We start from the raw sequence: 72,089 nt of genomic DNA, 5'->3' as shown, positions 1-72,089 counted from the left end.
TCTTGTGTTCTCTATGTTCTGTGATATTCTTCTATAAATAAAGCGAATTACAAAAAAAAAAAAATACCTAAATAGCACTGTACATGATCGGTTAACCGCCTGCCGACCGTATACTATACATATACGGTGGCAAGGCAGCTCTCCTGCACAGGATCACATACCTAGTACATGATCCACGCACTGGGGTAGGGAGCACCCCCGCCACCCCGGCTTTGCTGGAATTGGCTGCAGCACAAACCAATAATCGGGTTCTGCTCGCTGATTGGCCGCCGGCACCTGACCATTGGCTCCGGACGTTACCGAAGTGAGCCCTGTGTAGTTAAATAAACACAGGGCTCTCTTCTGTAACACACCGTAACACATGTTGGGCACACATTTAACCCCTTGATCGCCCTAGATGTTAACCCCTTCTCTGCAAGTGTCATTAGTACAGTGACAGTGCCTATTTTTAGCACTGATCACTGTATTGGTGTCACTGGATCCCAAAAAGTGTCAGGTGTCCGATTTGTCTGCCGCAATATCGCAGTCCCGCTATAAGTTGCTGATCGCTGCCATTACTAGTAAAAAAAAAAAAAATTAAAAAATATAAATATATCCCATAGTTTTTGGACACTATAACTTTTGCGCAAACCAATCAATATACACTTTTTTGAGATTTGTTTTTACCGAAAAATATGTAGCAGAATGCATTTTGGCCTAAATTAATGAAGAAAATAGATTTTTAACATTTTTTTTATTGGATATGTTTTATAGCAGAAAGTAAAAAATATATATATATATTTTTTTAAATTGTCAGTCTTTTTTTGTTTATAGCGCAAAAAATAAAAACCACAGAGGTGATCAAATAACACCAAAAGAAAGCTCTATTTGTGGCAAAAATAGGGCACAGTGTCACACATCCATGCAACTGTCAGTTAAAGTAACGCAGTGCCGTATCGCAAAAAATGGCCTGGTCACGAAAGGGGTAAAACCTTCCGGAGGTCAAGTGGATGGATAATGAGAAAACAGGCCCATAATCAAAAACTTTTAATATATGACTCTTTATTCACTCACAACAGTAACATTTTATTCATGTTGATGCACATTTACTGTTATGCTCCACCTAATTGTTTTATAAAAACTTTCATATCATTTGATATATCTGTACTACTAAGACATATTTGTACTAAGTAGTTCAAAGACCGTACTTAAACACCTTCACATACTGGAAGTCGCTACTTTTTTACTTTTCCAGAAAACAAGCAGTGGAAAATGGAAGAAAATTTGTTCTTTCCAAATAAAAATGTCTTCATGGAAAAAAAAAAAAAAAAAAGGTAGTACATGTCCCAGCACACAATGCTCCATGGGAAGCCAGGCTCCTTCCTACAGTATCAGTAGCTTCAATATTAATATTCGGGAGCCTGGATAACAAACGTTATTAAGCGGAGTTCCGGCCTATTTTGCAACTTTAGTGATTCCTGGAGTGCTCGCTATGCTGATCAACAATTGGGCATTTTCAATTTTTTTTGGGGGGTCCCTTACCTTATTTTCATGGCATTTTTGATTGTTCTTCCTCCTTCTCCCCCCTCTGTGGCCACGGCCACCGACATCACTTCCGCCTTTGCATTGCATCCTGGGAGCTTTTTGTCATCACTCCCAGGAGGCTGGAATCAGGAAGAACTCCCAGAACACTCCCTGGAATCAGGAAGAAGGACCCAGCAGATTACACTGCGGCTTCAGATGCCCACATCCAAGATGGCCGCGCTCAGACAGCATTTTTAAAAGTAAGATTTTGACTAAAATCCAATACTGTACACCTTGTAAGTATGAGAATAGCGGTTCTGTAAAGGGCGATGGATTAGTATTATAGGGGTATTTTTAGTTAAAAAAGGTATTTGAGGCCGGAACTCCGCTTTAATTTGGTAGTCTACATCCGGAGATATGTAGATAAAATTTATTGTCGCTTGCTGTTATATTGTCTATACAGGCGGTCCCCGAGTTGCAAACATTCGACTTACATATGATTCATACGGAGGGAGACAACAGGATGAAATCTCCCCTAGGAAAGGAAATTCACTCCTGAAAGAGTCATCTTGGGAAAAAGATGTCTCCACTGAAGCTTTGCCACCAATCCTTGTTTCCACGAGAACTCAAAATTTTCAAAATCCAATTGTCACAGGGACAGAAAGTGGGATGAAAGCCACTCCATCAACACCATGCTTACAGGTGGAGCAACATATATCATATATAGGTATGTTTTTCACTTGTTGAAGTGAAGCCCCGTACACACGTACCGATCGTCGTCATACAAACGTTCGTCTTTTCTCCCCGGGATGTCGATGTCTGTTGAAAAGTGCAAAGACAGCACAAGAATGTTGTCCGCCGACTTCAGCTGACTGCAGAAGTGATGTCATGTAATGGTTAACTTTCCCTGTGTTTTTTCTTTTCTGAGCATGCCCAGTCTTGCAAATCTGCGGTCTGTCGGCAGAATTCTGTACTGACTGGCGAACAATCGTCCGTTCTGGTGTCGGCATACAAAAATTTTCATGTTTGCAAGAAAGACTCTTGTCCGCAGAATGTGCGCAGACAGCTGTCGGAGGCACCATACTAACAAGCGTACAATCGGCAGATCTTTCGTCCGCCGACGTTTGTATGACGACGATCGGTACGTGTGTACGGGGCTTGATATAACAAAAAAGCTTACAGTGGTATATTTAACACACCAAGGCTGAATTCACACCTAAGTGGCGCGTTTTTTGAAAGTTTTTTTGGGCATTTTTAGCTGTTTTTGTACAGCATTTTGGAGCTTTGGTGTTTTTTATTATTAGCCAATAGAGAAAAATTTGTTTCATCATTTTGTTGCTATGTTTTTTAGCTTTTCATCCACTTTTATTTATTATTATTTATTCATTTTTTTTTTTGTTAGAGGTTAAAGGTTATGGTTAGGGGTTAATTTATTTATTTTATTTCTTATTTATTTACTTATTATTTATTTATTTCTTTAGGCTAGGATTGGGGGTTAGGATTAGGGGTTAATATTAGGGTTAGCAGTTAGGGGTTGGGTTTGGGTTATTTTATTTTTTTTTATTATTATTATTATTATTATTATATAGTATTTATATAGCGCCGACAGTTTACGCAGCGCTTTACAACTTGAGGGTAGAAATACAATACACTTTAATACAGTAGGAATCAGAGGACCCTGTTCGTTAGAGCTTACAATCTAAGAGATATATTCATGATGTTTATTATGTATTTTATTTTTTAATTAACCATTATTTATTTTTATTTAATTTTTGCATTTGAGCAGAAAAACAATCGGGAAACGCGTGACAAAACGTGCTAAAAACTCAACATTGCACGAATCTAGCGTTTCCATGGAACAAAAAAAAACACACCAATCTGCCCAATTCAAGCTACAAAAAAGCTCCAGAACTTTTTTTTTGCTTCATGCGTTTGGCTTCAGATGACTTGTAGTGGAGATATGAACCAACTCCATAAAAAATAATAGATTTTTTTTTCTCCTCCGGCGTTTCCGAGGTTCGAGCTTCAAGCTACAAAACGCTGAGGTGTGAAAGGGACCCAATAAAAGACATTTTTTGTACGGGTTTACATATCTTTTAAGACAAGCGATGCAATAATGCTTAAAAAAAGGACATTGCTAAAAATTCATCGCTCTAATAGCAGCTGTGCTGTCGGCCTGTCACAGAATGGCGCCGTTATGTAAGTAGAGTTGTTGTGTAAGCGACGTGGCAGGGGTCTCAGGTCGCAGAGTCAAATCTGTCCCTGCAGGATGAAGTCCCCTTTAACCTTTTCTGTTCAGAAGAGATTCATGCAGAGAGATGGAGAGCGGTGTAGCGGAAGTTTATTATTGCGGAGAGGAGGATTCCCCCACTGCGCTCTGTTCTGACTGCTGAACCTTCCTCCAAACACACTTTTTTTCACAGCTATAAAACATGAATTCCTAGATAGACACATGAGAGTAGTGGTGGAATAACTATACTTTGAACCCGAGCAGTTTCATTCACAGCGCCCCCACCAGTTTTCCAACTTGCCGACCGCCCTATAGCAGGGGGGGGCGTCCCCTCCCGCTCCTTGTAATGACAGCCGATCGGCTTCTCGTCGGCTATGGACGCCGGTACCGGGGTGATGCCTCTAGCTGCAGACATCACTCCGGTACAGCACTTTCCCGAAATATCGGCAATATCGGCCACCTTGGGGAAAGTGCATATCGGCCCTCGGTATATCGACCTTGCCGATAATCGGTCGATCCCTAGTACATAGGCGTGCGCACAGGGTGTGCCTGGGCACACCCTAATGACCCTGTGTGACGCAGTTTCCCCCTGTTTAAACCCCTGATATTTCAGCAAAGCCCGCCATACGGGGCTCCTAAAAAAAAATGTGTAAAAAAAAAATAACACTGCAAAGCAGGAACATGGATCAATGCCTTCCCTTGGTAAAAGCACCTCCCCCCCCCCCACAGTACACAAACACTGGCTAGGAACACATTGAACCCTTTAGCGTTTAACATTTGATCACCCCTGATGTTAACTCCTTCCCAGCCCGTGTTATTAGTACAGTGACAGTGCATATTTTTTTTAGCACTGATCACTGTAGTAATGTCACTGGTCCCCAGAAAGTGTCAGTTAAGCCTCGTACACACGTCCCGAATGTCGGCCAAACGATCGGCCGTCTTTTGTCCGGTGCTGTCCTTTCGGCTGAAAACTGCAAAAGACTGCACATGAATTTTGTCGGCCAACAACAGCCGACTGCAGAAGTGATGTCATGTGATGGTTAACTTTCCGGAGTGTTTTTTCTTTTCTGAGCATGCCCAGTCTTGCTAATCGGCTGTTTGTCGGCCGAATTCTGTACTGACTGGCGAACAATCGGCCGTTCTGGTGTTGGCCAACAAAAATTTTAATGCCTGCACAACAGATTCTGTTCAGCCGAAAAGTCGCTGTCGGTTGTCAGAAGCATCATACTAACAAGTCGACAATCGGCTGATCGTTCGGCGGCCGAATATTTACGGCCGACAATCGCTACGTGTGTACGGGGCTTTAGTATTCAAATTGTCCGCCGTAAAACTGCAGACACGCTATAAGTCACCGATCGCCGCCATTACTAGTAAAAAATAAATAAAAATATCCCATAATTTGTAGATGCTATAATACGATATTTTTTACCAAAAATAGGTAATAGAATACATATTGGCCTAAATTGATGAAGAAATTAGATTTTTTTTTTTTATTCAATTTTTTTGTTGGATGTTTTATAGCAGAAAGTAAAATATATATATATATATATATATATATATATATATATATATATATATATTTTTTAAATTGTCGCCCCTTTTTTTGTTTATAGCGCAAAAAATAAAAAAATGCAAAGGTGATCGTTAGTGTTACAAGGTCTCAGGTGTGAATGGGGAGCAGGTGTGTTAAATTCCGTGGTATCGCTCTCACTCTCTCCTACTGAAGCAAAGCAGATGCCCTTCAGAGACTGGGCCGCAAGGCAGTATTCCAACATGATAATGACCCCAAACACTCCTCCAAGACGACCACTGCTTTGCTAAAGAAGCTGAGGGTAAAGGTGATGGACTGGCCAAGCATGTCTCCAGACCTAAACCCTATTGAGCATCTGTGGGTAATCCTCAAATGGAAGGTGGAGGAGCGCAAGGTCTCTAACATCCAACAGCTCTGTGATGTCATCATGGAGGAGTGGAAGAGGACTCCAGTGGCAACCTGTGAAGCTGTACACAAATAGAAATAGGCAACCGCACTCCAGCTTGAAGGTATGAAATGATAAAATCCGTTTATTAAAGATCCAAATAATCCAAACAATCCATGGTGACTAAATTTAGAGACAGGGGACAAACACAGTTGAAGCGTTTCACGAAATTACTTTTGCTTAATCATAACCATGTGAATACATGAGAAGACGCTGACTAAATAGTAAAATACAATCCAAGGACCAATCTCCCTTAATTAGCTACAAGGTTGTTAGCCATAATTGCTAATTGCCAACAGGAGAGGAACACGGCAGACTTCCATGAATGAAAAAAGAAAAAATAACCCACATAGACAAAAGTGACAAAAAAAGGGAAGAAAAGACAAAGAAAGAAAAGAGAAATCACCCTATAGTGATGAAAAAGTGAAAGAAAAAGGGGAATATGAAAAAATAGAGTAGAAACAGATAATAAAGACATGTAAAATAAAACCAAATTTGTATAAATGAGATAAAGAAAGGTATAGAACAAAATAGAAAAAGCCGATGAAAAAACAAAACAAGATACAGAAAAAGATGTGTAGTCGGATGAAAAATAAGATGTGGATTGTCGGGACAGACATATCCATCCTAAACCTGTGAAGCTCTGGTGAACTCCATGCCCAAGAGGGTTAAGGCAGTGCTGGAAAATAATGGTGGCCACACAAAATATTGACACTTTGGGCCCAATTTGGACATTTTCACTTAGGGATGTACTTACGTTTGTTGCCAGCGGTTTAGACATTAAAAGCTGTGTGTTGAGTTATTTTGAGGGGACAGTAAATTTACACTGTTATACAAGCTGTACACTCACTACTTTACATTGTAGCAAAGTGTCATTTCTTCAGTGTTGTCACATGAATAGATATAATAAAATATTTACAAAAATATGAGGGGTGTACTCACTTTAGTGAAATACTGTACGTGTTAGCAAGTTGAAACGTGTGTGTTAAATTGCAAAATTATACCGAACTGGTCCCTGAGGGAGGCCCTTAGAAGTCAATGGCAGCGCAAGATGCATTTTGATGCATTGGCAGCTAGCCTTGGTAAATGGTTAGATAGAGTGTGGAAGAGTTGAACCCCTGTGTATTGTTCCCTGCAGGGAAAATCCATGGACTTTAGTCACCCTGGTGACCATTGTTACTGGGATAGAAGGTGATGGGAAATCCCAAATTTGAAGCGGTCGCTGAAACAGGTGAGAGGGAATCTGTGAATGCAGACATCTGTTTCAGTAACCAGGGCTGAGCCAAGACATAGGCAGAAGAGGAAACCACTTTAGTCCACTACTTAGGTCCTAGTCAGTAGTAGGGATAAGCTTGGGTTTGCTCTGAACCCAGAAGGAAGCTGTAACTGCTGGGTCAACCAACGTCAGGTGGAGTACCCCTGTCCTGCAGCTGCACATACACAAAGCGGCTGGGATGCTCAAGACAGCATTGACCTAATATGACCATTGTGGATGGATGTGCATTCAAAATATACATGGATGTGGGTGCTGTTGCCATGCCAGACAGAGCTGTGCTGTGTGGCAGAGCTGTGTAAATCTCAGGACTGGATGAAGTGCAATACAAACCCTTTTTTTAGGCAAAACAGCTCCCTTATTTAATTATTTAGCTGTCTACCAGAAGTTCATCTCTAATTATTAACCACTTCCATACAGGGCAGTTACACCCCCTTCCTGCCCAGACCAATTTTCAGCTTTCAGCGCTCTCATGATAATTACTCAGTCATGCAACGCTGTACCCAATCAAATTTTTTTTCACACGAATAGAGGTTTCTTTTGGTAGTATTTAATCACCACTGGGGTTTTTATTTTTTGCGATATAGAGAAAAGAGAGATTTTTTGTCTATAATTGGCCACACACATTGTCCAGTTTCCTCCATCCCTAAATTACTGTATGAACAAAGATAAAAACAAGAGTGTGGGACTTTAAGTGAGGAGACTGGACATAAGAGTTTATTGATAAATAGCTGAACACATATCAATAATGATAACATGAATATATACAGAGATAATGTATACAATGTTTTGCGATATAAGTGAAAAAAAAGAGCAAAAATTTTGAAAAAAAAAAGAAACATTTTGTTTTAATTTTTATTATAAAATTTTGCAAATAAGTAATTTTTTTTTCATAAATTTGGGCCAAAACGTATACTTCTTGGTAAAAATAACCCAAATTAGTGGTTATTATTTAGTCTGTGTGAAACTTATAGAGTCTACAAGCTATGGTGCCAATCATTTAAAATTGATCACACCTGATGTACCGACGGCCTATCTAATTTCTCGAGGCCCTGAAATGTCAGGACAGTACAAATACCCCCCCCCCCCCAAATGACCCCTATTTGTAAAGTAGACATTTCAGGGTATTTAGTAAGAGGCATGGTGAGTTTTTTGAAGTTGTAACTTTTTCCCACAATTCATAGAAAAATGAAGACATTTTATTTCTCACACACAGTATATGCATACTTGCAATTACACCCCAAAATACATTCTGCTACTCCTCCTGAGTATGCCAATACCACATGTGTGAGACTTTTACACAGCCTTGCCACATACGTGCAAGGAGCACCGTCAGGTGTTCTAGGAGCATAAATTACACATATAATTTCATTACAACCTCTCTGATCACGATGGGGGAATTATATTTTTGAACAAGAGCATTGGTACAGCCAACGCATTTAAGGGAAATTGACCACCCTTCCTCAGGGCTTTAATACAAATTTGTAAATACAATTAGAAGAGATGCATACCAAATATCTTAATTGAGGATGGGATAGTGGAATATCTGAGGGTTGGTACAAAGTGACTTCAGTGAGGGCAGCTAACTGGGTATCCAATTGGATGTAAAAGCCCTGAGGAAGGGGGAAATTTATTGCCCATTTGCCAAGTCCCCCTTTCCATCATGGTTGTCACATACCTGTATGAAGAACTGGAGATGATGAGGGTGGTCTTATGCACAATTTAAGTCCGAGCACCCCTGAAATTTCAGACAGGGGTTGTTACAGCAATGGTGGGGTCTCGAATTTGGGAGCGCTGGTGTCAGGTAGGCAGAAGCATAGCGATGAGGGCACCCCAACTTTACCCAGACCAGTAGACAGCAGAGCCAGGTCAAAAGCCAAGCCACAGAAAGGTAGGAAGACACCAAATCAGGAGCAGGTTCAATGTCAGAAATGAGCAAAGGTTAGCAAGGTATCTTTAGACACAATCTTCATCAAGGGTTCAGGCTGAGGTTGATAAGACAGGTAGGCAGTAGACATTAACAGGCAGGGGTAGTCCAGAGGCAGGTCAGAGGAAAGCCTGGTCAATAAGATAGTCAAGTGAATTTAGGATCAAGGATAACAGAAGTACAAGCTGAAAGACCATCCAGCACTGATCCAATGCAGGCCCCAGGTTTAAATAGGCCACTAGGCCCCAGTATCATTGATAGATGGTCCTGTTCATACACAAGCTTGTGATTGTACACACATTCCTATTGCAGGCCTAGCTAGGCTCCCATGTGCAAAAACATGCATTAGCGCAAGCCTTTGTGACTGGCACAATCTGTCTGACGGCCAGCACAATGTTCCTTACAATGGAACTGTATCGGCCATAGCATAGCCATAGCATTCCTAAGCAGATCCCAAAAAACAGCAGGTAGAGGAACACCATGTACACAGGTTTGTGGGTTTGTAGAGGACCTCAGGGTTGTGCAGAATCGCTCTTTAGAAGAGCAAATGTAGTTGGGATCACGTAGTAAAAAATGGTAGTGAGAAATAGTCCCCCCCACATGGAAGTTTGTTTACACAATTTATTTAAGAACAACAATAAAGCCAACGTGTTTCAGGGGAATGGTCTGCCTTCCTCAGGGCTTGTGACCGGAAATGCTAACTGTCACATTTGCTTGTATCCTCAACCAAACTTTCAAACCATCAAATGTTTGGTATCCTAACTGATCATGGCAGTTGCAGATCAAACATAAGCAGTTTCCTTGGCTGTAAAGGATAGGAGGGTTTAATTGTGGCTCTTACAGGCTTTTGAGCTCATATTTTTTCTGCCTGGAAACTCTTCTCCATGTTAGCCAATGTGTCCATGCACACTATGGCTTTTTCAGGCATTTTCAGTTATATGCTCCTACAGGTAGAAAAAAAGGTAATTTTTTGATAAAAGTTCCACTTTGATAAGGGTTATGACTAGAGCTGGGCGTGTTCAAGTTCCCATGTGCCCGATCCCGCCAGGAAGCCGACACTGCACACCGCTAATCACAGGCACTGAGACATTTCCCGATATCTGCAGCTGCACTGACCAGGAAATGTCTCAGTGCCTGTGATTAGCAGACTGCAATGTTGGCTTCCTGGTGGGAACGGGCACGTGCTATCTGGGCAGCCATCAGGAGGGAACAGCCCATACACATGTAGGAGGTCCAGGCGTTCCGAGGGGCCCAACCAGCGAGATCGAGTTGTTGCTGCTGTATTAACTAGCAATTGCTAAAGCATGGCGGCTGCAGAGTAACCTGATGCAGCTGGAGGGTTGTCCATTCGCAGGATTGCGCTCTTTGCTGAAAATATGAGGCTGTCTCTTTGCTGGATTGGGATGTCTCTTTGTTGAATATGAGGCTGTCTCTTTGCTGGATTGGTATATCTCTTTGCTGAATATATAAGACTGTCTCTTTGATGAATTGGGATGTCTCTTTGCTGAATATATGAAGCTGTCTCTTTGCTGGATTGGGATGTCTCTTTGCTGAAAATATGAGGCTGTCTCTTTGCTGGATTGGGATGTCTCTTTGCTGAAAATATGAGGCTGTCTCTTTGCTGGATTGGGATGTCTCTTTGCTGAAAATATGAGGCTGTCTCTTTGATGAATTGGGATGCCTCTTTGCTGAAAATATGAGGCTGTCTCTTTGATGAATTGGGATGCCTCTTTGCTGAAAATATGAGGCTGTCTCTTTGCTGAATATATGAGGCTGTCTCTTTGATGAATTGGGATGTCTCTTTGCTGAAAATATGAGGCTGTCTCTTTGCTGGATTGGGATGTCTCTTTGCTGAAAATAGGAGGCTGTCTCTTTGATGAACTGGGATGTCTCTTTGCTGAATATATGAGGCTGTCTCTTTGCTGGATTGGGATATCTCTTTGCTGAGTATATGAGGTTGTCTCTTTGATGAATTGGGATGTCTCTTTGATGAATATATGAGGCTGTCTCTTTGCTGGATTGGGATATCTCTTTGCTGAGTATATGAGGCTGTCTCTTTGATGAATTGGGATGTATCTTTGCTGATTATATGAGTCTGTCTCTTTGCTGGATTGGGATGTATCTTTGCTGAATATATGAGGCTGTCTCTTTGATGAATTGGATTCATTTTCATTTATTAAGTTGTAAGATTGTTAAAAAAGAAGTGGGTGCACTGAAGGACTCGGTGGCATGGTCAGTGGGCAGATTCAGTGGGGCAGCCAGAGGGCGGGCCCTGCGGGTATGATGGTGGTCAGTCCCAGAGGGGCCCAGGCCTAAAGCTGTGTAGGGGCCCCAACATGTCTGATGGCTGCCCTGCATGCAAACTCGAACTCGTCCGAGCCCATCTCTAGTTATGATAGATAGCCAGTTTTTAGGGGTGTCGTTTTGTAGTTATTATTAGCTTGGTATAAAACCAACTTTACATGTCCATGTTGCATCAACACTTGACTTTCCACCTGCGTTATCACAACGTGCTGTAATGAACGTGACATGGATTGCACTTCCATTCATTTTAAATGGAACCCCACTCCTACATTGTAGCACACAACATGCGTTCCTGTATGGCGGTGGCATTCATTTTGAATAGGATCCCGAGCCAAAAAACTGCATTGTAGCACTCCACAACATATGAAAAAAAAAGAATCATGTACAATTTTAGGCACCTTAGGGTGCGTCGGCCCATTCATTGGGAGTGGACTGCCTTACCATCCGGCCCATTGACTTCCTTAACATCCGGCCCATTGACTTCCTTACCATTCCATACTTTACCGTGCGACATGACGCGTGGTAACGCACATTCGTTAGTGCAGCACAAGGAAGGAAATGGTTACATTTCACTACAAAAGGTTTCTGATACTTGCTGCAGATCACCTGCCTGCTAACAAACGATGGGGATGATGGCTGTGTGTGTTCAGCATCATTACAATGGGGATGAAGGAAATTTGTAGATAATTCCAGGAAATTGGGGGAAATTAAATGAAAATCTAACCTAACAATAGAAAAGGGATTACAGGAGCAGAGGTGACTATTGGGACATCCAGTGTCACCCTGCTGGGGTTTCATTGTAAACACCCCCACCCCCCAATCTCCATGCCATTCTGACCTGCCCCCTCCCCCATCACCTGGACAATCAGATGGGGGTGAGAATAGAGGGAGGGAGTAGAGGTGTCTGGGATGGGAGGGGAGACACAGGGCTGGCAGTGGTGGATTTGGAGTCAGACTTCTCTCCTGTGTGATTTGGATTGGAGCTTTCCAGCATAGGATCCTCTGCATCAGGTAAGCCTTGCTTGTGTTCTAACATGTTGCAGGTGCTTCTTATTATCTATGATCACATGACCTGAGAGGGTCACCCACAGGCACCTTCCACCAGGACAATGGTGACCACTGATCCTGTGTGTTATGCTTACAATGTATCTTCCTTGGTCACTGGACTATCTGGGGCATCAGTAGAAATGTGATACATTGTAGTTATTATCTTGTAATGGTATCTATAAAATAGTTAATTTACAACATTTTATCATCCTGTTTGGGATCAGCAATTCATTTATTTAGATTCATTATATAAAGTCTCCCTGTATGCTGGCAACAATGGGTACTACTGATAATATGAAGTTTAATGTGTGTTTATTTACTATTATAGTTTTTTGCTGCGTTTGTTTGTTTTTACTTTTTTCAGACTGCTATTTGCCTGTAAGCAGTCAGCAATGGATACTGACCACATCATTTTTTAATGTTTGGCTGCTTGCTTTTACAGTTCTCGCTGTGCTGTGTTTGTGTTGTGTGCGGGTGTTTTTTTTTTTTTTTTTTTTTTTTTTTTCCTTTTTTTTTTTCCTTTTTTTTTTTCTTTTTTTTTATGTTTTTCATAGACTGTTTAGCAGCCAAGTTGCTTAAAATTAGGCAGCAATGGATACTGATCATATCATATATATATATATATATATATATATATATATATATATATATATATATATATATATATATATATATATATATATATATATATATATATATATAAATATTTTTTTTTTTTTTTTTTCGTTTTTGGGGGTGTGTGTGTGTGTGTGTGTGTGTGTAAGCAGGCAACAATGGATACTTATTACATTATGCTTGCATTTTTTATTCCTTTGCTACTACAGTTTGTATAGTTTTTGTTGTTGGCTTTCCATAGACTATTCAGCAGCCAAGTTGACTGTAAGCAGGCAGCAAAGGATATTGATCTCAGTGTGTTGTAAGTTTTGTTTGTTTGATAATACTGTTGTTGTGGTGTGTTTTTTGTTTTCTATAAAATCTTTATCAACCAAGTATCTGTAAACTGGCAATGGAAACCAATCCACATTAGGTTTCATTTTGTTTGTTTTGTTATTACAGTTGGGTTGTTGTTGTTGTTTGTTTCCCCTTTGTTCAGCAGCCAAGTGTGCCTTGCTGGCAGCAATGGATACTGATCACAAAAATAAACATAAGCCCTAGTTCACACTAAGCGCCGGTTCACATACACGCGACGCTACTTCCCAGGGCGACCTCCGAGGTCGCGGTGCGAGCAGCGCGCCGCGACCTCGGAGCGGCCGCCACGGACTTCATAACATTGAAGTCTATGGCGGTCGCCCCAAAGAAGCTCCGGACCTTTTTTCTAAGTCGGAGCGACTTGTGTTGCTCCTATTAGAACGGGTCCGCAGCTTCCCTATGGGAGGCGACCTGCGGCGACCTGTGAGGCGACCAGGTCGCCTCACAGGTCGCCTTAGTGTGAACGGGGGCTAAGGCTCGGTTCACACTTATGCGATGCGGGAAGGCTGCGAATTCGCAGCCAGTTCCCGCATCGCAAACGCACCCCTGGCAGTTCACACTGCCATATGGGATACGCTGGGGGTGTCAATGAAATCTTAACGACACCCCCAGTTTGATCGCATATCGCAGTGCGATCTTGCAGTTCGCACAGGATCGGATCGCACAAGTGTGTGATCCGATCCTGATGCGGCTGCAAAAAAGGGTCCTGTGCGTCTTTGCTGCGGGTGCGGTGCGAATTTAGCCATACAAAGTGTATGGCTGAACTCGCACCGCACAGCCGATCGCATTTAATGAAGGAGCAGTGCGCTCCGATATTACATGCGATCGCCGCAGCCGCACATGTGTGAACCGGCACTGAGTGCCGGTTCACATTTCTGCGATGCGGGAACGCTGCGAATATACAACATGTTCCCGTGTCACATCCGCACCCCTGGCAGTTCACACTGCCATATGCGATACGCTGGGGGTGTCAATTAAAAGTTAACAACACCCCCAGATCAGATCGCATATCGCAGTGCGATCTGAAAGTTTGCACAGAATCGGATCGCACTAGTGTGAACCACCATGCGATCCGATTCTGCTGCGGACCAAAAAAAGGGTCCTGTGCGATTGCGGTGCGAATTCAGACATACAAACTGTATGGCTGAATTTGCTCCGCACAGAGATCGCATGTAATTTTAGGAGCAGTGCACTCTCTGAGATCGCACAAATGTGAACCGGCACTGATCGCGACTTTGAAATTGTGCTTCTTCACTTGAAGTAGCATGATTTTCAAAGCCACCAGTCAGTAAGATTTGAGGTTCGACTAGCCTGACATTTGTGCAACTTCATCTTCCAAATGAGTGCGGCACCACAAAGTCAGAGTCACACCAATTTGAACAATTCCATTGCTGACAATAGGGTGCAACGTGTCAAGCTATTTGGAACTGTTAAACCGCATGACAAGTTGCACAGGTGTGAAGCGGGGTGGGGGGCTTAAGCAAACCAGACTACTGAGCTGCCATTAGATAAACCTGATCATATCATTCCATTTCCTGTGCATCCATTGTATATCCTGTGCTGAGAACAGGAGTCCCCTGTTTGTTTTACTGGATACACGGAGATACCGAGAGGAATCTGTGTGCAGACCTCTGTGTTACTCTGCATTGCATTAAAACACGTGTTAATGCGTGTTTTTTTTTTTTTTTTGCACACTCAAGTTGAATAGACTGGCAACACCTCAAAATGCCTTAGAAAACTGTAATACACAACACGTTACACTGCAATGTACCGTACTGCATTATCATGAATTGTGGTTCAACACCGCGTGTGCACTGGAGCTGTATTACCTTAGTGCATTGGGGTGTCGCTCCAAATGAACCTCAGCGCAACATGTTTGCACGCTTCGTGTGAAGTAACAGGCATTGTGTAGATGCATGCCGTAATGGAGCTCATCACAAGGGTGTGAGTTCAGCCCTGTAGCAGCTTTTATGTTATAGCAGTAGTTGTGTGTTTTTGTTTTCTTTTCTGTTTATTTTTTTGTTTTACAGAAAGTTGTCACCATTCCTCTGGGAACTATCTCTAGTTTCATAATTTGTGTGTGTGTGTATAATATTATTGAAAAAAAAAAAAATGGGGGGGGGGGGGTACTCAACAATATTTACTCCGAAAGAATAGCCGCAAACGCCAAAATGACAAATTCCTTATGTCAAATAGACCAATGTCATAGAATAGCGCAGCACTTCCTTTTCTCTATGGTAATAAATAATATGTAGATATTATATATTATTTGTTACCATAGAACAGCGCAGCACTTCCTTTTCTCTATCACATATATAATATTATTATTATTATTATTATTATTATTATTATTATTATTTTTTTCAAGCCCCCATTGACACCTGAGGCCGGGTTCACACTGGCTACAGCCGCAGTTCACAGCAGGGGGTCAGATGTGTCCCTGTTCTCCGTTTCAGGTGCAAATCAGGTCTGCATTTGGACCTGAAAGCAAGCAAAAGACACACAGGACCCTTTTCCAGTGCAGACCGCCGCCCTTGCGGTGTGTGGTCCGTCACCGTCTCCTGTCATGCGAATTGGATGCAGGGAAACCCACATCCAATTCGCATAAGTGCGAACCCAGCCTGAATGATTTGAAGCATGTTTCCCGAGGTGCTTCATGCTTGATATCAGGTTTCCAAGTCAATCTATTGTTCTCATTTGAGCGATGTGCTGTCACTCGACATTCAAAAAAAGTACAGTAGCTTCTATGGAGCATGATCATGTGTTTTTTTTTTTTTTTTTGATTTAACAAACCTCAATGGCGGCACCTGAAAAATACACGTAATTTGCATTCTCCAATGATTTCTCACCTAACCAACATCTCCTCCTCCACCAAGTAATTAGCTTCCCGTTGGCTAAAACAAAAAATGCTTAAGGCTGAAAAACGTGCAAAATGTGCAACAAATTGCACAGCAACACTTATGCCCAAGTGTGAATTTTTGTGAAACTCTCCAGTTACTGAGTAATGGGCCATACACGCTATAAGATTTTCTGAAGACTTTTTTTTTTCCTTTTAGACTTACCAAAACCATATAATATGAGGTCAGACCTAAACACTTTGAATTTGTATGCAATCTGGCAGGCCCTTGCACTACATAGAAAAGGTAAATCTAAAGGAAATCTAACCACAAAAGTTGGATGGTGTGTATCCAGCTTAAAGGTCCCCCTCCGGGCTAATTTTATATGGGTCATCAGACTTTATGGGCAGAGAAACAGCTTGAGATCCTGTATGTCAAGATGGTCCTCATTACCTTTATTGGTGAATGGAGGTTGTTGGACACAGATTGTGGTGCAGAACCAGGGGTTGACTGGCAACTTTCAGCCAGGGGGCAAGTACAAACCAGAGGCCCATGGTGCCGCGACTGGGCCCCTCTCCCACTTCTTGGCCTCCTCCTGACCCTCATTCCAGGCTGAAGCTCTGTACCAGGTACTCTCTACTCCCAGGCCGAATCTGGGTTCCTGACCTGGCCAGCAGGGGGCAGTTGGGGGGGGGGGGGGCATGGAACCGGCCTCTGCTCAGACACAGTTTATGCCATCCATACTGGGGGGGAGGCCTGCACTCTGTCCTTGTGTTCATCCCGCACGCAGTAAGTCAGCAGTGGAGTCTTTTTACTTCTCTTCACCAGGAATCATTTAGGCATGTCTGTGGCAGAAGCGGTGCAGCCTTTTTACAGGGAATCAGTGCGGCCCGGGGGGCATTTCCCCCCCCTGGCCCAGTCCTCCCCTGTGCAGAACTGACTTAGATTATGTATATGACATCTTCTGTTCGGAAGAGGTTGGAAATTCTCCTACATAAGAGATGATAGGGATGTCCTTGGATTTAGGCTGGGTCTCTGACAGTGAGTAGGGGTGGATTTTCCTAAACATCCTGGAATCCGGACCCAATCAGTGAGAATGTCCCCAGCAGGAAAAGATAGGAAAAAAAAACCTGACCTGAAACTGAACAAGAGAAATCTAGAAGCCGTTTGGCATGGGTGGAGGAATCTCCGTTGCCGGTTATTGTATTCAAGCCGATGAAACACCCAAGGCTACTTGCATCTGATACAGCCACTGTTTAGCTGTCCTACCCGGCATCTTCACATATATAAATTAAGTTTTTTGAGGTGGGTGGGCTGACTCGGTCAACACCCCTTACACACGGGCCAAATGTTGAAAGACATCGGGCATTTCAATTAAAAAAAAAAAAAAGCTGACATTCGGCCCATGTGTATGCCAACCTGCCTTGACCGAAGCTGCCAGTTTGGCTGCCTTCTGTGGGATGAGCATGCTGGAAAACCGGCTCCTGATCAGCGCTCTCAGAACACAACAGCTCAACGGGGGAGATCGTTATACTAACTTTGCATAGTTAGTACAGCGGCTTAAAACGGTGCTTTTTATATATATATATATATATATATATATTTTTTTTTTTTTTTTATGTTACTTTAAAAAAAAAAAAGTAGTTTGGACAAGGCTTTACTAGGAATTGGATTTTGGCCGATTCAGCAGGAATCGGGCAAAAACATGAATTGTGCATGACCAACCTAAAGCTGGCAAGAGATGGATCGAAATTCAAATTTTGATCCGTCTATGGGCAGGCTGGTTGTACTGAAGTTGATCGACTTCAATAAAACCAGCCTGTCAGTTTTTTTTTTTTTTTTTCACAATCGCAGCCTGCGGCTATAGCCACCAGCAGTGATCCTTGTATTCTGAGGTCTCGGAAACCAACTGCTGTCAGAATACAATAGCGCAGCAGGAGGGATTCCCCCATCAACACTGCCTGTATTGATGGGGGAATTGAGCAATTTATTTTCCTTTCAACCCATGGTTGAAAGGAAAGGAAGGTGCAAAATCTACAGGACATCGCTGGGTGGCCCCGCCCCTTACCTGTTTAAGTACTGGGAGACGTCAGGAGCCTTCACCATGAGCAAAGCTTTTTTTTTTTTTTTTTTTTTTTTTTTTTTTTCCAGCTAATGACTTATCAGTTGTTAAGGACATGGTGGCGGGCTTCCCGGCCTGCTCCTTAACAACCAGCTATACACAGTGTGTTATGAAGAAAAGAAAATACAAACCACATGGAAAAACGCAATACTTGCATTTTTGATGCAGGTCCATTGAAGTTTTTGACGCGCAAAATGCATTCTGCTGCGGGGGAAAAAAAAAGTCCCTGAACCAAAAATGCATAGAAATTAACACGTACCATAGGCAACCATGGTGAATGGACTGTAGTGCATTTCCGAAAATTGCAAAACCAACCAGGGTGAAACATTTTTTTTTTTTAATTTAAATCATATTTTTTTGATTTTTTTATTAACTTTTTTTTTTTTTTTTTGCCTTTTTTGGAGTAAAAAGTCTATCCAGATAGTTTTCTATTTAGGATACATTAATAATTTTGTATATTCTGCATGATATGGAGCTTAGTTATAGAGGCAGGAGGCTGTATATTCTGCAATATTTACATTTTTGGTCAACTCGTTCAATGAATCCAAACTCTGCAGCCTGAGATAACATGCTTTGCATTGATGCATTCACACTATTTCACACTACCAGCAAGAATGAGTCCTTACATTTAAAGAGCACCTGTCATTTCAGATCCATCATGGTAGTGCCTGTTAGCGGGCATCCACTCACCTGCTGCCGCCACATCCCTCAGCTTGTTGTCACTTCCGCATCACCAGCCGTCCCATTAACCACTTTTACTGTAGTTTCACTGCGGCAGGTCTGCTCTATTACAGGAAATGACGTACCTGTACGTTGTTTTGTGTAATAGACAGTGGGGGCATGTGCCCGCCGCCGGAGGCGTGCACATGCGTCTATTGGCCAGAGGGGGAGCCAATCAGCGTGTCCGGTGGACGCAATGTCCGCCGGCCACCCGCGATCGCTCCCCATGGTGACAGAACGGCAGTCTGCCCCTGTAAACAAGACAAATGGCCAGGCGGAGCCTGGAGTTGTGGGAGGGGGAGGAGCCGCCTATTTAAGGTCAGGCCCCCCGCCTCTTCTGGGCTGCTACAGGGTTTCCGTCATCCCACCCACCTCTGCCTCTTTCTACAACATTCCCTTCTTCTTTCTTCCTTCTTGGCGGGCCCTCTTTATTTTACAGGCCTGCCCGGACGACGGTTTCGGCACACCACAACCGTAGGTTATGTTAATTATGTCATGTTCTCCATCTTGGCTCTGTTCCCTGACCACAACTGTTCTGTCACAGATGAACACAGGGATCTTGTGTTCCTGCTATTTAGGAACACAGGTCTCTATGTTCATCTAGTGAGTACGCCCCCCCCACACACAGTTAGAAAACACTCCCTAGGGACACACTTAACCCTTTGATTGGCCCTGGTGTTAACCCCTTCCCTGCCAGTGTCATTAGTACAGTAACAGTGCATATTTTTAGCACTGATTACTGTAGTGATGTCACTGGTCCCCTCAAAAGCATCAGGTGTCCGATCTGTCTGCCGCAATGTTGCAGTCCCGCTAAAAATCGCTGATCGCCATTACTAGTAAAATAATAAATTAAAATGACAAATCTATCCCCTAGTTTGTAGATGTGATAACTTTTTGCGCAAACCAATCGATGTACACTTATTTGGATTTTTTTTAATCAAAAATATGTGGCTAAATACATATTGGCCTAAATTCATGAAAATTTTTTATTTTTATTTATTTTTTTTTTTATTATGTTCTATAATAGAAAGTAAAAAATATTGTTTTTTTTCCGAATTGTCGCTCTATTTTTGTTTATAGCGCAAAAAATAAAAACTGCACAGGTGATCAAATACCACCAAAAGAAAGCTCTATTTGTGGGGGAAAAGGGGACTTCAATTGTATTTGGGTACAGCATCGCACGACCGCGCTATTGTCAATTAAAATAATGCAGTGCCATATCGCAAAAAATGGCCTGGTCGTTAAGGGGGTAAAACCTTCCGGTCCAGAAGTGGTAAAGTGAATGGGACTGTCGGCGAGTCAACAACAGGTCAGAGGAGGAACCGCTGTGGAACAGATTACAGTTGCTCTTAAAAAATGATGATGATTTGAATTGATTAAAATCAAGCCTTTTTACTAGTGATTTAAATCAAATCCACCCTGAAGCGCACTTAAAAATACATAGGTGTGATCCTGGGGTTACATCACGTAGCTGCTGGTCAATCTAAGGCTCCTTTCACATGGGCAGTGCTCCCGACGGACTCCGTTCTGCTCAGTGGGGGATCAATCCGCTGATCCTCCACTCTGTGTGCAGAGACGGAGGTGTCGATCCCCGCTGTCCTCTATTAGGAGATTGGATGAGAATGGACCGCCTGTCTGTTCTCATTTGATCCCATCCGATCCGACCCGCCAGACGGATGGAAAATGGGGTTTCCATCCATCCGGATTTCACGGACCGGATCAGATAGCAACGGGTGTCAGCGGAGATGTCTCCACTGACATCCGCTGCCCAATAGGGATGCATGGAGCATCCGGTCAGGTCCGCCTTAAAAACGGACAGGCCCCTTTCACACGGGCGATCCGATCCGCCTAACGGAGATTAGACAATTAGATTGTACCAGGTGTGGTCGGCTGTAATCTGAAACTATTGGAATCCTTCATAATTTGTGTGGTGAAGGCATAGTCGGTGTAGGGTGACCCCCGTAACACACGTTCAGATAATCGGACGACTAATTGTTCGCATTTTGTTGCATGATACTAACATCGAATTCAACAATGTGTACAAACCGTATGATTTTTGTCGTACGATTCAGGGAAAAGCTTCCTGGTTTCTTAGCTACGTATCAGATGGTGCAAAACAAAAACAATGGCAGTCAGGCTTTTTCCGTGCTTTTTGATCATGCGCGGTCTTTGTCGATCGATTTATAGCGGACGCATAGTGTACTGATAAAACAATTATTGTTCGCGGGGCTATCATGCGACAGAAGTTTTACTGTTTGTCCCTTCGGAATTTGTTGGACCAACTGTCGTGATCGGCTGTGTACTAATGATCAGAGTATTGTGCGATCAGGTCGAAAGCGAGTTTTATCGTACGATTATCGGAACGTGTGTACGGGGCATTAACCACTTGCCGACCGCTCACATGGAGCGTACTGCGGCAAAGTGGCTCATTATCGTCCAGCGACGTAGACCTACGTCGCTGGACTCCTCCCCTTGTGAGCGGCACGCGCGCACCGCCGGAGGCTTGCTCCCGCTGTATTTAGACACAGCGGGAGTCGGGCCAGGGGAGGAGAGGCGGTGATAACCGCCGCTCTTCCCCGATCGTCGGGGATCGACTGAGGAGATCCGCCCACTTGTGTAAACAAAGCGGGCGGATCTCCTCTGTGACAGACAGTCACAGATTGCAGGATTCAGCATAGCTGAACCTGTGATCTGTATCTGTGTCACTCAATCCCCTCCCCCCACACACGTCAGTAAGCACCAGGCATACATTTAACCCCTTGATCACCAATAAAGTTAACCCCTTCCCTGCCAGTGTCATTATTACAGTAACAGTGCATATTTATAGCACTGATTACTGTAGTAATGTCACTGGTACCCCCAAAAGTGTCAAAAATGTCAGTCAGGGGTCTGATCTGTCCGCCGCAATGTCGCAGTCCCGCAAAAAAAATCGCACATCGCCGCCATTACTAGTTTAAAAAAAAAAACAAAAAAAAAAAAACTTGACATAAATTTCCCGTGATTAGTAGCTGCGATTAACTTTTGCGAAACCAATGAAAATACGCTTATTGCAATATTTTTGGCAAAAAAAAAATGTAGCAGAAAACAAATTGGCCTAAAATGTTAAATTTAGATTTTTTTACATTTTTTTGGGGGGGAATTTCATATAAAAAATGTGAAAAATATTGTTATTTTTTCAAAATTGTCGCTCTTAATTTGTTTATAGCGCAAAAAGTAAAAATCGCACAGGTGATCAAATACCACCAAAAGAAAGCTCTATTTGTGGGGAAAAAAAATGACATATATTTAGTTTGGGTACAGCGTTTCACAACCGCGCAATTGTCCGTTAAAGTAACGCAGTGCCGAATCGCAAAATATGGCCTGGTCAGGAATGGGGTAAAATCTTCCGGTATTAAAGCGGTTAAAAATACGCTCATTGAGAATTTTTTTGTCAAAGACATGTAGCTAAATACATTTTGGCCTAAATATATGACAAAAATTGAATATATTGGATATTTTTTAACTGTCAAAGTAGAAAAATATTTTTATTTTTTTCAAAATGGTCGCTTTTTTTTTTTTTTTTTTATTATCGCAAAAAATGAAAAGCGCAGAGGTGATCAAATACCACCAAAAGAAAGCTCTGTTTGTGGGGAAAAAAAAGGGTGGGTACGGCATTGCATGACCGCGCAATTGTCAGTTAAAGTCGCACAGTGCCAAGTTGCAAAAAGTGGCCTGGGCGTAAAGCAGGAAAATCCTCCGGTGGTAAAGTGGTTAATCTCCCAGCGGCACGAGATTCAACAGTCATGGTCTAATCTTTACTTGTAGTGCACAACGTTTCCAATATTTCGTTTAGTTAGGTAAAAAGAATATTGGTGAGGTTTACTGGAGCACCCATAATCCGGTGCAGCTTTGCATGGTAGCCAATCAGCTTCAAGGTTTTATTAAAGTTTAATTTAGCAAGCTGAAGTTAGAAGCTGATTGGCTACACCAGATTCTGTCTGCTCACATTTTAGTAAATCTTCCCGTGTTTTGTTTTCTTTGCCTTTTTTTTTTCTCTTTAGAATTTTGGCTTCTCCTCCCTCCCATCCTAGAACTCTGCACCAGCCAGTGCATTCCTGGGCAGACCCCAAACAAACAGCAGGTAGAGGAACGCTGTGTACAGTTCTTTGTTGGGGGAAGAGGTGATTGTGCTTAACCACTTCAGCTCAGGAAGGTTTTATCCCCTTAATGACCAGGCCATTTATGCGATTCGGCACTGCGTTACTTTAACTGACAATTGCACAGTTGTGCAAAGCTGTACCCAAATATAGTTGATGTCACTTTTTTAGAGCTTTCTTTTGGTGGTATTTGATCACCTCTGCGGTTTTTAGATTTTGCGCTATAAACAAAAAAGAGCGACAATTTTGAAAAACAAAAAAACTATATTTTTTACTACTGCTATAAAACATTACCAATAAAAAAAAAAAAATGTAAAAAAATCAAATTATTATTTTTTTATTTATTTTTTTATCAATTTAGGCCAATTTATATTCTGCTACATCTTTTTGGTAAAAAAAAAATTGCAAAAAGCGTATTTTAACTGTTTTGCGCAAAAGTTTACAAACTATGGGATAGATTTTTGGACTTTTTTTATTTTTATTAGTAATAGCGGCAATCGGCGATCTTTAGTGGGACTGCGACATTGCGGCAGACAGATCGGACTCCTAACTGACATTTTTGACACTTTTTGGGGACCAGTGACATTACTACAGTAATCAGTGCTAAATATTCTTCACTGTTACAGTATAAATGACACTGGCAGGGAAGGGGTTAATACTGGGGATGATCAAAGGGTTAATTGTATGCCTAACTGGGGGGGCTCTGTGACAGGCACACAGATATCAGTGTTTTAGCATAGCTGAGACACACAATCTCATTGTGCCTGTGTGACAGGAGAGCCGCCTGCTTTGTTTACATAGGCAGGCGGCTCTCCTGTCAGATTCCTCGAAGATCACAGGAGGCCGGCGGCGATCGCGCCCGCTCCTGCCGCGGTTAAAGGAGACTTGTACTGACAGATGGACATGGGCTGTGATGGCTGATCACCATCTGATAATGGTGGGTGCCTGGTTTCATTATGTTCCATGATACCGAATTAAGCACGCAAGGCAGGAAAGTTAAAACTCCTGATCTGCATACTTGTTCTGGATCAGCGACTGGGAAGGTACTGAAGCCACAGGATCAGCAAGACGGGCGGGGAACTGGCCTTTTCTAGGGGCAGGTGAGCAATGACCACCTTCCGGTTAAAGTTTCACCAAACCTCAGCTTCTGTATTCTCAACATTCTGAACTTGGTTTTGTCTCGGTTCACTTTAACTGCTTTCGGACCGCCCGTCGTATATATACTGCGGCAGGCAGCCTCTCCTGCGCAAACTGAAGTAGGGCTACATCGGTCACGCGCCTGCAGCTAGGGGGCGAGCGCACGCTGCCGCCGGCGTGCTCCCGCCCCCATTTGGCAGCGGGGACTCTGATGCACGGGGCAGGTGCCTCCGATTGCTGCCTATTGATTTGAATGGAAGTCCCATCGCAAGTCAGATCAGGATGATCCGACTTGTGGTGCGACTTGCGCCCTGAGAATCTTGAGGGGGAACTCCATGCCAAAATGGGAGGGAAAAAACGGTGTGGGGGTCCCCCACAGATTCAAAACCAGGCCCTTATCCGAGCAAGCATCCCGGCAGGTCAGGAAAGGGGATGGGACGAGTGAGCTTTGCATCCCCCACCACCAAGCACCTTGTCCCCATGTTGATGAGGATAAGGGCCTCTTCCCGACAACCCTGGGCGTGGTTGTGGGGGGTCTGCGGGCAGGGAGCTTATCGGAATCTGGAAGCCCCCTTTTAACAAGGGGGGGCCCCCAGATCCCAGGCCCCCACCCTATGTGAATGAGTATGGGGTACATTGTACCCCTACCCATTCACCCCCAAAAAAAGCAGTGTATGTAAATAATGACGAGACAGTTTTTAGAAGCTTTATTAAAAGTCTTCCTCAAATCTCCCCTCTGGTCTTCTCCCTCGGATCCTCCTCCGACGATTTCTCCTGTGATTATGCCGGCTCCGGTCTATGCAGCTTGTTATATAGCCAATGGCTATATAACAAGCTGCATAGACCGGAGCCGGCATAGTCACCGGAGACTTCGTCGAGGAAGATTTTTAATAAAGCTTCTCAAAACTGTCTCGTCATTATTTACATACACTGCCTTTTTTTTTTTTTTTTTTTTTGGGGTGAATGGGTAGGGGTATAATGTACCCCATACTCATTCACATAGGGAGGGGGCCTGAGATCTGGGGACCCTCTTGTTAAAAGGGGGCTTCCAGATTCCAATAAGCCCCCTGCCCACAGTCCCCCACAACCACTCCCAGGGTTGTCAGGAAGAGGCTCTCGTCCTCATCAACCTTGGGACAAGGTGCTTTGGGGTGGGGGGGTGCAGAGCTGCCCCTGCCCCAAAGCACCCACCACCCCCATATTGAGGGCGTGTGGCCTGGTATGGTCCAGGGGGGGTGGGGCCGCTCGCTCGTCCCCTCCCCCTTTCCTGACCTGCCGGGCTGCATGCTCGGATAAGGGTCTGGTATGGATTTTGGGGGGGACCCCACACCGTTTTTTTTCGGCGTGGGGCTCCCCTCAAAATCCATACCAGGCCCAAAGGGCCTGGTTTGGAACCTGGGGGGGACCCCCATGCAATTTTTTTTTTTTTTTTTTTTTCCCATTTTTGGCGTGGAGTTCCCCTCAAGATCCTCAGAGCGCAAGTCACACCACATGTCTGATCATCCTGATCCGACTTGTGATGCGACTTCCATTCAAATGAATGGGCTGAAAGCCGTATCAAAGACAGCTCCTTGGCAACCATTGATTTTAAATGGAGGCAGAAAAAACACTGCTAAAAGCCAACGTGGCCAAACGTGCAATAACTCCAATGGAGAAAGCTACTAAAAGCTTTTTCCAGCTGCTTTTTCCTGGCGTTGGAAGTGGCTCGCTCTGCAGCTCGTTTTTTTTTCTGACGACCTGTGTGCATGGGGCCTTAATGATTTTTTTTTTTTTTTGTTGTTTTTTTTTGCACCACTGTGGGTTAAAAAAAAAAATAATAAACAGACACTAAACTCTGGTTTAAAACAATAAAAAAAATCTATTCAAGTTTAAATGTATTAATTTTTTGCTAAAAAAAAAAGCCCCTTCTATTGCTCTCAGCCTTTTCCAAATCTCCAAAATTGTATTTATTTTTTGCTGCTGTAATCTGACTTGCTGTTAGATGGTCCAGCTGTCTGTAGGAATGTAGTCACCCTTCTGGCTTGCTCCTGAGATGGGACTATGAGATATGTAGTGTGCTTACACATGACTACAACTAATGTGCACTGCTCACTCCAAACAAGTGATGGGGAAAAAGGAGAGGATGGAGAGCTTAGAGGACACTACAAGGAGATAGGAAAAAAAAAAAACACAGTAAGAAGCAATTTATTAAAAAATAAATATCTGAAAATTGCTCAGATGAGAAAGATCTGGATCTGACTGGTTGTCGCTGTTGGGCTCCTTTCACACATGCCAACAGTTTGTCCGTTTTTTCATCCATTGGTTGACAGAAGAGAAACAGAGATCAATGCATCTCTATAGAGAAAAGGATGTAAATGGCTGATCGTTCGTTTTTCATCCTTGTATATCTGCTTCCATCAACATCTGTTTTTTTTTCTTTTTGGAACAAATCAAAGCCCTATTTTTCTTTTAAGGATTGGATGAAAAATGGATGTAAATGAAATGCATGAAAAAAATAGCTTTGGGACTCAAGTGGATGTAAATTCAGAAGGTGTTTTTTTTTTTTTATCTTGATGCATTGATTGCAGTAATATAAAATGCCTTCTGTGTGCAGCAGCCTCCCCAGCCCCCCTAATACTTACCTGAGCCCTATCTCTATCCAGTGATGATGTAGGAGTGTCTCGGCTGCTCAGGACTCCCCTCCTCATTGGCTGAGACAGCAGCATAGCGCCATTGGCTCCTGCTGCTGTCGGTCAGCCAATCAGAAGAAAAGGGGGCGGGGCCAGGCCATGGTGCTGTGTTTGAATGGACACAGGAAGTTGTGGCTCGGCTCAGGTGCCCCCATAGCAAGTTGCTTGCTGTGGGGACACTCAACAGGAGGGAGGGGCCAGAACCACTGAAGAGGGAACCGAGAAGAGGAGGATCCGGGCTGCTCTGCGCAAACCTACTGCACAGAGCAGGTAAGTATAACATGTTTGTTATTTATAAAGTCTCTCTCTTTTTTTTTTTTTTTTTTTTCTCACTTTAATGTTTCTAGCTGGAGGATGTAAAAAACGGATGACAAACTGATGTGAATTTGTGTGTGTTTTTTTTTTTTTTTTTTTTTTTTTTTTTTTTTGTGACTGAACTGATGAAATGAATGGTCCATATGTGTGAAATGTGCCTAAAGCTCATCTCTAATACGGTGTACTGTACTCAGTGTTCTTTATTAGGTACTGTCTGTGATTTTGTTTGGCTGCCATTGTGCAGTGGTCCTCAACTCCGGTCCTCGGGACCCACTAACGGGCCAGATTTTAAGTATTACCTTGGGGAGATGCAGACTAGAGTACTGCAATCACTGAGCAGCAAATGAGATCACCTGTGATGTAATTTAGTTATCTTGCAAACCTGGCCTGTTAGTGGGCCCCTGAGGACCGGAGTTGAGGACCACTGCCATCGTGGACTGCCCTGATACATGTATCTTGTGACTCTGTAACTTGCTGCCTGCCTGTCTGTGCAAAACTTCTTATAATATAAATAATTTTTAATTCTAAATTTTAAATAATATAAAAAAACATTTCCAGGGCTATTCAATTGTTTATAAAGCTTCATTATTATTCTTTTTTTTTTTTTTTTAAATAAAAATAACAAACATGTTATACTTCCCTCCTCTGTGCAGTTGGTTTTGCACAGAGCAGCCCAGATCCTCCTCTTCTTAGGTCCCTCGTCATTGCTTCTTGCCCCTCCCTCCTTCTGAGTGTCCCCATAGCAAGCAGCTTGCTATGGGGGCTCCTGAGCGGATTCAGCCACGGAGCCGCGGCCTGGCCCTGCCCCCTCTCTCTCCTCGTTGGCTAACTCATTTTGACAGCAAGCGGGAGCCAATGGCGCCCCGCTGCTGTCTCAGCCAATAAGAGGTAGTCCCTGACAACCAAGCCTCTTGTGCAACATCACTGGATCAAGATAGGGCTCAGGTAAGTATTAGGGGAGCTGCTACACACAGAAGGTTTTTTTATCCTAATGCATTAAAGTGTTACTAAACCCTATCAGTAAAATCAGTGTGTATATGCAGTAAAGCACGCTTGTTATGCTGCTCTGTGTAATAGTTTTGCACATAACGGGCCCAATCCTCCTCTTCTCGGTCTCGAGTCCCGCTGCTGTGTCCATTGACACAAGACAAAGGGACTCGGCCCTGCTCCCGTGTCACTGGATATGATTGACAGCACTGAGAGCCAATCGCTCCCGCTGCTATCAATTTGTCCAATGAGGAGAGAGACAGTGACTGGAGCCGCTGCACTCATGCACATCGCTGGATCAGATCGGGCTCAGGTAAGGAAAAGGGGGGGGGGGGGGGGTTCATCTTAAAGTATACCTAAAGGCATAGATTGGAGAGAGATTAGACCCCTGTCAGTTTTTATTGTTGTCTGTGCCCTCGTTAGGGAGATTCACCCTCTCTATTTATCCTGTTTACCATTATTAGTAGAAATTACCCAAATTTTGGGATCCCAAAAAAGTAATATTGGGGAAATATTCCAATGGGGACACCAGTTTTGATGACTTGGGGGTCCCAAAGGAATTCCTTTGATTTACAGGGATTTCCTCTCACTTCCTGTTTTGGTTATGGGACAGGAAGTGAAGGGAAATCTCTGTAATGGGACACAGATGGGGAAAAAAAATAAAATGGGTTATAAATAGGGATCGACCGATTATCGGCAAAGCTGATATATCGAGGGCCGATCTGCACTTTCCCCGATATATTGGAATCGGCCCCTTAGGTTGCCCATATTTCGGGGAAAGTGCTTGTACCGGAGTGATGCCTGCAGCTAGAGGCATCACCCCGGTACCGGCGTCCATAGCCGACGGTCGGCTGTCTTGTAATAACAACCGATGTGGCTGAGAAGAGGGGACGTACCCGCCGCCTTCCGCGGTTCGCCCGGGTCTCCTGTCCCACCGGGAGACCCGGGCATCCTACCTGCACGGCCGCTGAAGAGAACACCTGGTCAAAGCTGCATTCGGCTCTGATCGGGTCTCCATGTAAAAACCCGGAAGTGATGTCATGATATCACTTCCGGGTACTCTGCGCCAGATTAAAAAAAAATGACAGCATTCAAAACAGCCAAACTTGGTGTTTTGAATGCTTTAAGTGCAGAGGAGGGGTTTGAGGGTCTTGATCCCTCCACAACAGTACCTGTGTTAAAAAAAAAAATAAATAAATAAATAAATACATTTTGTTTTAAATGTTTGAAAATATCAGCCAATACCGCTATGCGATGACAAAAATATCAGTATTGGCAATAAAAAAAAAAAAAAAAAAAAAAAAAAAAAACGATATTGGTCGATCACTAGTTATAACCCTCCCTTGCTCTATCCAAAATAAAAATAAAAGTTTTTTGCCTATAGTTTGACTTTTAATGTATATAATGCATTAAGGTGGAAAACCTTAAGGTTTTGAAACCACTTTAAGTAGTGGATGTGTATTGATTATTTTTGGAGAATAAGAATATCATTTATAATATATAAAGTTGCTGCAGCCTAGAGTGCAGCGATTAAATTTCCTTTTCTGTCCCATTTCTTGCTCCTCTTCTTCTGACAACCATTTATAATTTTCACCTTAATGTTATCTCAGTAGTGCCCCATAACAGGTGTGCCCAGGCGCAGATGCCTTTGCAGTGCATCCACGCATTCTTACCCCTAAGCTGCCGTGCCTGGTGTAGTTTCAGGGGATGATTTCGGACACCAGTCTCCGGGATCTAGTGTTGTATTCGGCCCTCATATCCTTAGTTGGAGATTTCAGTCCCTCTAATTTTAATTAGCACTCTTGGAACTGATCAGCGTAAACCCCGCGGGTCACATCCTCCCGTCATCCTGTGATACCTGCTGTGTACGGAACATTCCGGAATCCCTCAGTCACTGATCTCCCGCCAGCGTGACAGTCTGCCCGTCTGTGACCATCTCAGAAGGCTGCACGGATTGTTTGCGTCCAGCTGTGTCCTGATTATCGCTGCAAATTCGTAGGTAAGCTTGCTTCTACAGAAATGGATGTGTATGTTATTTCTGAGCTATTCTGCAGAAATCTGGTTTACGAATAGTATCATTTATTTATGAAGGTCTTTGCTTACAGGAATGGCGGCCCCCGAATTCTGTGGTAAGCTGTGGTCAGTTTGTACAGGTCCTCTTAGTGTTGGGTTGCAGGGCTGGTTTACCCAGGTAATCCTGAATTCTCAGGTCTGTATGGCGGATGGACTACCCTGGATAGAGTCAAGTGCAGGGAAAGTGGAGGAATGCTGACTAATCCAATAAAAATGGAATGTCTATTGTGTTTTATCTGGAACAGAGGAATACAACCCCCCTACCAGGAGTCAGAACTGTATAAATCCTTCCACTGTGTGGGCTGCATGCACTGTGACTGAGCTTCGGAGGTCTGGATAATGTTATTTCTGATGATACAACAGTTTTGTAATTTTAGATGAGCTCTGACCCATTGTATAAAGGGAATTGAATCATTCCAGACACCTATAGTGATCCACTTCACTCCCCTATGCTCTGTTCATCTGTCCAGGCCCTATGATGCTTGTACCTTGGAATTTCTGAAAATGAGAATTCCTGAGAACCGGGGCACAGTAGGGGGTTGGGTGGTGGTTGAGGTATTAGCATTGTATGGAGTGTGCCATGGAGAAGTCTAGGTGTGGCAAAGTTTTACAAACGGTGGGAGAGGCTTGAAACTTCAGCCTAGGTATAGGGTGCTGGAGTATGTAAGGTGCAGTGTGCAGTGGTGTATTTAGGTTTTGTGCTGCCCTAGGCCTGACTAAACTTGTGCACCCCCTAATTTAAAAATGACCCACCCCTTCCTGTAAAGGCCACACCCCTTCCTGTTATGACCCTCCCTATCATCTGTAAACCACAGACCACAACCACAGTGTATCAGTGCCCATCAGCGTAGCCTCATCAGTTCCTGTAAGTTCAGCCTCATCAGTGCCTATCAGCGTAGCCTCATCAGTTCCCATGAGTTCAGCCTCATCAGTGCCCATCAGTGCAGTATATCAGTACAGCCCCATCAGTGGCCACCAGTGCAGCCTGTCAGTGCCCATTAGTGCAGCCTAAGATATTTGGACTTGTGTTTGCTGCCACTGATTGTAATCATAGGATTATTTCACTTGTTTGTATAATGACTAGGAAGTCCATAGTCGTTAAACAAATAAGTGAAATAATCAGTGGCAGCAAGCACAAGTCCAAATATCTTAAAAGATAGGAGTAATCCAGTGACATATTGCGATAGCATATATGAGGTTAGCAGATCCAAAATATAATTGCCATCATATACAATTAAAAGTTTTATTAAGTGTGGTCGGCGGGCTGCAGTCTGTCCGAACGTCCTCATTCGCCTGTATTATCATACCGGCAGGTAGCAGTGTGACCGTTTTGAGGGTGCCTGACTGATTTGCCTCCTGGACCCTGCCCTCTTTCCCAACTCACCCCATAAGACTGGCACTATACTAAAAGTGTAGCGCAAGCCGGCAGGGACCCTTTTCTTGCAGGAGTCAAGAGGAGGCTGTTTTTTTTTTTTTTTTTTTTTTCTTGCATGATGCAGCTTTTTTTGCTGCCCCCCACTGCCAAGTCCCACCCTAGGCCTGGGCCTTGTCAGCCTAGGACAAGACACAGCCCTGACAGTGTGTAGGGGGCAGGTGTCATGGCACATCAGACCTATGGTCTCTAATCCCTCCCTTTACCTGGGTAATGTACATAGTACAGGGTTCAGGTGTATTGGTACATCAGACATATGACCTCTTATCCCACCCCTCACCTTCTGTAGGTAACATAAACTATATTGTCAAAAGTATTGGGACACCTACCTTCAGGGCTGGCCCAAGACATTTTTAATACAGAAATGTTGGCTTGCTGAAAAGTATGTCCATGTACAGTATGTACTCAGTACTTGGTCAGGGCTTCTTTTGCATGAATTACTGCATCGATGCGGCGTGGCATGGAGGCGATCAGCCTGTGGCACTGCTGAGGTGTTATGGAAGCCCAGGTTGCTTTGAGAGCGGCCTTCAGCTCTTCTGCATTGTTGGGTCTGGTGTCTCTCATCTTCCTCTTGACAATACTCCACAGATTCTCTATAGCAGTGGTTCTTAACCTTGTTGGAGGTACTGAACCCCACCAGTTTCATATGCGCATTCACCGAACCCTTCTTAATTGGAAAAATAAAATATGATTTTTTCAAATTCAAAACATAGGTATATATTTATACAAAGGTGCACAAAATGAACAAAACCATTAAGAACAAAGAACAAAACCATTAAAACATGATTTTCACACAAAAACAAAAACCTAATAATGAATATTTACTGCAAATTAGTGTGACTTCTGCTGTTGTCTTTCAGAGACCAGTTCAGAAATGCGCGGCTTTATCTTGGCAAGTGCCACTCTCATTATTATGTCTCATGTCACCTCACCCTGGCCTGCTGTAAGGGGGGATCTATATGGGGGACGGGACCTCACCTCACCCTGGCCTGCTGTAAGGGGGGATCTATATGGGGGATGGGACCTCACCCTGGCCTGCTGTAAGGGGGGATCTATATGGGGGATCTGGTCCCCCATATAGATCCCAGGTCGAGGTCCCAGGTTGAGAGTGAGCCAGGGGCAGAGAGAGCTGCGAGCGGAGCGGGAGCGGAAGGACATGCCCGAAACTGGAGAAATAGTCCCTGACAGCAAAGTGGTACTAGCGGAGGGTGTGCCGAACCCTCAAGACTGACCCACCGAACCCCTGGGGTTCGATCGAACCCAGGTTAAGAAGCACTGCTCTATAGGGTTTAGGTCAGGCAAGTGGTCTGGCCAATCAAGCACAGTGATACCATGAACATTAAACCAGGTATTGGTACATTTGGCAGTGTGGGCAGGTGCCAAGTCCTGCTGGAGAATTAAATCAGCATCTCCATAAAGCTGGTCAGCAGAGGGAAGCATGAAGAGCTTTCAAATTTCCTGGTAGAGGACTGCGCTGACTTTGGACTTGATAAAACACATTGGACCAACACCAGCAGATGTCATGGCTCCCCAAATCATCACTGACTGTGGAAACATCACACTGGACCTCATGCAGACATCTCAAGTCTCCCGCAAGTCGCGGGACACTCCCGCTATCCGCCCTGAGCTCACGGACACCCGCGAGCTCAGAGCAATATCCCGGCTCTGTGTGTGAGTGAGTCAGATGAGATGACTCATCGATCGATGCAGGCAGGAGTGTGACAGCTGTCAGCAAGCTGAGCCTGCACAGACATCACGTCGGAGCCGAAGTAGATCCGGCTCACAGGCGGAGTGATATGAGTCATGCACTCCGCCTGTGGGAGGAGCTGCAAAGAGCAAGAAGCGGCTTTGCTCTCTACTACAGCCACATTCTACTCCAGGAGGCATTTTGGCGCGCGCGGGACTGTGACACTGTGACACCCCACTCTGTGACAGTACCAGCAAGTGACCAGGCCAGTACCAGCCAGTGACCAGCGCCAGTGACCAGCACCAGTGACCAGGCCAGTACCAGCACCAGTGACCAGGCCAGTGCCAGTACCAGCACCAGTGACCAGCACCAGTGACCAGCACCAGTGACCAGGCCAGCACCAGTGACCAGGCCAGTACCAGCACCAGTGACCAGTGAGCAGTACCAGCACCAGTGACCAGGCCAGTACCAGCACCGGTGACCAGGGCAGTACCAGCACCAGTGACCAGGCCAGCACCAGTGACCAGTGAGCAGTACCAGCACCAGTGACCAGCACCGGTGACCAGGTCAGTACCAGCACCGGTGACCAGGCCAGTACCAGCACCAGTGACCAGGCCAGTACCAGTGACCAGCACCAGTGACCAGGCCAGTACCAGCACCAGTGACCAGGCCAGTACCAGCACCAGTGACCAGCACCAGTGACCAGGCCAGTACCAGCACCAGTGACCAGCACCAGTGACCAGGCCAGTACCAGCACCAGTGACCAGGCCAGTACCAGCACCAGTGACCAGTACCAGTGACCAGGCCAGTACCAGCACCAGTGACCAGTGAGCAGTACCAGCACCGGTGACCAGGCCAGTACCAGCACCGGTGACCAGGCCAGTACCAGCACCGGTGACCAGGCCAGTACCAGCACCAGTGACCAGGCCAGTACCAGCACCAGTGACCAGGCCAGCGCCAGTACCAGCACCAGTGACCAGGCCAGTACCAGCACCAGTGACCAGCACCAGCACCAGTGACCAGGCCAGTACCAGCACCAGTGACCAGGCCAGTGACCAGCACCAGTGACCAGGCCAGTGACCAGCACCAGTGACCAGGCCAGCGCCAGTACCAGCACCAGTGACCAGGCCAGTACCAGCACCAGTGACCAGGCCAGTACCAGCACCAGTGACCAGTACCAGCACCAGTACCAGCACCAGTGACCAGGCCAGTACCAGCACCAGTGACCAGCACCAGTGACCAGCACCAGTGACCAGCACCAGTGACCAGGAACAGCACCAGTGACCAGCACCAGTGACCAGGCCAGTACCAGCACCAGTGACCAGGCCAGTACCAGCACCAGTGACCAGGCCAGTACCAGCACCAGTGACCAGGCCAGTACCAGCACCAGTGACCAGGCCAGTACCAGCACCAGTGACCAGTACCAGCACCAGTGACCAGTGACCAGGCCAGTACCAGCACCAGTGACCAGGCCAGCACCAGTGACCAGGCCAGCACCAGTGACCAGGCCAGTACCAGTACCAGCACCAGTGACCAGGCCAGTACCAGCACCAGTGACCAGGCCAGTACCAGCACCAGTGACCAGCACCAGTGACCAGCACCAGTGACCAGGCCAGTACCAGCACCAGTGACCAGCACAGTACCAGTGACCAGGCCAGTACCAGCACCAGTACCAGCACCAGTGACCAGGCCAGTACCAGCACCAGTGACCAGTACCAGTACCAGCACCAGTGACCAGGCCAGTACCAGCACCAGTGACCAGGCCAGTACCAGCACCAGTGACCAGGCCAGTACCAGCACCAGTGACCAGGCCAGTACCAGCACCAGTGACCAGCACCAGTGACCAGGCCAGTACCAGCGCCAGTAACCAGCACCAGTGACCAGGCCAGTAACCAGCACCAGTAACCAGGCCAATACCAGCATCAGTGAATAGGCCAGTACCAGAGACCAGTACGAGCGCCAGTACCAGCACCAGTGACCGGTACCAGCACCAGTGGACCAGTACCAGCACCAGTGACCAGTACCCGCACCAGTTACCAGAGCAGTACAGTACCAGCACCAGTGAACAGTACCAGCATCAGTGACCAGTACCAGCATCAGTGACCAGGTATACTGATTACATTTAGTTTCATTATTCTCTGGTAGTGTTAAATTGGAAAGGGGGATGCGGCGCAGGCGTGCGTGTGGGGGGGGGGGGGGCTCACCTCCCTGAAATTACTTTGCCACCTCCCTGAAATGAGTTTTTGCAGGTTGGGATGTCTGCTCATGCAACTTATTTGCCTCTCCACTCCTCCTCCAGACTCTGGGATCTTGATTTCCAAATTAAATGCAACATTTTCCACAGTCAGTGATGATTTGGGGAGCCATGTCACCTGCTGGTGTTGGTCCACTGTGTTTTATCAAGTGCTGCTCTATACTTTTTGCAGTGGGAAACCTCATTTCTGAAAAAAAAGCTTTGTAAAAATCTCAAAAATAATGCATTCAAAAAAATCATAGAATCACATACATTTTTTTTTTTTATTTTTTTTTTATTATGACCAACGATGGGTATGGGTCCACAATTATCATTATGGGACATATGTTGTCAATGGGTAAAACTGGAGTAGTGTCAGTCTGTGATTTCTGCACATGTTACTTACAGATAAGTCTCTCAGATAAGGCTTGTTCATTTATCAAAGTGTCACTAAGAAAGTTCCATTTCATGAATAATCAGACTCCCTTTGCGTTATCTCGCCGAAGCCACAAAGGGAGAATGAGGTTTCTATAGAACAACGCAGTCCTCTCCTGACCCCGAATAGAGAAGGCCATGGTGATCCATGGGAATTAGTCTGGTTATCTCTGCACCTGCGCTGCTCGTTTGTTTTATATGGACTTAACCTGTCCTTGGACAGAATGGCTCAATCTAAAATCTAATGGACTTTCCAGCGCTTGCTATTGTCAGGAATGTATTAACACCTCAAAAAGCAGACAGTATATAGACTAGACAGACTATAATAAAAATGGCCACTTTGTACAAAGATTAAAGACCAGAACGCATTACTTCACATTCTCCACAAATTTCTCCTATCTGTTCTCATCCTAAGGAGGTCAATAACAGGCACCCAGAAATGTTACTAATTAATCAGGAGAGATAACACAATGGAGCAGTAATGCAGTTATTACACACAGTAACCCAGCTCCTGAGTGTCTTATTACCCCTGTAATATCTTATTACAGTAACCCAGCTCCTGAGTGTCCTATTACCCCTGTAATATCTTATTACAGTAACCCAGCCCCTGAGTGTCCTATTACCCCTGTAACATCTTATTACAGTAACCCGGCTCCTGAGTGTCTTATTACCCCTGTAATATCTTATTACAGTAACCCAGCTCCTGTGTGTCTTATTACCCCTGTAATATCTTATTACAGTAACCCAGCTCCTGAGTATCCTATTACCCCTGTAATATCTTATTACAGTAACCCAGCTCCTGAGTGTCTTATTACCCCTGTAATATCTTATTACAGTAACCCAGCTCCTGAGTATCCTATTACCCCTGTAATATCTTATTACAGTAACCCAGCTCCTGAGTGTCTTATTACCCCTGTAATATCTTATTACAGTAACCCAGCCCCTGAGTGTCCTATTACCCCTGTAACATCTTATTACAGTAACCCAGCTCCTGAGTGTCCTATTACCCCTGTAATATCTTATTACAGTAACCCGGCTCCTGAGTGTCCTATTACCCCTGTAATATCTTATTACAGTAACCCAGCTCCTGAGTGTCCTATTACCCTTGTAATATCTTATTACAGTAACCCAGCTCCTGAGTGTCTTATTACCCCTGTAATATCTTATTACAGTAACCCAGCTCCTGAGTGTCTTATTACCCCTGTAATATCTTATTACAGTAACCCGGCTCCTGAGTGTCCTATTACCCCTGTAATATCTTATTACAGTAACCCGGCTCCTGTGTGTCTTATTACCCCTGTAATATCTTATTACAGTAACCCAGCTCCTGAGTGTCCTATTACCCCTGTAATATCTTATTACAGTAACCCAGCTCCTGAGTGTCCTATTACCCCTGTAATATCTTATTACAGTAACCCGGCTCCTGAGTGTCCTATTACCCCTGTAATATCTTATTACAGTAACCCAGCTCCTGAGTGTCCTATTACCCTTGTAATATCTTATTACAGTAACCCAGCTCCTGAGTGTCTTATTACCCCTGTAATATCTTATTACAGTAACCCAGCTCCTGAGTATCCTATTACCCCTGTAATATCTTATTACAGTAACCCAGCTCCTGAGTGTCTTATTACCCCTGTAATATCTTATTACAGTAACCCGGCTCCTGAGTGTCTTATTACCCCTGTAATATCTTATTACAGTAACCCAGCTCCTGAGTGTCCTATTACCCTTGTAATATCTTATTACAGTAACCCAGCTCCTGAGTGTCTTATTACCCCTGTAATATCTTATTACAGTAACCCAGCTCCTGAGTATCCTATTACCCCTGTAATATCTTATTACAGTAACCCAGCTCCTGAGTGTCTTATTACCCCTGTAATATCTTATTACAGTAACCCGGCTCCTGAGTGTCCTATTACCCCTGTAATATCTTATTACAGTAACCCAGCTCCTGAGTGTCCTATTACCCTTGTAATATCTTATTACAGTAACCCAGCTCCTGAGTGTCTTATTACCCCTGTAATATCTTATTACAGTAACCCAGCTCCTGAGTGTCTTATTACCCCTGTAATATCTTATTACAGTAACCCGGCTCCTGAGTGTCCTATTACCCCTGTAATATCTTATTACAGTAACCCGGCTCCTGTGTGTCTTATTACCCCTGTAATATCTTATTACAGTAACCCAGCTCCTGAGTGTCCTATTACCCCTGTAATATCTTATTACAGTAACCCAGCTCCTGAGTGTCCTATTACCCCTGTAATATCTTATTACAGTAACCCGGCTCCTGAGTGTCCTATTACCCCTGTAATATCTTATTACAGTAACCCAGCTCCTGAGTGTCCTATTACCCTTGTAATATCTTATTACAGTAACCCAGCTCCTGAGTGTCCTATTACCCCTGTAATATCTTATTACAGTAACCCAGCTCCTGAGTATCCTATTACCCCTGTAATATCTTATTACAGTAACCCAGCTCCTGAGTGTCTTATTACCCCTGTAATATCTTATTACAGTAACCCGGCTCCTGAGTGTCTTATTACCCCTGTAATATCTTATTACAGTAACCCAGCTCCTGAGTGTCTTATTACCCCTGTAATATCTTATTACAGTAACCCAGCTCCTGAGTGTCCTATTACCCCTGTAATATCTTATTACATTTACCCAGCTTCTGAGTGTCCCATTACCCCTGATTACCTTTTTAATGATTTTTATTTTTCTCTTTTTTCAGGTTTCGGAGTTGTGCCACGTAGCTGGGTGCCATGACCGTCACATATACAGCACGGGTGGCCAATGCACGATTTGGCGGGTTCTATAAGCTCCTGTTACTATGGAGAGGAAGCATTTACAAGCTATTGTACAAAGAGTTTCTGGCCTTTTTTCTCATGTATCTGGCGCTCAGTATTACATACAGGTAAATTGGGTTCAGTCCTTTGTAGGGGGCAGTTACAGCATTAGTTAGAATAACCGAAACTGAACTACTTGCATATTGCATATCATTGTACTCATTGGGGAATTTAAGAGGTTGTAAACTTGGAAAACTTCAGAGCGCATGTGCCAGTGATGTCATTGGCTGCCTGTAATGTAAATATCTCCTAAACGGTGCAAGCTTAGATCTTTTCAATACCTATAGGTAAATGTCTGCAGAGGAAGTATACTTCCTCTTTAAAGAAAAATTTATATAGGTTATATGTTATATATATATATGTGTGTATGTGTGTGTACGTGACTCATTACCTTGCATGACTAAGACATGTACTGCCTTTGGCTGTTTGTGCCCCATACACACATAAGACCATTTAAAGTTAATGCAGACAATAAAAATTGAGTCTGTGATGAAGCAATACATAAGCAGATGTTGAGAGATCCAGAGAGGAATGGCAGCTACAGTTATATGCAAATCCTACATTTTCATATGAATTGGAGCCCGGCCTTGTCCTCTGAGCTTACCTATTGTTATGTGAATGTGGCCTACAGCCTTTTCATCAGGAGGGAGGCATAAGAGGTGGGGGAGGAACGCAGGACTTGGCATGACAATTCCAGGACAAGGAAATTTGCATAGAACTACAGTTGTCTGTATCTACAGATCTACTGATCATTTGGAATCTCACAGCCTAAAGTGATACTAAAGCCTTGTTTTCGTTTTTAAATAATTAACATGTTATACTTACCTGCTCTGTGTAATGGTTTTGCACAGAGCAGCCAGAATCCTCCTCTTCTCGGGTCTCATGCCAGTGCTCCTGGTTCCTCCCTCCTGGCAGGTGCCCCAAAACAAGTAGCTTTCTCTGGGGGCACACAAGCAGGCATGCTCCTGACCTGCGGGTCTGTGTGTCCATTCACACACACAGCTGCAGTTCAGCCCCACCCCATTTGTCTCCTGATTGGGTAACTTGCTGTGATTGGCTCCCGCTGCTGCCAAAAGCCAGTCAGGAGTGCGAGCCCCCAGAGAGGCAAGGCTCTCCTGTACATTGCTGGATCGAGAGGGGGCCCCGGTAAGTATTTGTGGTGGGGGGCTGTATGAGTGTTAAAAACCTTGTGCCTTTAGAACCACTTTAAAGCATATATAAACCTAAAAACAAAAATTTAATATATTACAGCTCACCAGTTCTTGGATAAGGTCGTTGTGTTTTTTCACTTGGTGATCCTGCCAGTAACAAAACTCTTGTCCTAGGTCAGGGGTTTCTAATTTTTTTAACCAAAGGGCCAGCTTATTGTCCTTCAGACCTTAGCGAGGGGCTGGTTTCTTTGTGAGTGGAAAATACCCCAGTGTCAATGGGAGGCAAACATTGCAGTGCCTGTGGTCATTAGGGGGAGGAATATTGGCCCATCATTGGTATGAGAGGGAGGAAAAATATATCATTGGTGTCTTCATTGGAAGGAATAGTGCCAAATTGTTTTTTAGTGGGAGGAAAAGTGCCCCATTGTTGGTGCCAGTGGAAGGAATACTACCTCACGGTTTGTGTCAATGTAAAAAAAAAAAAATGTGCACAATCGTTTGTCAGTGGGAGGCATTATGCCCCATCGATGGTGTCATTGGAAGGAATAATGCTCCATTGTTGGTGTCAGTGGGAGGAATTATGCCCTATCAATGGTGCCATTGGAAGGAATAATGCTCCATTGTTGGTGGTTTCAGTGGGAGGAATTATGCCCCATCGATGGTGTCATTGGAAGGAATAATGCTCCATTGTTGGTGTCAGTGGGGGGAATTATGCCCTATCAATGGTGTCATTGGAAGGAATAATGCTCCATTGTTGGTGGTTTCAGTGGGAGGAATTATGCCCCATCGATGGTGTCATTGGAAGGAATAATGCTCCATTGTTGGTGGTTTCAGTGGGAGGAATTATGCCCCATCGATGGTGTCATTGGAAGGAATAATGCTCCATTGTTGGTGGTTTCAGTAGGAGGAATTATGCCCCATCGATGGTGTCATTGGAAGGAATAATGCTCCATTGTTGGTGGTTTCAGTAGGAGGAATTATGCCCCATCGATGGTGTCATTGGAAGGAATAATGCTCCATTGTTTGTGTCAGTGGGAGGAATTATGCCCTATCAATGGTGTCATTGAAAGGAATAATGCTCCATTGTTGGTGGTGTCAGTGGGAGGAATTATGCCCCATCGATGGTGTCATTGGAAGGAATAATGCCCCATTGTTGGTGTCAGTGGGAGGAATAGTGCCTCACAGCAGTGGGAGGAATAGTCTCCCAACGGCCGCATCTGGCCCGCAGGTCACAGTTGGGAGACCACTATCTTTTGGAATATAGTGGATATAAAGTTGATATAAAAAGTCTACATACCCCTGTTAAAATGTCAGGTTTCTGTGATATAAAAAAAAAGAGAAAGAGATGAATCATTTCAGAACTTTTCCCACCTTTTTAATGTGACCTATAAACTGTACAACTCAGTTGAACAACAAACTGAAATCATTAAGGTGGGGTGTAAAAAAAAAAAAAAAAAAAAAACCTAAAATAATATGGTTGCAGAAGTGGCACACCCTTTAAAAGAACCTTTTGCTTTTTTGATGACTTTTGATTTTATTACAGCACTCAGTTTTTTGGGGTATGAGTCTATCAGTATGGCACATCTTGACTTGGCAATATTTGCCCGTTCTTCTTTGCAAAAACAACTCCAAATCTGTCAGATTGTGAGGGCATCTCCTGTGCACAGCTCTCTTCAGATCACCCCACAGATTTTCAGTCGAATTCAGGTCTGGACTCTGGCTGGGCCATTCCAAAACTTTAATCTTCTTCTGGTGAAGCCATTTTTTTGTTGATTTGGATGTATGTTTTGGGTCGTTGTCATGCTGAAAGATGAAGCTCCTCTTCATGTTCGGCTTTCTAGCAGAAGCCTGAAGGTTTTGTGCCAATATTGACTGGTATTTGGAACTGTTCATAATTCCCTCTACCTTGACTAAGGCCCCTGTTTCAGCTGAAGAAAAAACAGCCCCAAAAGCATGATGCTGCCACCACCATGCTTCACTGTGTGTATGGTGTTCTTTTGGTGATGTGCAGTGTTGTTTTTGCACCAAGCATATCTTTTGGAATTATGGTCAAAAAGTTCAACCTTGGTTTCATCAGACCAGAATGCATTTTCCCACATGATTTTGGGAGACTTCAGATGTGTTTTTGCAAAATTACCCGGGCTTGGATGTTTTTCTTCGTAATAAAAGGCTTCCGTCTTGCCAATCCACCCCATAGCCCAGACATATGAAGAATATGGGAGATTGTTGTCACATGTACCACACAGCCAGTGCTTGCCAGATATTCCTGCAGCTCCTTTAATGTTGCTGTAGGCCTCTTAGCAGCCTCCCTGACCAGTTTTCTTCTTGTCTTTTAATCAATTTTGAAGGAACGTCCAGTTCTTGTTATGTCACTGTTGTGCCATATTTTCTTGACCTGATGGCTGTCTTCACTGTGTTCCATGGTATATCTAATGCCTTGGAAATTATTTAGTACCCTTCTCCTGACTGATACCTTTTAACAAGGAGATCCCGCTGATGCTTTGGAAGCTCTCTGCAGACCATGGCTTTTGCTGGAGGATGCAACTAAGAAAATGTCAGGAAAGACCTACTAGAACAGCTGAACTTTATTTGAGGTTAATCGGAGGCAGTTTAAATGATGGCAGGTGTGTACTGACTCCTATTTAACATGAGTTTGAATGTGATTGCTTAAGGCTCCTTTCACACAGTGTGTCCGTCAAACGGACTCCGCTTTTCTCAGCGGGGGATCGAGCCGCCGATCCCCCGCTGAGCAGGAGGATGATAGCTGTGTCTCCGTGCTGTGTGCGGAGACAAAGCTGTCAGTTCCCCATGCATCTCTATGGGGGAAATCGGATGGGAACGGACCGTCAGTCCATTCTCATCCGATCCGCTGGACGGATGGAAAATAGGGTTTCCATCCGTCCAGATTTGACGGATCGGATCGGGTGTCAGCGGACATGTCTCCGCTGACATCCGATCCACCATAGAGATGCATGGGGGGACCGTTCAGATCCGCCAAAAAAACGGACAGGCGGATCTGAACGGTCCGCCTGTGTGAAAGGGGCCTTATTGTGAATACAGCTACATCCCCAGTTACAAAAGGGTGTGCACACTTATGCAACCACATTATTTAATTTTTTTATTTTCACCCCCTCCCCCCAAAAGATTTCATTTTTTTTTTTTTTTTTTTTTTTTTTTCATTTGAGTTGTACAGTTTATAGGTCACATTAAAAGTGAAATGTATTTTTTTTTACATCACAGAAACCTGAAATTTTAAGTGTGTAGACATGTTATACCCACTGTGCATATACAGTAAAATTGGATGTATATTAAAAAAAGTTTTTATATCTGTGCATTCATGTCTATCCATTCAATCTTGTATTGTTGAGAAGCTGGGGATGTAGGAATTCAATACACGTGCCAAGACGATTGTTGGTCCCTTAGCCCACCATGATTTAATTCTCTTCCCTTACACAGGTTCCTACTCAATGAGGATCAGAAACGCAGCTTTGAAAAAGTGTCACTTTACTGCAACAACTACGCCAATCTCATCCCTGTCTCCTTTGTGCTGGGTAAGAGACTTTTTCTGCAAATTCCTACATTTCCCGTGACCCCACCCGTATTACCGCCAAATTTTGTGCTAAAATAGCAGTCAACTAAATCTCAGCTTTCATATTCAGGCCTGTAGTTGAAAAACGGGAAAGGAGGGGGGCGTCATTGAGGCCTGAGTATCTATACCGCACAATTCGTCCTCATTGCAGCCCAGTAATATCGCCCACAATGTTGCTGAGCTGGTCTCTTGGAAACTGGTGGTTGGGCGCGCACAGCATTTATAGTTATTATTGAGCAGGGGCCATCTGCATTAGAACAACCATTGATGTTGTATGGCTCGGTCACCTGCATCCTAGCAACCAGTGACTGTGCGGCCCCGCTGTCAGAGTTCTAGCAACCAATGATTCACGCCCATCATGCAGCATCATTAGTTGCTTCAGGTGTTCCAATTAACCTATGCATGCTCCTTCTTCCAGTTGATTTGGCTAGGAGAATTCTGCTTCATAAATACCTTGATATCCGCTGGTCATAGTTAAATTCCTATGTTCCGAAAGCTTTATGAATTTGCCTCTATATTAAAAACCAAAAATAAAAACGTAATATACTGCAGCTCGATAGTCCTTGATGTGGTGGTTGCATTTGTTTTTTTAATGCTTTTATTTATTTATTTTTTCAGACAGAGGTGGAGTTCTTGTCTAACTGACATGTTTAGGCTACTCTTACCTGCTTTGCTGAAAAAGACTGTTTACAGGGCTCAGTAGTTCAAAATTCACAGCTGAAAGAGTCAGAGGAGTGACTAGCAGCCCCCATCCGTCACACGTTTCAATTAGAAAAGGAGAGAGACTGACTGAAAGCAAACAGTTTCTGTTTTTTCTCTTTAGCAAACCGTAATGCCTAATACAAGGTGTTGTGTGCACACATAAAGATTTATATATAATATATACACTGCTCAGATAAATTAAAGGAACACTTTGAAAATGCATCAGATCTCAATGGGGAAAAGTTTTATGCTGGATATCTATACTGATATGGACTGGGTAATGTGTTAGGAATGAAACGATGCCACATCGTTTGATGGATATGGAAATTATCACCCTACAGAGGGCTGAATTCAAAGACACCCCGAAAATCAAAGTGCAAGAATTATGCAGCAGGCTAGTCCATTTTCCTGAAATTTCATTGCAGCAACTCAGAATGGTACTCAGTAGTTTGTAGACCCCCCCCCACGTGCTTGAAAGCATGGATGGTGTCCTGGGGTTTTTCCTCCCAGATCTGGACCAGGGCATCACTGAGCTCCTAAACAGACTGAGGTGCAACCTGGCGCATCAGAAGGACTGAAACCTAATGTCCCAGAGGTGTTCTATTGGATTTAGGTCAGGCGAGCGTGGGGGCTCACCTGGTATCAATTTCTTCATTGTCCAGGAACTGGCTGCATGCTCTCGCCACATGAGGCCGGGCATTGTCGTACACCAGGAGGAACCCAGGACCCACTGTACCAGCATAGGGTTTGTCAATGGGTCCAAGGATTTCTTTCCGATTCCTGATCACAGTCAGGGTGCCATTGTCTAGCCTGTAGAGTTCTGTGCGCCCCTCCATGGATATGCCTCCCCAGACCATCACTGACCCACCACCAAACCGGTCCTGCTGAACGATGTTACAGGCAGCATAACATTCTCCACGGCTTCTACAGGCACTTTCATGTCTGTCACATGTGCTCAGGGTGAACCTGCTTCTCGCCTGTAAAAAGCACAGGGCACCAGTGGCGGACCTGACAATTCTGGTGTTAAATGGCAAATGCCAATCAAGCTCCACAGTGCTGGGCAGTGGGCACAGGGCCCACTAGAGGACATCCGGCCCTCAGGCCACTCTCATGAAATCTGTTTCTGATTGTTTGGTCAGAGACATTCACACCAGTGGCCCGCTGGAGGGCTGGAGGTCATTTTGTAGGGCTCTGGCAGTGCTCATCCTGTTCCTCTTTGCACAAAGGAGCAGATACCGGTCCTGCTGATGGGTTAAGGACCTTCTATGGCCCTGTCCAGCTCTCCTAGAGTAACTGCATGTCTCCTGGAATCTCCTCCATGCTCTTGAGACTGTGCTGGGAGACACGGCAAACCTTCTGGCAATGGTACATATTGATGTGCCATCCTGGAGGAGTTGGACTGCCTGTGCAACCTCTATAGGGTCCAGGTATCTCCTCATGCTACCAGTAGTGACACTGACCCTAGCCAAATATAAAAGAATTGGAAAACCATCAGAAAAAATGAGTAGGGGGAAAAAAAAAAAAGTTAATTGGTCTCCACCTGTAAAACCATTCCTGTTTTGGGGGTTGTCTCGTTGTTGCCCATCTAGTGCACCTGTAAATTTCATTAACACCAAAGCAGCTGAAACTGATTAACAATCGCCTCCGCTAGTTAACTGAGCGATCAATATCCTAGGAGTTTATTTGACTTGATGCTATACTCTGATTAAAAAGTGTTCCTTTTAATGTGTGTATAAATATATAGTGCATTTTTTTAATTTTTTTATTACATGTCAATTTTGACATGTTGCAGCTTGATCCAACAGTTGTTTAAATTATTTATTTATTTTCACATTAATCTACACTCAGTAACTCAGTACCCAATAATGAAAAAGTGAAAGCAGAATTTTAGAAATGTCTGAATTTATTAAAAAGAAAAAACTGAACTTTCACAGGAACTTAAGTATTCAGATCCTTTTATTCTGTACTTTTGTTGAAGCACCTTTGTCAGCAAATACAGCAGTGAGTCTTTTTGGGTATGATGCAATAAGCTTTGCACACCTGTATTGAGGGATTTTCTGCTATTCTTCTTTGCAAATCCTCCCAAGGTTAGTCAGGTTGGGTGGGGACCGTCGTTGGAAAGCCATTTTCAGGTCTCTCTAGAGAAGTTCAATAGAGTTTTTAAGTCTGGGCTCTGGCTGTGCGACTCTAGGATATTCAGAGTTGTCCCTAGGCCACTCCTGTGTTGTCTTGGCTGTGTGCTTCGGATCGTTGTCATGTTGGAAGGTGAACCTTCTTTCATTTAGGCTACCTCTGTACTTTGCTCCATTCGGCATTAGCTCAACCCTGACCATTCTTCTAGTCCATGCCGCCGAAATGCACCCCCACAGCATAATGCTGCCACCACCATGCTTCACTTATGAGATGGTATTGGGCAGGTGATGAGTGGTGCCTGGTTTCCTCCAGACATAATGATTTAGAATAGAGGCCAAACTGTTTAATCTTGATTTCATCAGACCAGGAATTCTTGTTCCTCGGAGTTTGCAAAAAAGCACCTGAAGGACCCTCAAAGTGGGCTTTCATGTGTTAAGCACTGTTTAGCCACTCTGCCATAAAGCCCAGATCAATGAAGGGCTGCAGTGATGGTTGTCCTTTTTTGGAACTGTGTCCCATCTCCACACAGGATCTCTGGAGCTCATTCAAAGTGACCATTGGGTTCTTGGTTACCTTGGTCACCTCTGATTGCTCAGTTTGGCTGGGTGAGCAGCTCTTAGAAAAGTCCTGGTTGTGCCAACTTCCATTTGAGAATTATGGAGGACTCTGTGCTCTTGGGAGCCTTCAGTACAGCAGAATTTTTTGTAGCCAACCCCAGATCTGTGCCTTGCAATAATCCTGTTTCTGAGCTCTGCAGGCAGTTCCTTTGACCTCATGCCTTTTGCTCACCAGTACAGTATGCATTGTCAGCTGTGAGGCTTTTTATAGTGAGGTGTGTGCCTTTCCAAATCCTATCCAATCCATTTAAATTTACCACAGGTAGAGTCCAATCAAAGTATAGAAATATCATCCTAAAAAAAAAAAAAACACGAATTTGAAAAATCAAAGAATATCCCTCTAATACTGTTTCAAAAAAGTGTTGAATGCCCATTTTTTGCCATTGTGCTTTTTTTATTTATTTAACTAGACTTTTTTTTTTTTCTAGTGAACACTCTTTTATCACACTCATTAGGCCTTATCTTCATCCCCTGACCCTCTTGTTCTTGTGTTCTGCAGGTTTCTATGTCACCCTGGTTGTGAACAGGTGGTGGAACCAGTACCTGTGCATGCCAATGCCAGATCGCGTCATGTGTGCCATCAATGCTACAGTACACGGTTCGGACGAGCGGGGGAGAATGTACCGGAGGACGCTCATGCGTTATTGCAGCCTGTCTGGATTACTCATTTTGCGATCTGTCAGCACGGCAGCCTTTAAGAGGTTCCCAACTATAGACCATGTTGTCGAGGCCGGTGAGCTCCTGTTAATGTTTCAAGTATGTTTGCTTTGTGACAAAGCCTAGAGATCCATAGGTAATGGGTAGCTATGTGATATAGGCCTTTTGCATGAACAGAAGTCTGCATGGTTGATATACAGTATATACAAAGACTGATATTGGAAAACAAGGGCCATAACAATTGTGTTGTGCCTATCTGCATTGCTGGTGGAGTCTACAAAAGTTCCTGTGCAAGTATTGTTTATAGGTATAGACACCTACCTCCAATGTCGCAGGGCTTGGTAATATGTCTCTCAAGAACTGTATGCATGGAGGAGAGGGGCTGGGGTTTAGGTACCCATTATCACCATACCCAAGGTTTTTGGCACTGTGGGGTACGAGTTTACTAAGTATGCATATGATGCGCTGCTTGCTATCTAACTACGCCCTTTAAACTGTAAATTAACAATACAACCTGAAAGAAACGGGAGTTATATAAGCTGCCATTGATGACTTTTTAATGTTATTCTGTAAACTAGTGACTCGCTGCCCAGGAACAGGCATGCAGCCATTGTGTAAGAAAAGTAAGGACTACACAGGATTGGAATGTGTGGTTCTTTTTTTTTTTTTTTTACTTAATAAGGAAAAACTTGCACCCCACTTCCTCCTCAGGGGGACTGGTTTGGTATAGTTGACATATGTAGCACGATTTTAGGCTAATACTATATTTTCTTCTAAGGTGGGGCTATTTTTTTTGTGGTGAACTTGAGATAACCAATATGGAGTCAGTCTGTCCTGTTCACCACAGGGCTACTATTCATAGTGCCATCGCACTCTTCCCTGGGAGAAGCTTCGAGTAATGCCTCGTAAACACGCAATGATTGTTGGCCGTGAATTTTCGGCCAACATCCGATCGGCCGATTGTCGACTTGTTAGTATGATGATTCCGACAACCGACTGCGACTTTTCGGCCGAACAAAATCTGGTGTGCATGCTATAAAATTTTTGTTGGCCGTCACCACAACGGCCGATTTTTCATCAGTCACTACAGATTTCTGCAGACAAAAATCAGATGAGCAAGACTGGGCATGCTCAGAGAAGAAAAAAACACACGGAAAGTTAACCAGCACATGACATCACTTCTGAAGTTGGTTGTTGTTGGCAGAAAAAATTTGTGTGCAGTCTAGAGCACATTTCAACCAACACAACAACACTGGACAAAAAACGGCCGATCGGTCGGCCGATAATCGTTGCGTGTGTACGAGGCTTAAGGGTATGCTACAATAGCCACCAGCTGCTTAACTGCTATAAACATTAAAAAAAATGTTGCCATTATACGTATATAGTCCAGATATTTATTACAGCAATCACATCATAGTGCAAAGTTTCAGGAGTCCCACCCCATTAGTAGAAATGTGATCATTACCTGCTTGATAAGGGAGTCCCGCATGGCCCCTAAAAGTTACACTTGCACTATTTGTGATGTGTTTGCTTTAACAAATATCTGGCTATATGATATGGATCAATGGTGCACTGGTAACATCTCATAAAATTTAGAATATCATCAAAAAGTTAATTTATTTCAGTAATTAAATAAAAAAAAAAAAAAGTGAAACTCCTATATTTTATATAGATGCGTTCCACACAGAGTAATACATTTCAAGCTTTTCTTTCTTTTAATTATGATGATTATGGCTTACAGCTACTGAAAACCCAAAATTCAGTATCTCAGAAAATTAGAATATTACATAAGACCAATAATAATAAAAAAAAAAAAAGATTTTTAATACAGAAATGTTTCACTTACTGAAAAGTAAGGAAATTCTAGAGCACTTCATGCTTCCCTCTGCTGACCAGCTTTATGGAGACGCTGATTTCATTTTCCAGCAGGACTTGGCACCTGCCCACACTGCCAAAAGTACCAATACCTGGTTTAATGATCATGGTATCACTGTGCTTGATTGGCCAGCAAACTTGTCTGACCTAAACCCCATAAGGAAGCTGTGGGGTATTGTCAAGAAGAACATGAGACCCCAAACCCAGCAATGCAGATGGGCTGAAGGCCACTATCAAAGCAACCTGGGCTTCCATACCACCTCAGCAGTGCCACAGGCTGATCGCCTCCATGCCACGCCGCATTGATGCAAGAATTCATGCAAAAGGAGCCCCGACCAAGTATTGAGTGCATACTATATTGTACATGGACCTACTTTTCAGGAAGCCAACATTTCTGTATTAAAAAATTATTTTTCTCTTTCTTTCATTGATGGACACAGTTCCTGGTCTTCATGACCATTGGGTTATACTGCCCCCTACAGGAGTAGGACACTAGGCAGAAAAATAAATAATCTGGCTACATCTATGGGCAGTCCCAGGGGGTATACTCCCGCTCTCTGCTATGGTTACTTAGTTTTTTTTCCTGCCTAGTCACAAATAAGGACCTAATTCCTTGCTGCGATCTCTGGTCCTGGCAATTTTTTCTTTTATTATAGAAATCTTTCTCCTGTTTTTTTTTTTTTTTTTTCCTGTGAGATCTGCAGTTAACTGCCGGACTTGGCGACAGGCTGAATAATCTAGATCCAGTGGTCACCCCAGTCTGGCCAGCGAGTGCATGCAGACCTCAGCTCCACGCTAAGTTGGCCGCATCATAGCCCCACCGGACGAGGCTTGCCTGCGAGTTAAACGCCTCGCAAGGTCGCATACGACCCGGTCTCAGTCTGAATTGCAGCATTCTTCCTGGCCGACAGCCCTCTGTTTCGATGGAGAGGAGGTTTGGTCTGAAGCGGTGCCCGCCTGGTTCCTGGTATGGTAAGTAGCTGTCCCCCCTCTTGGGGTGGACATGGGCCTCTCCTTGGGATGGTCAGACCCCCGGGTTCCCCTCCTTCCCATCAGGCACCCCTCTCTTTATCTGACCCCCCCCTCCACTTTTGCTGGGGCTGTGTGGGTGGTCTGGTCCACCTCCCTGGGGTGGGGGCAGGGCGCTATGCTGGCGATGGGGGCCTGGGGGGTTGTACCTGGTAGGGGCTCCTGCCAGGGTCCCTTGTCCTGCCTGAGCCTGTCCTTGATCCTTGGGATCCCTCCTGGTGCAGCCATTTTGCTGTAGCCTGCGTGTTTCTATGCACTGCAACAGTAGAGCCCTAGCAAAAAGTGCCCTCTGCCTTCCCTTGTCTTATCTGTCTCTTTTGATCCTGAATCTGATTTCGGCCGCCGCGGACATGGGTCACCCTGCTGGGTCTTTGACCACGTGCCCGGAGTCCTCAGATAGTGAGGATGATTCCTCCACATCTGCAACTGTGCGCGAAAAGGCGCCGGTGGAAGCACTGATTGTATCTGTGCGTGAGACTTTGAAGATGCAGGACGCAGCTGCGACGGAGGCGCAGGTTCCCTTTTTGCACTCGCAAGCCATCCAGAGCGGCAAAGGTGTTTCCTCCCCCCCCCCCCCTATTTTTACAGAATTGTCGCTAAAGAGTGGGGACGACTAAAGCATCCCCTTGAGGTCCCCCCCTAAGCGATTTATTAGGCTTTACCCCTATGATGAGTTCCACTGGTGGTGGACACTCCGGTTTACGGATTGAACAAGGCAACCATGATTCCGGTTGAAGGCAGAGACTGTGGCCCGCAATATGCACACTCTGGCTGGTTCAGCACTGAGGCCGGTATTCGCCATTGCCTGGTGTCGCAAACTCTGGCTGAGTGGGCTAAGCTTTTACGCCATTACCTGGAGGGAGAACAGCTCCCCCCTGCCTTTGCTGGTCTAGGGGCTGCAGTTTATCTGCGATGTCTCTTTGGATGTGGCTCTCTGTTTCGGCAGTGGTCCTTCCGCGTGTCTTTTAGCTTATAAAAAAGCCTTGACTGATCTTCTCTTTCAAGGGGATCGCCTGTTTGGGGCTACTCTGGATGATATCATTAAAGGTCTCACAGGGGAAAGAGTACTTTTCTTCCACAGGCTACTAAGGGCAAGGAATCTCGTCATAGACGTGGACCCTCCTTCTTGACTCGTAAGCTGTTTTTTTTCATCCCTCAGGGTCGACAGAAATGGGCTTGAAGCCTTTCAAACCTCCTCTGGAGGATCCAAACAAACCTAGTATGGCAAGCCGAGAGCAAATTTTTCTAGATCCGCGGACAAGGGTCCTTCAGCATGAAGGTGCGCCCTCACCCGTATCGGGGGTGAGGAGACGTCTTTGCTGGTTTCTGGACCCGTGGACTTCCCTGGTACAAGACAAGTGGGTCCACAAAGTCAATCGGTCCAGCTACAAGATCGCATTTCGCTCTTGTCCCCTGGCAAGGTTCTTTTCTTACAACTTGCACCTGGCTGCTTACAGGTTCTGTTTTGGGGCGGTGCCCCTTCAAGGTGTGATTGTTCCGACTTCTGAACTTTTTCAGGGTTTTTACTCGAATCTGTTTACAGTTCCCAGGAAGGAATGCAAGGTGCGTCCAATCCTGGACCTCAAGGCGCTGAACTGCTTTGTGCGAGTGCAGAAGTTCAGGATGGAGTCCATTCGCATGGTGGTGGCATCCCTGCATCAGGGGGATTTTCTTGCCTCTTTCGACATCAAGGATGATTACCTTCACATTCCAAAATGTGCCGGTCACATGCACTTCCTACGCATTACTGTGGGAGAGGAGCATTATCAGTTTGTGGCGTTACCCTTTGGTCTCGCCTCTGCTCCTCGGGTCTTCACAAAAGTGTAAGCTACGGTGTTAGCATTGTTACGCCAAGGGGGGATCGCGGTACTGAGCTACTTGTATGACCTCCTTCTGTGAGCGGGGTCTCCTACTGGACTCGGCCTTAGCAAGAGTGCTCCTTCCTCTAGACAAACTCCATAAATTGCAGGCTGCAATTTGTCTCCTGCTGTCCAGCAGATGGTCATCTCTCTGGACTTGCATGCAGGTGCTGGGCCTGTTGGTGTCTACCTTGGAGGCGGTTCTGTTTGCACAGTTCCATACGAGTCCCTGCAAAGGGAGATTCTGGCCAAATGGGACAAGACTCCACAGTCTCTGGACAGTCCAATCTCGCTGAGCCAGGGAACAAAGGAATCCCTGATATGGTGGCTTCGCTCTCCGGCTCTTCCTCCCCTTGTATTGGACAGTGGCCACCCCAGATGCCAGCCTGTCCGGCTGGGGAGGCATCTTCTGCAAAAATTCTGCTCCAGGGATCTGGACATTGGAAGAGTCCAGACTACCAATCAATATTTTGGAACTCCAAGCGATCAGACTGTAACTGGACCATTGGACAGATGGTCTTCAGGGTATCCAGTGCTCATTCAATCGGGCAATGCCACGGCCATGGCTTGTATCCATTACCAAGATGGCACAAAGTGTCCTGGCAGCTCTGGAGGGAGCCGGCCTTCTAAGGTGGGTAGAATGGTTCATTCCAGCCCCCTCCGCCTTGCACATTCCGGGGTGGAAAACTGGCAGGCGGATTACCTCAGTCGGCAAGCGTTGGACCAAGGGGAGTGGTCCCTTCCTCCGGAGGTGTTTCATCAGTTATGTCCCTGGTGGGGGCATTCCCGAGGTGGATCTGTTGGCGTCTTGGCACAACAGAAAGGTGCAGAGGTTTGTGGCTCGGTCACGGGATCCTCTGGCGGACACTGCAGCTGTGCTGGTGGCCCGGTGGAGTCAGTATAGTCTGATTTACACCTTCCCTCCTCTCAAGCTTCTGCCAAGACTTCTATGCAGGATCGAGGCAGAAGGGATTTTGGGGTTCTTAGTGGCTCCGGACTGGCCTCGCTGGGCTTGGTACACTGATCTAGTGCGGCTGGTCACGGACGTTCCTTGGAAACTTCCTCTCAGGGAGGATCTGCTGTCCCAAGAACCAATCTTCCAGTCTGCTTTAAAGTCGCTGGCTTTGATGGCTTGGCTGTTGGAACGCCAAGTGGTGATGGATAGGGGTTTATCTGAGTCGGTAATTCCAACGATATTGAAAGCCAGAAATCTACTTCTAGGAAGATCTACCATTGCACGTGGAAGACGTACATTGTGTGGTGTGAGTCTCTTGAGGTTCATCCTAACTCCTTCTCGGATCTTGACCTCCCTTCAACGGGGTGTTGAACAGAAATTGGCCTTGAGTATCATCAAATCCCAGGTATTCGCTTTGGCGGTCTTCTTGGCCACACACTCCCTGGTGCGTATCTTTCTTCAGGGGGTCCGACATTTGATTCCTCCAGTGCGGTCTCTGTTGCCGCCTTGGGACCTCAATTTGGTGCCTTTGGTCCCCTTTTGAGAAACTTAGGGAGATTCCCTTGCTTATGCTGTCTCCAAAGGTGGCTTTTTTGGTGGCTATTACCTCTGCTCGCAGTTTGCTGGAACTGGCCATGTTATCCTGTTGTTTGACCTTACTTGGTGATTCACAGAGATAAGGTGGTTCCTTGCCCCTGTCTGTCATTCCTCCCAAAGGTTGTCTCTGATTTTCATTTGAATGAAGACATTGTGTTGCCTTTCTTGTGTCCCAAGCCAAAACATCCGAAGGAAATTGCCTTGCATGCCTTGGATGTGGTCCAGGCAATTGGGGTGTACCTTGCAGGAACAGAGTCTTATAGGAAGTCTCAGACTCTCACTATTTCCTCATGGATGGGCCTCGGAAAGGGTTGTCCGCTTCCTCTGCGACCATTTCCAGATGGATCAGACAAACAGTAATTCAGGCCTATTCCACCAGGGGTCAGGTTCCTCCTTTACCCGTCAAGGTGCACTCTACTTCGGTGACGCAGGGTTGCAAGGCGGCCACCTGGTCGTCGGTGCACACTTTCACAAAGTTCTGTAAAGTGGATATATTGACATCTGCGGATGCTTCTTTTGGCCGCAAGGTTTTGCAGGCTGCTGTTTAGGGGACCTGGTTCTTTTTGAGGGTGTATTGTTTTTGTTTAGTTCTTTTTCAGGTGGGCTCCAGTTGTTCTTGGTTGAGCTCCTGTTGCCTGGAAAGCTACTGTTTTAGCCTTGGGAATTTTTTTGCTGTTCCCACCCCTCATGTTTAACACTGCTTTGGGACATCTTCATGGTCATGAAGATCCGGAGCTGTGTCCGTCAATGAACGGAAGCGAAAATTGGATTTTTGACTTACCTTACAGATAAAATCCATTTCTCTGATGTTCATTGACGGACACACCACCCCACCTCTCTGTGGAGTTGTAATTCCTCTGACACTGCTTGTAACAAAATGGGGTAACTATAGCCGAGAGAGAGGGGAGCATACCCCCATAGGCGTAGCCAGATTATTTTTCTGCCTAGTGTCTACTCCTGTAGGGGGCAGTATAACCCAATGGTCATGAAGATCAGGAGCTGTGTCTGTCAATGAACATCAGAAAAATGAATTTTATGGTAAGTCAAAAATCTAATTTTTTATTTTTATTGGTCTTATGTAATATTCTGATCTTCTGAGATACTACATTTTGGGTTTTCACTAGCTGTAAGTCATAATCCTCCACATTAAAATAAAGAAATGCTTGAATTATTGAAATTAACTTTTTGATGATATTCTAATTTTATGAGATGCACCTGTATATTCTCCTCCGCCACAGGGTGACACAGACAGGAGGTGCTGTGTGACAGTCTATCCCTCCCACCACATGACTCCACCCAAGAGGAGCTGTGTGAAATGGAGTTAGTCCCTTTCAGCTTCGGTGAACACAGGATGAGCTATGTGACATAGTCTGTCCCTCTAACCACATGATGGCCACCCAAGAGGAGCTATGTGACATGGAATCAGTCCTTCACAGCACAGGGTGACACAGAAGAGAGGGGCTCCGTGACATGGGTCTGTCTCTCCTAGGGTGACGCCATCGAGGAAAAGCTATGTGACATAGTCTGTCCCTCCCACCACATGACTCCACCCAGAAGGAGCTATATGACATGGAGTCTGTCCCTTTCAGATAGGGTGAACACAGGAGGAGCCATGTTACATAGCCTGTCCCTCCCACCATAGGATGACCACCAAAGAGGAGCTGTGTAACAGGGGGTCTGTCCCTATCACCACAGGGTGACACATACAGACAGGAGGAACTATAGGACATGGAATCTGTCTGGTGTTCAGTAGGATTTCATAATAATATGTAATAATATCCTTCCAGGGTTTATGACTCGCTTTGAACGGAAGAAGTTTGAGAATCTGCGCTCATCCTATAACAAGTACTGGGTTCCGTGTGTTTGGTTCTGCAGTCTGGCTGCTCAGGCCCGGAATGAGGGGCGAATTCGTGATGACCATGCCTATAAGATGCTCATAGAGGTGAGAGGGTGAGAGAGGCTCTTCAGGCTTTTATTGGGAACTGAATAAACACATTTACACTTTCAATTGTATTTACAATAGCTGCCTGGCAAATACATGACCAGCGTTATCCTATAAATGCGCTGGTGAAGTATTCTTCAAATTGAAGCTAATGACACATTGTCTCTAGGTCTGTATTACCAGCTTTCTAGAACTCTGTCACCATACCCTTCAGACTATTTGTATAACATAGTGCCAGAATATAAAAAGCTATTAGGACCTTTATATTGTGTGCCTTCATAAAAAAAATGTCTAAGAGGATATTCTTTGTGGGGGTGGGGGGGGGGGGTACGTAGTCCATCTCTGCAACACATGTACATGTTCTATTCCTTTAAATACCTTGCGAGTATAGAAATTGACGTGCTGATCTGCTGTAAAAGAATTTGGCTCCTAATTTTCTGTTATGATCTGGCAAATTACAGGATTTTTGTGGTGTCATTTGTGCCCAGTTTTCTTTTGCTGAACTATTCAAACCCTTCCACTCTCTCATCTGCTCATAGACCATTGAAATTTGTCCAGTTCAGCTGGGATCAGCCAAATCTCGATCCATTTGTTGCAATTCCAAACGGGCTTCTTTGAAAATTGTTTGTCGATCAGCAGCTTGCAGCCAATCTGCTGCAGCTGCTGATCCATGTATTCTGACAGCAGAGGAGTCCCGCTGTCAGAATACAGTAGCACAGCCATCAGGAGTCTTCCATCCACCTCACTTGTGTGGATGGAGAAATCTGGTCGTTTTTTCTTTTTTTCCAATGAGCCTTCTGGTTGGAAAAAAATGAACCGTCTATGACCAGCCCTTTCTTTCTTTTCTTTTTCTTTTTCTTTTTCTTTTTTTCTTTTTCTTTTTCTTTTTCTTTTTCTTTTTCTTTTTCTTTTTCTTTTTCTTTTTCTTTTTCTTTTTTTCTCTTTTCTTTTTCTTTTTCTTTTTCTTTTTCTTTTTCTTTTTCTTTTTTTCTTTTTTTTTCTTCTTTTCTTTTTTTCTTTTTTTTTCTTCTTTTCTTTCCTTCCTTCTTTTTTTTTTCCTCTCAGCAAACAGGGGATGGAGGATCCCCCCCCCCTCCAACAGGAAATTGCATTCTGTCAATGGCTTCTGCTGCTGCCAAAATACACTGATCAGCGGCTATGGCCAGCCTGATTATGTATCCCCATATATATATATATGATATACAATATATAAGGACTTGCAGAGATAGATACTCTCTCTTTGAGAGAACGCAGGAAGTGAGCAGTGGACTTGGGACAGCTCTGAATTCCTGATGAGATCGACAGACCAAACTATTAATATATCAAAATTCACCACACAGTACACAAAACAAAATGCAGTGGCTACGATGGATTGTGAAATAGCTGTCACCAACACCTTCACAAGTGAGTCCCGCTCCCTTTTAGAATGAACACTTACTAGATCGTGGTGAGCATAGAGCATAAACAATGGATGATACTCTGGAGACACTCCACGGGCAGGTCTATCTTTAGATCCGAGTGTTCGTGTTATATGCTATTGCAACTTTCCCAAAAAAAAAATAAAGCACAGATCCATAGCCTAATCCCGTTCACAATATTTATTTAAACAGACCATCTCCCGTATAGAACACACTTACAAACCTAGGGGAATAATCAGCGTCCAAATTGCTTAAGTTGGTAGTCAGAACACCATCAGAAGGTTAAGTCGGCATCTCACCCCACACAGTACCATTCATCCACTATGCTCGTACCCTCGGCAGGCGTGCTGACGTCAATTATGGTGGTCGTATGGTCCCACCCTGACGTGTTTCGTCATCACCACTTCATCTGAGGGCCTCCTGCGTGAACCTCAACCTAACCGGTAAACATTTATTGCCGGACTACCCACACCTTTGCAGTAACGTTCTATAGACTTTACAGGGACCTTGCGTCAGCAGTAGGAGTACACCTTGTTCAAGTCTATATGATGGAAGTGCCTTAGATATTTATCAGGCAGGATGCAAACCACGCAGGGGGGCTCCCACTATCAAAGGAGATAGGTATCTGGGGGGAAGGGGGTTTTTAATGGACAGTATCTGGGGGGAGAGGGGGTTTTTAGTAGACAATAAAGGTAGGGGGGAACTTGTCTTTACACTTGTTTTTGTTTTTTTAATTTTGATGTTCCCCAAAAAATTAACACAAAACGTTTGCGCTGTTTTCAGATTCATTTTTTATAACCATCTAATAAAATTACTTTGAAATACACATTGTAGAATATCTCATCAACTATTTTGTTTCTATAGGAGTTAAATGCTTTCCGTGGAAACTGTGGTATGCTCTTCCACTATGACTGGATAAGTGTCCCCCTGGTGTACACCCAGGTAAGATACTTTCTGTCAGTGTGTTGTTGTTCTAAGACCCCCAGATCCTAATCCTTTTGTTATTCTGGGACCACCAAATCGAAATGTATTATTTATGGAACCCCCAAATCTCACAGAGACCACCTTCCATAATCACACAAGTGTAGTAATACCATTGACCTAGGACAGCAAAGAGATGTAATTGACATTAAAATTAAAGGGTCAGACGGGCCCAAAATTGATATTTCAGTGGTTCAGTGTTTGGTAAATGCTGGTTAAAACCACCAGGCAAGCTCTCTTCTTTCTCTCTGGAACTGTAATGGTGAGATCTCTGCACCAACTTCCCAGCTCCGTCTAATATGAGGGGTGCCCAATCTGCCTCCCAGGCTTTTTATTGTGGAATATTATTAGAATATTTATATTGTATATAACAGAGAATGCATCAAAAGAAGCAGGAACGCCCAAAACTCTCGGGTGACATTGAATCTGGGAGTCTGGAATGATGATAGGACCCTGATATTCAGCCCACTAGGTGCCATCTAAAATATCAGTCATGGGTGAATTGACACATTTAAGTGCATATCAAATAATCCTTGACCCCAAAAAACGTGAGTGATCCCATTTTTTTTGATTATTAAATATTAATTACTGATACAATTATGTGAAAAAGTGGACTGGAATTTATAGACACTTTTTAATGTTGCACTTCATAATATTATTATTATTATATAACAATTTATTATTGGTTTAGTTTTAGGTCAAATTTTTTTAAGAATAAGCTTGTTTGAAATGTATTAAGTTTGCTTATTTATAGCTCTGCACCAGTTTATTTTTCATTTTTTCCAAATGACTGTAATAAAAAGACCCAATGTAAAAACACACAGAATACACTCTGCTACCCTAATTGCTAATGAGCTTTCATATTTAAATTTTCTCTTTTTTTTTTCTTTCTTTTTCTTGCTTTTCTTTTTCTTGCTTTTCTTTCCTTTCCTTTTTTTTCTTTTCTTGCTTTTCTTTCCTTTCCTTTTTTTTTCTTTTCTTTCTTTTTGCTTTTCTTTCTTTTTTTCTTTTTCTTTCTTTTTCTTTTTTCTTTCTTCTTTCTTTTTTCTTTTTTTTTCTTCTTTCTTTTTTCTTTTTTCTTTCTTTTTCTTTTTTCTTTTCTTTTTCTTGCTTTTTTTTCTTTTCTTTCTTTTTTTCTTTTTCCTCTGGCCTCAGGTAGTAACGATCGCCGTATACAGCTATTTTCTCACCTGTCTGATTGGACGTCAGTTTCTGGATCCAGCCCAGGGGTACCACGACCACGACCTGGACCTCTATGTCCCCGTCTTCACCCTCCTTCAGTTCTTTTTCTATGCCGGTTGGCTGAAGGTACGAGACACTAAATAGAACCAAGACATGCAAAAGGATTTCTCCTCTTACCTGATGTGTATTGGCTTTAGTAGAGTCGTGTCTTGAATCATTTAGACATTAATTGTGGCTTCCTTCTCTTTCCTCTTAAGGTGGGAGAGCAGCTGATTAATCCATTTGGTGAGGATGACGACGACTTTGAAACCAATTTCTTAATTGACCGGAATTTCCAGGTACAGAATATTTCTGGGTTGTGTTAGTTGTATCACCTCCTCTGACTTTATTTTTTTTTTTTTTCTCTTTTTTTGGTTAATGTTATGCGCTCATGTTATGAAAGAGTGAAATCGGCCAAAAAAGACTGAATTAAAAAAAGGTGGTGGGGATATGTTTTTATCACCCTCTTTAAACTGCAAAGGCAGCTTTATGGAGATGTACACATGCCTCGCCTGCAATGCTTATACCCACTGTTGAATTCAGGAGGCAGTACTGCTACCGAATGCAAATCCCTAAAGTGAATGATGCTGTGCCACAACTGCGAGCAAAACCATTAGGCTCGTGGTTGTGATACAGTAATCCCATTCAGCTGTCCAATTAAAAAAAAAAAAAAAAAAAATTTAAAAACAGGCATTCAGTAGTTGACAGTACTGCCTGTTCATTGCGAATTGCTTTTCAGAGGGCAATGCAGATGTAAACCAAGAAGAAGTGGGTTAGTCAACAGTAAGTGAACTTAAACAAGCTTGAGAAAAACCTAGGTCCATGTTCAGACAAAAGGGTAAGAGTAAAAAAGGGCAGACTCGATGGACCACTTTGTCTTTCCTCCGTCACTCTTCAATGTTTCTGTTCTGTGCAAGCAGGACCGGTAGTTTAGAGAGTAATACTAATACAGTAGTAGTACATTGATATTCATACGTACAGCTAAAGACCTCAAATGATCCTATACATATCCTGCGTGTCATCCTAATTTTTATACATATGTGTGTTAACTCCCATCATGTACCAGCATGGATCACTGGTAACGTGTGACTGTCTTTAATATCCACCATGCAGCGCCCGAGGGGGGGCTTGTTGACCACCAGATAAATATACATACAGTATCTCACGAAGGTGAGTACACCCCTCACATTTTTGTAAATATTTTATTATATCTTTTCATGTGACAACACTGAAGAAATTACAACAAAAGTGAGTGCACCCCTAAGTGAAAATGTCCAAATTGGGCCCAAAGTGTCAATATTTTGTGTGGCCACCATTATTTTCCAGCACTGCCTTAACTCTCTTGGCATGGAGTTCACCAGAGCTTCACAGGTTGCCACTGGAGTCCTCTTCCACTCCTCCATAATGACATCACGAAGCTGGTGAATGTTAGAGGCCTTGCGCTCCTCCACCTTCCGTTTTGAGGATGCCCCACAGATGCTCAATAGGGTTTAGGTCTGGAGACATGCTTGGCCAGTCCATCACCTTTACCCTCAGCTTCTTTAGCAAGTCAGTGGTTGTCTTGGAGGTGTGTTTGGAGTCATTATCATGTTGGAATACTGCCCTGTGGCCCAGTCTCTGAAGGGAGGGGATCATGCTCTGCTTTAGTATGTCAGTCCTTATTGGCACTCATGGTTCCCCCAATGAACTGTAGCTTCCCAGATTCGGCAGCACTCATGCAGCCCCAGACCATGACACTCCCACCACCATGCTTGACTGTAGGCAAGACACACTTGTCTTTGTACTCCTCACCTGGTTGCCACCACACACGCTTGACACCATCTGAACCAAATAAGTTTATCCTTGTCTCCTCAGACCACAGGACATGGTTCCAGTAATCCATGTCCTCAGGGCTGCTGATAGGGGGGGGGGGGGGGGGGACCACCGGTCCTCATGTAGGGGGCCCACACAGGGAAGGAGATTAGTGATGGACGACAATTGCAGAACTAGAGCAGCTGAAAGCTTGTCTCTCCCCCCTCTCCCTGCTGCTGTATATTTTTTTTCGTCTCCTCTTCATTTTTATTTATTAACTCGGTTTTACCTTTTAGATTTAACAGGAATTCTGTGAGTTATGTTGTATTACTGTCTGCTAATAATGATTTTATTGTATTTTTAGCGAAATATAGTTTTAATATTTTCTTTGGGGGGGCTGTCGGTCTGTACGGGGCCCCATGATTTCTATCAGCAGCCCTGCATGTCCTTAGTCTGCTTGTCTTCAGCAAATTGTTTGTGGGCTTTCTTGTGCATCATCTTTAGAAGAGGCTTCCTTCTGGGACGACAGCCATGCAGATCAATTTGATGCAGTGTGCGGCGTATGGTCTGAGCACTGACAGGCTGACCCCCCACCCCTTTCACCCTCTTCAGCAATGCTGGCAGCACTCATATTTCCCAAAGACAACCTCTGGATATGATGCTGAGCACATGCACTCAACTTCTTTGGTCGACCATGGGGAGGTCTGTTCTGAGTGGAACCTGTCCTGTTAAACCACTGTATGGTATTAGCCACCATGCTGCACCTTAGTTTCAGGGTCTTGGCAATCTTCTTATAGCCTAGGCCATCGTTTATATAGAGCAGAAATTCTTTTTTTCAGATCCTCAGAGAGTTCTTTGCCATGAGGTGCCATGTTGAACTTCCAGTGACCAGTATGAGAGAGTGAGAGCGATAACGCCAAATTTAACACACCTGCTCCCCATTCATACCTGAGACCTTTGGGGGGGGGGGGCGCAAACAGAAAAAATCGAATAGGCATTGCTTTGCGGCAAAAAACGCAGCAAAAAATTGCATGACTTTGTGGTCACAAAAGTGTGAAAGGGGCCTTCAGTAATCAAAGTATAGTGTGCCCCCTTTCTAAGCAGAGTTACCACAGCATGCCACCATCAATGCAGAGTTACCACAGCATGCCACCATCAATGCAGAGTTACCACAGCATGCCACCATCAATGCAGAGTTACCACAGCATGCCACCATCAATGCAGTGACCAGCGTGCGTGCCCCCTTCAATGCAGTGTGGGCCCCCCCCAGACCAGTGCGTTTACCAGGAGCCCTGGAGCAGCCCGGCGGCGATGTCTTCTGTCCCGGCGGGTGGCTTCTCCTCACTCGGCGACGGCTTCTGTCTTCTGTCCTGGCGGGCGGCTTCTTCTCACTCGGCGACGACTTCGGTGGGCGGCTTCTTCTCACTCCGGCGGCGGTCTTCTCGAGTCCACCTCCCGCTCCCGCCTCCTCCTCGGCCAATGGCATGGGGTTTGGCATGGGGTTTCCCATGCGGCCAATCAGGAAGCCGGTATTAGACCGTCTTTCTGATTGGCCAGGAGGAGGATCGGTGTGACAATAACGAATTTTCATTCGCTATTGTCACACAATGGGTGGGCTCTGGGCGCATGCAGATTAGGGGGCCGGACGCATGGGAGGGGGGGGCGCCCTCAATAGACCGGCCGCCGGGGAGGGAAAATGGCTAATTGGGCCCAATATGGATATTTTCACTTAGGCCCCTTTCACACTGTCCGTTTATCTCAGCGGGGGATCAATCCGCCGATCCCCCTGCTGAGCAGGAGGATGACAGCTGTGTATCCGCGCTGTGTGCGGAGACGCAGCTGTCAGTTCCCCATGCATCTCTATGGGGGAATCGGATGGCAATGGACCGTCAGTCCGTTCCCATCCGATCCGCTGGACGGATGGAAAATAGGGTTTCCCTCCGTCCAGATTTGACGGATTGGATGTCAGCGGACATGTCTCCGCTGACATCCGATGCCCCATAGGGATGCATGGGATGACCGTTCAGATCCGCCAAAAAAAACGATCTGAACGGTCCACCTGTGTGAAAGGGGCCTTAGGGGTGTACTCACTTTTGTTGCCAGCAGTTTAGACATTAATGGCTGTGTGTTGAGTTATTTTGAGGGGACAGCAAATGTACACTGTTATACAAGCAGTACACTCACTACTTTACATTGTAGCAAAGTGTCATTTCTTCAGTGTTGTCACATGAAAAGATATATTAAAATATTTCCAAAAATGTGAGGGGTGTACTCACTTTTGTGGGATACTGTGTGTGTGTATGTGTGTGTATATATATGTGTGTGTGTGTGTGTGTGTGTGTATGTATATATTATAAACACACACAGTATCTCACCTGCATCTGGAAAGTATTCACAGTGTTCCACTTTTTCCACATTGTGTTATGTTACAGCCTTATTCCAAATTGATTAAATTCATTATTTTCCTCAAAATTCTTCAAACAATACCCCAGAATGACAACGTGAAAGAAGTTTGTTTTGAAATCTTTGCAAATTTTTTAAAACTTAAAAAAAAAAAAATCACATGTACATAAGTATTCACAGTCTTTGTCATGACACTCCAAACATTAGCTCAGGTGCATCTGGTTTCCACTGATCATCCTTGACATGTTTCCACAACTTGATTAGAGTCAACCTGTGCTAAATTCAGTTGATTGGACATTATTTGAAAAGCCAAACGCCTGTCTATATAAGGTCCCACAGTTACCAGTGCACAAACCAAGCCATGAAATAAATCCAGTTTGAAATACAACCAGTGGCGGAACTAGACTTTTAAAACAGGGGTGGCAAAGGGGTGGCAAGGTATTATTTTGGGGGGTCAATATATAAAGTGTCATTTAGTGTCAGATTTGTCCACCGCAATGTTGCAGTCCCTCTAATAATCGCTGATCGCTGCCATTACTAGTAATAACAATTAAAAAATAAAAAGTTCCATAGTTTGTAGATGTAATAACTTTTTTGCAAACCAATCAAAATACACTTTTACAAAAAATATGTGGCAGAATACATATTAGCCTAAATTTATGAAAATAGGGGGGAGCTGTAAAGCACTGTGGGGAGCTGAAGAGCCCTGGGGGAGGGGGGACTAAAGAGCACTGGTGGGGGGGGGGGGGGGGCTGAAGAGCTCTGGGGGGTACTGGGAAGGGGGGGGTGTAAAGTATGCATTTATTAGATACAGAGAAGAAAAATACATCAACATCAGCAGTTCTATGGCACATCATTCTTTGTCAGTTAAACACTCTGACCTATACATATCTGTGAATACTTGCACATTATTCTAGGTATATTGGGCACAGTGGCGGCTGGTGCTCACAATTTTTGGGGGGGCGCAAACAGAAAAATGTAATAGGCATTGCATTGCGGCAAAAAATGCTGTAAAAAATTGCGTGACTTTGAGGTCGCAAAAGTGTGAAAGGGGCCTTCAGTAATTAAGGTATAGTGTGCCCCCCTTTCAATACAGAGAGACCAGCGTGCCCCCTTTCAATGCAGAGAGACCAGCGTGCCCCCTTTCAATGCAATGACCAGCGTACATGCCCCCTTCAATGCAGAGATCAGCGTACATGCCCCCTTCAATGCAGAGATCAGCGTACATGCACCCTTAAATGCAGAGATCAGCATACATGCCCCCTTCAATGCAGAGATGAGCGTATATGCCCCCTTCAATGCAGAGATCAGCGTATATGCCCCCTTCAATGCAGAGATCAGCGTACATGCCCCCTTCAATACAGTGACCAGCGTACATACCCCCTTCAATGCAGTGACCAGCCTGCATGCCCCCTTCAATGCAGAGATCAGCGTACATGCCCCCTTTCAATGCAGTGACCAGCATACATGCCCCCTTCAATGCAATGACCAGTGTACATGCCCCCTTCAATGCAGAGATCAGCGTACATGCCCCCTTTCAATGCAGTGACCAGCATACATGCCCCCTTCAATGCAATGACCAGTGTACATGCCCCATTCAATGCAGAGATCAGCGTATATGCCCCCTTCAATGCAGTGACCAGCATACATGCCCCCAATGCAGAGACCAGCGTACATGCCCCCAATGCAGAGATCAGCGTGCATGCCCCCTTACCTACCTGGAGCGGCAGCGGGCGGCTTCTTCTCAGTCCCGGTGACCGGCGGCGCGTCTCCACGAGTCCTTCCGCCTCCTCCTCGGCTAATGGCAAGGGGTTTGTCTTGTGGCTAATGGCAAGGGGTTTGTCCCCACCCCTCGGGCACTCACATTCTTCTTTCCCCCTCCTCGGGCACTCACATTCTTCTCCCCCCCCCTCGGGCGCTCACATTCTTCTTCCACCCCCCCCCCCTCGGGCAGTGGCACTCACATTCTTCTTCCCCCCCCTCAGGCACTCACATTCTTCTTCCCCCCCCCCTCGGGCACTCACATTCTTCTCCCCCCCCTCTGGCACTCGCAGTGGCACTCACATTCTTCTCCCCCCCCCCTCGGGCATTCACACTCTTCTTCCACCCCCCCCCCTCGGGCAGTGGCACTCACATTCTTCTTCCCCCCCCGCACTCACATTCTTCCCCCCCCCCCGGGCACTCACATTCTTTTCCCCCCCCCCGGCACTCACATTCTCCTCCCCCCCCTCAGGCACTCACATTCTTCTTCCACCCCCCCCCCCTCGGGCAGTGGCACTCACATTCTTCTTCCCCCCCCTCGGGCAGTGGCACTCACATTCTTCTTCCCCCCCGCCACTCACATTCTTCCCCCTCAGGCTCTCACATTCTTCTCCCCCCCCTCGGGCTCTCACATTCTTCTCCCCCCCCCCCCTCGGGCACTCACATTCTTCTTCCTTCGGCTCTCAGAGCAGCGCTGCAGCCAGAAGAAGACGGAGGGGGGTGGAGGCGGAGCCAATGCTAGGCGGCAAGGAGAGCAATTTGAAATCCTCCTCCGCTCCAAGAACCTCTTCTGCTGTCATGACGAGAGGAGGAGGATTTCAAATTCCTCTCCTTGCCGCCTAGCATTGGCTCCGCCTCCACCCCCCTCCGTCTTCTTCTGGCTGCAGCGCTGCAGCTGAGAGCCGAAGGGAGGAAGGAGGTTAACGATCCACACGAGACCTGGGGCTTTTTTGGGGGCACACTCGGGGCTTAAGTTCCGTTCAGCCACCCCCCCCCCCCCCCCGCCGACACCACTGGCTGTGTAAGTAGCAGGAGTCCAGTCTTCCCTGCTCTCCATCCACCTCCCTCCGCAGCTCCCGGCCATATGGCGATCCCCTGTTATTCTCCCGCTGCCCTGCCATGCACCCGGCCACCCGCCCAGGATTGGGGTGGCAACAGGGGTGGCAAGGGCTTCTTCTGGGGTGTCAATTGCCACCCCAGCTAACCCTCTGGCTCCGCCACTGAATACAACACTGAGGGTGGAGTGGCTGCTCACCCAATAATAATTACTAGAGACAGATGATACCATGAGTATCAACCCCCAGAGGGTTTTTAGGCAGCAGTAGTAGTGGTCAAATAAGCATGAGAAGATTCTATAAAAAAATATACTTTTATTAACATATCCAATATATCAAGAAAAAATTGTGCATATGATAAAAAAACCCATATTGGGGAAGTGTAGATTATGAGCTCCGGTTACAAACATTGGTAACAGCATACATCTCATACAGTATCATCACATGATCATGAACAGCATCAACCCCAAATTATTGGAAGTGGGGGAGCAGAGAAATAAAAGGAACTGTCTGTAGACCTCCTGAGACAGGATTGTATGGAGGCACAGATCTGGGGAAGGATACAGAAAAATTTCTGCAGCATTGAAGGTCTCAATGAGTGCAGTGTCCTCCATCATCCGTAAATAGAAGAAGTTTGGAACCACCAGGACTCTTACTTAAAGCAGGCTGCCCGGCCAAACTGAGCGATCAGATAAAGGGCCTTTAGGGAGGTGACCAAGAACCCGATGGTCACTATGACAAAGCTCCAGCATTTCTCTGTGGACAGAGGAGAACCCTCCAGAAGAACAACCATCTCTGCAGCACTCCACCAATCAGGCTTGTATGGTAGAGTGGCCAGATGGAAGCCACTCCTCCGTAAAAGGCACATGACAGCCAGCCTGGAGTTTGCCAAAAGGCACCTGAGAGACTCTGACTATGAGAAACAAAATTCTGTGGTCTAAAGAAACAAAGATTGAATTCTTTGGTGGAGTCTGGAGGAAACCAGGCATTGCTCATCACCTGGCCAATACTATCTCTGCAGTGAAACATGGTGGTGGCAGCATCATGCTGTGGGGATGTTTTGCAGCAGCAGGAACTGGGATACTAGTCAGGATCAAGGGAAATGTGAATACAGCAATGTACAGAGACATCCTTGATAAAAAAAACTGCTCCAGAGCACTCTGGACCTCAGACTGGGGTGAAGGTTCATCTTCCAACAGGACAAGGACACTAAGCACACAGCCAAGACAACAAAGGAGTAGCTATGGGACAACTCTGAATGTCCTTGAGTGGCCAAGCCAGAGCCCAGATCTCTGGAGAGATCTGAAAATGGCTGTGCACTGACGCTCCCCATCCAACCTGATTGAGCTTGAGAGGTCCTGCAAAGAAGAATGGGAGAAACTGCCCAAAAAATGGGTGTGCCAAGCTTGTAGCATCATATTCAAAAATACTTAGGGCTGTAATTGGTGCCAAAGGTGCATCAACAAAGTATTGAGCAAAAGCTGTGAATATTTATGTACATTGGATTTTTCTTTACCTTTTTTTTTATTATTTTTTTTTAAAATAAATTTGCAAAGATTTCAAACAATTTTCTTTCTCGTTGTCATTATGGGGTATTGTTTGTAGAATTTGATGAATGGAATACATTTATTCCATTTTGGAATAAGGCTGTAACCTAACAGAATGTGGAAAAAGTGAACTACTTTCCGGATGCACTGTATATTATATATAGATATGTAAAGGCTATTATCCGACCATTTCAGCCAAATATGAGGAAGAGACTCTTCAAGAGCCACTATGAGAACAAAACCACGTCATAAACCCTAAGCTTGTTTTAAATGACTGGCCATGTTGTCTCAGATGTGTCACTCAGATTGGGTTTTTTTTTTTTCAAGGTCTTCGTTTCTGAAATGTCAAGTAAATGTTATTTCCCGAGTGTGACCTCTGGCTCTCTTTATAGGTGTCCATGATGGCAGTGGATGAGATGTATGATGATGTTCCTGTTTTGGTGAAGGATCGATACTGGAATGATTCAGACCCTCGTCCACCATACACAGCAGCTACCTTATTCCAGAAGTACTTACCTTCCTTCCAGGGGTCCACATTTGACATGGCGTAAGTACCACCCATCTCTCATTTAGTTTTGCTATATCACTGCTGAAATCCTTACCTTTCCATGAAGAAAATGCTCCATTTAGTGCTGCTCAACATAATAGAACCACTACATATTTTGTCATATGATCTCTGCTGAAGGGAAGGATCAGCCAGTCTGAACTCCGATCCTTCCCTTTATCACAAGACCAAATCCCAAGGCCTTTGGTTCATGTGAGCAGTGTTGGGGGGGGGGGGGGGGGGACATGAGAGCAGAGAGTTCTTCAGAAATGGTAAGTCTTTCAACCCCTATTACTATTTAATATTCTTTGCAAGCAACTTTGTGTTAGCACCGCTTTAAAATGATTTGTGATCTCTAGATGAAATTTATCTTTTTTATTTGTGAATTAGGCTTGCCAAGGAGGACATGCAGTTCCAACAGCTCTCAGACATAGAGGAAATGAATGAAGAGACTTTATCCTCTCAATTTCCGTTGTTGAGCCGCCTCTTGCAAGGTGTGGGCACTTCTCCGCTGGCCTCATCTGCTGCTCTTAGTAGTGCGACATTTGTACCACCTGGCAGTCGCTCATCGCTGATCAAAAGGTCAACCAACAACGTATCGGGATCTTCTAATAGCTTGTACCAGGAGAACTCTCAGGATCTACTCCCCGAGCCTCTGGCACAGGCTGATGAAGGACAACCCAGCACCCCATTGTTTCATATTGAATCACAGCCATTCTTTGTGCCTTCTAAAGAGGCAGCTCCTTCATTGGTAGACACCATCCAGGCCTCGCAAGATGGGGAAACCACTGCTTGATGATGGGTTTCTTCAAACTGCCCAGAAGTTTAGGGTAGATGTTGGCGAGCTGAGCCACATTATTCTTATAAATCTGGTGGTGAGAGTTCTCAGCTCTGCGTAGCATTTACAGACATTACTATTCTGTTTCCGGTTAGTCTGGACTGTTCATTTATATTACAAACAGAACTTTTCACAGTCTGAATTTAAAGATTACCAGTTTAGGGTGGACTAACCCTTTATGTGATACTGCCAAACCTTTTATCCACTTCTCCCACCCTTCCGGAGTCACGCTTACATTTTTTAGATGTTTTCAGGTCAGTCACTTGACAAACGGGGTCCTTTTTGCTTCTTCTCCAGTGTTGGGAAGTCTACAATGATGCAGAGAGCATTGCTGTTGTAATGACGCTCATGCTGTTCTCTGCATCATTGTACTCTTGAGTGCAGAGCACAGTGGTGGTGCCCTTCAAGGGTCGGGTCCTCGACACCTTGCACTCAGGGTGTGGGTTGAGTGATCCTCGGTGTTCTTTAACCTAGAGGAGGACTGGCACTTGATTACAGAGCGGGCGAGTCTTCAGGGCACAGCAACAAAGAGGAGGCAAATATCGCAAGAACTACTTTTAATTTTAGAACAGCTGGGGCATGGACTTAAAAAAAAAAAAAAAAGTTAAACACTGGAGTTGGACATTGAAGATATCAAGCTGAACTATCTGGCAAAAAAAGTAGAAATAGTTGTCTGCACACACTTTTATTTATCTTAAGGGGTGTCAAGAAACACTCTAAACAGGGGACATTCAAAATGCAAGAAGTCAGGAAGTCTTGGCTGTGGCACACCCACTTGCAAAATGAGCTTTTCTATTGGTTACAGAGTTCTAGGGCACTGCAGGAGGGTTGTCGGTGTCCAACTTTGGAACTGGATGCCATCATTTGCAAATTAGAGTCCAATATTCGTAAACTCCACCGCAGCTTAAAAGACATCTACTTTACTTTTGGTTAGTTAATTTGACTTGATTACTTTTGCTTTTTGTCTAATTTTACATTGTGTGCACCAGCCACCCATCAGTATTAAATGCAACCACTACGAGGGCTGCACAAAATATTCACCCTATGCTTTTACTAAGAACGCATGACTTCGAAGGTAGGATTATTTGGGGTTTAATTAACTAAAACTGGAGAACGTAAAATCTGGTGCAACAGTACATCCAATCGGCTTCTAAGTTCAGCTTGTTCAATTAAGCGTTGCCAAAAAATCCGGAAGCCGATTGGTTTCTAGGCAGAGCTGCACCAGATTTTGCATTCTCCAGTTTTAGTAAATCAACCCCTCAATTCTTAGTTGTGGGCAGTTTAGCAAGTGGTGCCAGCATTGTGAACAAAACCGGTGCCCTTCAATTTATATGAAGAAATTGGATGTGTGACTTTGTAAGGAATCTAGGTGCAGATTTATGGGCTTTTTAAAAGTTAGAAAAAGGGAAGTAAAAAAACTGCATTGTGACATCATAGTGATCTTACACTGTCACCTAGTGGGAGAAGTCAGCAGATCAATGCACAAAGTATTATGTGTCCGTCACACAAATGTGAAAAATGGATGTTTCTCGATCTAAAACATAATCTGTAAATTTGTTGTCTTTTGTTAAAGTCTAACCTTCACTAAAACTTTTTTTTTTTTTTATTAGTATATAAAAGTGTTAGCACCTTTGTCACCCTTTTTATTGTCTTGTCAGGGGTTTCGCTACACTTTTACTATTTAACAGTTGTGCCTGACAGGAAGTAAGGAAAATCTCAATGGGGGACACAGACAGCATTTTAGGCCTGCCAAAAGTGCTAACCCTTCCATACTCTCTCCAAAATTGGAAAAGAAAAAATTCTAGTTGGGCTTAAATTGCATATTTTTTTTATTATTCTTATTCTATCTGGATAATGCCAAGAAAGATGAGATCTCAACGGATGTCTCTTCCTTTTTTGGTCTTTGCATATTTTATAAAGCTTTAATACGAATGCCAACATTTCATGTAATTTTAGACACTGCTTTGCAGTTTAGGATTTTGTATAATTTTGTAATATTAAATAAAAATCTTTTTGATATTACAGTGTTGACAGTTTTTTTTTTTTTTGTTTGTTTTTTTTTTTTACTCCTGTATTTCATTAAACGTGAACAATAATTATAAGGTGTTCTAGAGACGGAGAAGATGCCGGCATCGCTAATACAGTGCTTTGAAAATGTATTCATACCCCTTGAAAATTTCCACATTTTATCATGCTACAACCAAAAACGTAAAAGTATTTTACTGGGATTTTATGTGGTAGACCAACACAAAGTGGAACATAATTGTGAAGTGGAAGGAAAATGATAAATGGTTTTCAAAAGGTTTTACAAATCCGTGAAAAGTGTGATGTGCATTTGTAATCAGCCCCCCTCACATGGGCGTCCGCAGAACTTTTTTTTTCCCGTTGGGGGTATCATTTTAACTACTTGCCTACTGTGCACTTAAACCCCCTTCCCATCCAGACCAATTTTTAGCTTTCAGCGCTCTCACACTTTGACTGACAATTGCGCGGTCATGCTACACTGTACCCATATGAAATTTTTATCATTTTTTTCACACAAACAGAGCTTTCTTTTGGTGGTATG

General features: G+C 44.5%; 1 protein-coding gene across 1 annotated transcript; it reads left to right on the top strand.

Moving 5' to 3' along the window:
* Positions 1-38,774: 38,774 nt before the first annotated feature.
* On the top strand, positions 38,775-69,632 carry BEST2 (bestrophin 2; the record flags this gene model as incomplete). The annotated part of the gene is made up of 9 exons (XM_082254295.1): positions 38,775-38,926; positions 43,466-43,560; positions 47,550-47,783; positions 55,810-55,964; positions 58,247-58,324; positions 59,519-59,671; positions 59,803-59,883; positions 68,534-68,688; positions 69,076-69,632. The coding sequence occupies 9 exons, from the start codon at positions 38,775-38,777 to the stop codon at positions 69,479-69,481; spliced, it is 1,509 nt and encodes a 502-aa protein (XP_082110421.1). The 3' UTR covers positions 69,482-69,632.
* Between the last annotated feature and the right edge of the window lie 2,457 nt (positions 69,633-72,089).

The sequence above is a fragment of the Pelophylax lessonae genome (genome assembly GCF_965119305.1).
Source record: "Pelophylax lessonae genome assembly, chromosome: 4".
NCBI classification, from domain to species: domain Eukaryota; kingdom Metazoa; phylum Chordata; class Amphibia; order Anura; family Ranidae; genus Pelophylax; species Pelophylax lessonae.
This window is presented reverse-complemented; position numbering and strand designations above follow the sequence as displayed.